Source organism: Zingiber officinale, chromosome 5A, assembly GCF_018446385.1.
Source record: "Zingiber officinale cultivar Zhangliang chromosome 5A, Zo_v1.1, whole genome shotgun sequence".
In the NCBI taxonomy this organism is placed as follows: Eukaryota; Viridiplantae; Streptophyta; class Magnoliopsida; order Zingiberales; family Zingiberaceae; genus Zingiber; species Zingiber officinale.
In genome coordinates this window covers 10,027,261-10,099,349 of record NC_055994.1, presented here as the reverse complement: position 1 = coordinate 10,099,349, position 72,089 = coordinate 10,027,261, and the positions used below count along the sequence as shown (strand labels likewise).

Sequence of the window (72,089 nt, the reverse complement as noted above, 5' to 3'; positions counted from 1 at the left end):
AGATTGGGTCCACCTGATCGCCGGCGCCAACCAAGGTGTAGCCGACAGAAGCCGAGCACCCCGGGTCTTTTGGTTCTGTGCCCTATCTGCCGACCGATCGAAGCTTCCTTCCTCCTCGTGCCACTGATATGGAGCGATGGTTGCCTTGCTTCTGCCCTGTGCGCCGCCGCCCCTGGTGACACTGTGTCCTAGATCGCCAGAAGTCAAGAGCTTGAGAAGGCGACAGAGGGTAGCAGTAATCGGGCAATGGCATTGAAGATGAGGATTGAGGGTTTGGTTTTCAATTTTGTGCTCTGATTTTTGTCCTGCCGTGAGCAGTACTGGGGATGGGTGGAAGGTTATGCTAACAGAGAATGTTGGTCTCTAATTGTAGATTCATTGCGACGGTGGTGTAACTAGTTTTTCAACGGCTGCCCCAATTTCCGACAGCAACTACCTGTTATGGACCAACAGAAGAAGTTTAGTGTTGAGGTAAGAAGTAGAAGAATTGTTGTAGAGAACTGGATTCCTATTTCTGCATGGGAAGTTTGTGCTAATTAGGTTGGATGATCATTGTAGCTTTGGCTGTGTTCGCTGTCAGTCATTTCTTCGGCCATAGAAGACCACCAGCAGCTAGTCTTGCGGGGTGTCTCAGTTAGACACAAGGAGTTGCTACCCTTGAGGTAAGGAGTAGGGTAATGGTGTAATTTGGATTACATGATTAAGTTGTTGTGATGGATTATGCTTATTACAAGTCCTAATTTGAATGGATTAGTTAAAAATCTATTGAGGAGATTGATGATCCAATTAGGGTTTATAATTGGATTTGGATTTATGTTAGCTTCTCGAGGATTTGATTTAGCTAATTAATTTGTATTTAATTAGATAAATTTGTATACTATGTACTACAGGACTTTGATTCGAGACGGTGTCTTGACGAGAGATTTGGACCGGATACTATCCTTTTTATTGGAGGTGGGTACTTTGACTTTATGTCATTTGATATGCATAGTAATGTTTTTTAACAAATAGCAAAGATTGTGTTTCTCATTTGCTTCGGTTGATCACTACCCGATCTGTTTCATGCTTGTTTGTTTATTTGTTATGCACATCATGTTAGTACTTATCTGATTATATATGCTTATAGGGGTAGTGACACAACCATGTTATTTATTATGTTCAGGACCTAGGGTTTTTGATACCTTATCTGATCTGTCTACCTTTGATTTGGCTCATTGTCCTATGGTACACATTTTATATTTATATATGGATATTGCTATGTTGTTCAGGATATTGCCATGTTGTTCAGGATATTGTCATGTTTAGTGTCATGCATCATCTCGCATGATTGCATGCTATACGATAGTCTGCTCCATTATTGTCGAGCACATCGCTAGTTACATGTATCTGTACACACCACCACTCATGGGTTAGTAGTATATTAGACAGGTGTGTGGCAGTTCTGCTGTTTGGCTCTGTTGGTCTGGTGACTCAGTGTGGTAGCCGGCAGACAGTTCTGCTCTGTTTGGCTCCGCTGGTTTAGTGTAGCAGTGTGGTAGCCGGCAGGCGGTTGGACTCTGTTTGGCTCCGTTGGTCCGCTCATGGATAGTGTGACGCAGCGTGGTAGCCGGCAGAGATTTCTCCCCGTCATCATGTACCGGGAGATGAGAGCTCTCCCATTTATGATTTGGGGTAGGAGGATAGGTGTACTCCGATAGCATCCCGTCCACTCGGTCACTCATCAGGAGCAGTGATGGCTGAGTGCATGGTGGTCACAACCCTACCCACTCGGTCTCACCATTGTGTGTGAGATGGCTGACTGGCGTGAGGGGTGACCATGACATTTGCATCATATGCATGATGCATTTATTGCTTGTGTTTGCTGCACTTATATGTTGCATTTATATGGATGCATATGATTGACATGCATACAGGATTTATGACACTCTCGGTCTGACGACCCTGTTGTACTTATACCCTGGTCCTGGTTAGTACAGTTTTCTCCTGCTTTATTTAGTTGCATTTATCCTTCTTGTATCAGGAGACTGTACGCATGATTAGTGTTGGTTGTTATTTTCTTTAGTATGCATATCAGTTGTTACCCGCTGAGTTGTTGAACTCACCCCCGTGGACACTATCTTTTCAGGTACTAGGTTGTTTATGGAGTCGCTTGGAGTATCCTACCTGTCGGTCCCCACGTCACATCAGAATATCTGTCTCCGTTTTTGTTTATTTGTATTTTGATATATGAATTTGTGTATTTAGCTTTGTGTTCCGACTTTGTTTCTGGAGTGTTGTTTTGTTGTGTGGTGTAAGCCTAGCCGGCTAGCAGTTTTTGTTTATAGTTGTATGTGTTGTCTATTGGATTTCCGCTGTGTTTAGTTTTGGTACAACCTAGTGGGCTGTTAGATTTATATATAACTGTGTGGTTGTGTTTTTGTGGTATCAGCGTAGTAGCCTGCATATATAACTGCGTGGTTGTGTATATATTCCAGCCGCCTGTGTTTAAAAGTTTTAAAAGAGAGATTTTAATTTTTAAAACTTTCCTTATTTAAATTAGGCCACATGTTTTAATAGAGAGTTTTAAAAGTTTTAAAACTTTCCTTTTTTAACCATCCTCATAGTTTAAGAAAAAAAGGGAGATAAGTTTTAAAATTAAAATTTTCTATCATCATGTTAAAAAAGGAAATTTTATAAGAGAGTTTTTAAATTTAAAACATGGTTTTAATTTTTAGAAACTTTCCTTTTTAACTCCTACTTTAGGAAATAGAGCTTGTAAAATTTTATAAAAGTTTTTTCTCTTGTAAAATTTTTTTAAAAAATTATTATTCCTTTCCTAAATATAGTGGTCGACCACCTTGCTTGGTGCCCAAGCAAGGGGTCGGCCAAGCTTAATCCTAAACCAAATAGGATTGATTACAACCATTGATTGGTGATTGATTCAATCAAGAGGAAAGAAAAGGAAAAATAAAAAGGAAAAAGGAAAAACTCTTGGATGATTTTATTTTTTGTAAAAGGTTTTTCCTTATTTGCCTTGGGCAAGTAATATAAAAGAAGAAGTGAGGGGACTTCATGAGACACAACTCTTATTCTCTTGCTTGGAGACCTCTTGGTGGTCGACCCTCTCCCTTCTCCCTTTCCCTTTGCTCTCTTCTCCTTGGTGGTGATGGTGGCCGAATCTTAGAGGAAGAGGAAGGACTCTTTTAGGTGGTGTTCATCTTGGAGGATCGTCACCCACACGACGTCCAAGGCGAGGCGAGGAATACGGCAGAAGATCTCGAGGTCATTAGCTTACAAAGAGAAGGTATAACTAGTAATTTTCTTCCGCTTCATATTAGTTATTTTCTTTGTAAGAATTCTAAATACAAGAGGCAATTAGATTTATTTTATCGAATTTATTTTTTGATTTTGTGTTTTCTTATTTTTTGAATTTGTGATTCGATTGTTCTTTTTGGTTAACCTAGAGTTATTTAAGGAAATAAATATTAGCTTTCCTTAAAAGGCTTTGCCTAGGCGGTGGTGGTTGCTCCCATATCCAAGAAGGTCTTGTGCCTCGCCATGCAGTCCTAGAAGCCAATTTTGGAAATTAATATTTATGGAATTAATAACTTAGGTAGATTTGAATCAATAGTGTTAAGTTCTACTTGCAATTCAAATCTAAACCATTAAGAACAGATAAGTTAAATTTGGAATCAATGATGTTAAGTTCCGTCTGTGATTCCTAATTTAACTTCTAAAGAACATAATAGGTTATTTAAGGAAAGGTTCGACACTTGTACAAATAGGTTTTTATACAGTGGAACCGGTACGTTTTCCTAGGACTAACCAACAATTGGTATCAGAGCTAGGGTTTGCCTCTGTGTATTTTAGAATTCAAATAGGTTATGCACATGTCATACATAATTTAGGCAGGAAAATAGTAGGGTGTGCTAACTCTTTGGTTGCAGGCTCCAACTATTATGGCTTATTGATATTGTGTGTGATTGGACCCTTGGACATGTCAAGGGCATTATTTGTGTGCATGATTGTATGTATAAAATACATCAGGAGCTGTATTATTTTTAGAATTTTATTTTTCGATCTAGATTACATGTACATTCCCTCGTGGAATATATGATCGATATATGTAAAATTCTATTTTTGTCGCGGATCGGATTCTTGCGAGGCGTGGTACTTTTGGAACACCAGAGGCGCAGCGGAATAAGAAGCAAGATGGATGCGACAACTCGATCCGATGGCAGTGGCTAAAGATGGCAGAAGCTAGGGTTGGAGCATACTGAAGACGGTGATGGAAAAGGCCATAATAGTTGAAAAATTAATTTCCAAATTTATTGCTTTTATTTACTGTGATGTTTATATGCATGTGATGTATGCTAGGATAGTTTCAAATTCCTCATTTTAAATAACTAAGTGGGAGAGGGATTTATTTTAGTAAATTCCACGGTCTCCATTACTGGTTTGTAAGTGATGCAAACAAACTTGCGCGTTGGCTCTGAGTGCCTTCCTCCATATCGAATGAGTTTGTTTGCGGATCACTATATCAAACTTCCATTTTGGATGACTATAGGAAATTAATTAAGAGCGTGTGATCTTCCCCATCGGAAGGGGCACAATCTTATTAATGGACTTAGTGTCAAGTAATGGTACACACTTAGCACGTCTAATAGTATCCTCCCCATCGAAGTCACTGCTATTATTTGTGTGACCGAAGGAAACCAACTATTAATTTTATTTGTCAAAAAGTTAGGTTGACAAGATAATAAAATTAATGGGTTATACCCTCCTTTTACAAATATTGAATTTGTATACGTCCACACTATCGTGGCATACAAAATTCACGGTGTTTTAAGGTGTTAGTTAATTTAAAATAGTATTGTTTGAGGAATCAATATTATTCTAAATTTAGAGTTCTGACCAAAAGTTATTTTTGTGATTCTTAGGATGACTTTCAACCCACTGGTCATCATACTGAAAGAAAACAAACTTACTAGACCCAACTACATAGATTGGAAAAGAAACCTGGACATTGTCCTTACTGCTGAAAGCTATAAGTTTGTACTAACTAAGGCTTGCCCTGATACACCTGACGGTGGCTCTACCCTAGAGGAGATTGAGTATCATAAGAAATGGGTAAAAGCTGATGAGATGGTGCGGTGTTACATTTTGGCATCTATGTCAAATGTATTGCAACATCAACATCAAGATTTACCAACAACTTATGATATAATGAACAATCTCAAAGAACTCTTTGGGCACCAGAGTCGGACTGCTAGGCAAGAGGCAATGAGAAAGCTAATGACAGTCACCATGTCTGAGGGGACACCCGTAAGGGATCATATCCTCAAAATGATGGATTATCTTAATGAAATACAAGTCATTGGAGGAGAAATCGATGGGGAAACCCAGGTCGATATAATTCTTCAAACGCTACCCAGAAGTTTTGAGCAGTTCCGCCTGAACTATAACATGAACAAAAGAGAGTATACGTTGGCGGAACTTCTGACAGAACTACAGGCAGCAGAAGGTATATTTCGTCAAACTTCTCAGATTCACTATGCTGAAAATGGTTCTACTTCTAAGCCGAAAGGCAAGAAGAAGAAGAAACAGGTCTTTTTAGCGAAGAGAGTGAATAAACCTCAGGGACAAAAAGCTGGAATGAAGAAGCCGAAAGGCAAGTGCTTCATTTGCAAGCAGACAGGGCATTGGAAAGCGGATTGTCCTCGTAGGAATCAGAACAATAAAGGTATATCTCATACTCTAGTTGTTGAAACATATTTAGCGGTGTTATCTACCAGCACCTGGTGTGTAAATATGGGAGCCACTGATCATGTCTGCAATTCCTTACAGGGGTTCCAGGAAACCTGACGACTAACTGAAGGAGAGATTACCGTCTACATGGGCAATGCTACTAAGGTGGCGGCTGTTGTAGTGGGAGACGTCTACTTATCTTTTAATAGGAATAGAAATTTGGTTTTAAGAAATTATCTTTATGTACCCAGTTTTAGAAAGAATTTAATTTCAGTTTCTAAACTGTATTTGGATGGATATTCAGTTTCTTTTAGTAACAATGTGGTTATAAAGAGAAATAAGGTGATTATCTGTTCTGGTGCATTGGTTGGCAATTTATATACTTTAAATCTAATTTCTCCCACAAAGTAAAATTTGAAAATTAATAACACATCTTCTAACTCTAATAAGAGAAAAGAACCTTCGGAAATGAACCAAACGCATCTTTGGCATCTAAGGCTTGGTCATATTAACTTAAGTAGGATTCAAAGGCTTATAGCCGACGGACTCTTAGGTCTATTAGAGTTGGAAAGCTTTCCAACATGTGAATCCTGCTTGGAGGGTAAAATGACCAAGAGACCTTTTAAGGCCAAGGGGTATAGAGCCAAAGAAGCGTTAAAACTGGTTCATTCTGATTTGTGTGGTCCTATGTCTATCCAGGCTAGAGGTGGTTTTGAATATTTTGTCTCTTTTATAGACGATTATTCAAGATATGGATACATTTACCTGATGCGCCGCAAGTCTGAGTACTTTGATAAGTTCAAAGAGTACAAGGCTGATGTGGAGAAACGTCTAGGTAAAAGTATCAAGACACTACGGTATGATCGTGGTGGCGAATACCTCTTAGGAGAGTTTAGGAATTACTTATCAGAGGCCGGGATTCAATCCCTGGTACACCCCAACAGAATGGTGTGGCAGAACGAAGGAATAGGACTCTTATGGAGATGGTTAGATCGATGATGAGTTATTCAGAATTGCCAAATTCGTTTTGGGGATACGCTCTGGAAACAGCAACACACATTCTGAACTTAGTACCTTCTAAATCAGTATCTTCTACTCCCACGGAAGTGTGGAATGGGCGGAAACCCAGTCTAAGACATATTCGGATTTGGGGTAGTCCAGCACATGTGCTGACACCAGATGCTGATAAGTTAGAATCTCGTACAGAAGTTCGTGTGTTTGTGGGTTATCCCAAAGGAACGAAAGGTGGTTTATTTTATAGTCCTAAAGACCAGAAGGTCATTGTTAGCACCAATGCCCAGTTTTTAGAAGAAAGCTATATAATGGATCACAAGCCCAGTAGCAAAATTATTCTAGAAGAACTTAGAGAGGACACGTCTACTTCAGTACCAACAGTACAAGATGAAGTACCACAAGAGACTGCAACACATATCACATATGATACACAACCATAGACGGTGCCTCGTCGTAGTGGGAGGGTTGTAAGGCAGCCTGAGAGATTCATATTTTTGGGAGAGTCTTCGGACTTGATCCCGGGTAAACATGAACCTGATCCCCAGACATATGATGAAGCACTCCAAGATATAGATGCAGTATCTTGGCAAAAGGCAATGAATTCTGAAATAGAATCTATGTATTCTAATAAGGTATGGGAGCTTGTAGAATCACCTGATGGTGTAAAAGCCATTGGATGCAAGTGGATCTATAAAAGGAAAAGAGGGATAGATGGGAAGGTAGAAACCTTCAAAGCAAGGCTTGTTGCGAAAAGGTATACTCAGAAAGAGGGAATCGACTATGAGGAGACTTTTTCACCGGTAGTCATGCTTAAGTCTATCCGGATAGTCTTATCCATTGCCGCTCATATGGATTATGAGATTTGGCAAATGGATGTCAAGACAGCTTTCCTTAACGAAAGTCTTTAAGAAAACATCCATATGAAGCAACCAGAAGGGTTCATTGAAAAGGACAAAGAGCATCTAGTGTGTAAGCTCAATCGGTCTATTTATGGACTGAAGCAAGCTTCAAGATCTCGGAACATCTGGTTTAATGAAGTAATCCGGTCATATGGATTTATTTAGTGTCCAGATGAGTCTTGTGTATACAAGAAGTGTAACGGAAACGTGGTGGTATTTCTTGTACTATACGTAGATGATATTTTGTTAATTGGCAACAATGTCAAGGTATTATCGGACATAAGGGTATGGTTGTCCAAACAATTTGATATGAAGGACTTAGGAGAATGTGCACACATTCTTGGGATCAAAGTTATAAGGGATCGCAAGAAAAGAATGTTGTGTCTATCCCAAGCTTTATATATAGAAACAATTCTTACTCGTTTTAGCATGCAAAACTCCAAGAAAGGTTTCTTACCTTTTAGACATGGAGTAGCCTTATCTAAAGAGATGTCCCCGAAGACATCAAAGGAGATTGAGGACATGAAGGCAGTTCCTTATGCTTCGGCTGTAGGAAGCCTTATGTATGCAATGCTGTGTACGAGACCTGATATCTGTTTTACCGTGAGCATGGTTAGCAGATATCAGAGTAACCCTGGACAAGGGCATTGGACTGCGGTAAAACATATATTAAAGTACCTGAGAAGGACTAGAGATTATATGATAGTTTACCAAGCAGGCGATTTGCTCCCTGTGGGTTACACGGATTCGGACTTCCAATCAGATAAGGACAATAGTAAGTCAACATCAGGCTATGTGTTTACTCTAGGAGGTGGAGCTATTGCATGGATGAGTGTTAAGCAAAAATACATCTCGGACTCAACCATGGAAGCTGAGTATGTGGCAGCCTCTGAGGCAGCCAAAGAAGTTGTATGGCTCAGGAACTTTCTAATGGACTTAGATGTGATTCCTGGTTTACCCAAGATCATCACAATTTATTGTGATAATAGCGGTGCAATTGCAAACTCGAAGGAACCACGAGCTCATAAGGCAAGTAAACATATAGAGCGCAAGTACCACCTGATACGAGACATTGTCAAGCGAGGAGAAGTTGTCGTCGCCAAGATTGCATCAGAAGATAACCTAGCAGATCCTTTCACAAAGGCCCTTCCGGCGAAAGCTTTTGATCGGCATGTGGAGGGGATGGGAATCAGATGTAAGGCAACAGATATGGCAGCTTAGTCTTTTAGTATAAGTGGGAGATTGTTAGAGTGTATACTAAAAGCCTAGCTTTTGTAAACATTTATTTATTGAAATAAAAGAATCACATTGGTCAATATCTGCATTTATTTGTTAAATGTACTTATTCAATTAATTTATATAGTAGATAACATGGAGTGTGGTGTCACACTCAAAAGATCATATTGTCGGTTCTCTATAAATTATAAACAGTTGCTCGCGACTAAGATAAAAAGGAACAAACTATCAGAATAGTCGTAGTGTAATTAAGTATTAGTTTATCTTGACTAATAAATTACACTGATATACTTTAAGTGTATTGAGTAGGACCATTTAGGTATGTTCTTTTTGTACTGACTTAGTAAAAGAACTAAACCTTAGTTATTATGGAAGTGTGTGCTCTTAATCCTAATATAATAACAAGCACATATATTTGATATTTATTTTTTTAATTTATCAATGGGTGAGATTTAGCTCGATAAATCAATAAGCTCGATAAGTTGGGAAATGATATCACTTATAGTGTGTGTTGTTGATTATAGAAGGAAACTGTGTCCTAGTGATCTAGGTTGAGAATGTCCCCAAGAGGAGCTCATAAGGATTGTCATGTTAAACCCTGCAGGTGGACTTAGTCCGACATGACGATGAAGTTGAGTGGTACTACTCTTGGAGCTAGATATTAATTAAGTGAGTTATCAGTAACTTACTTAATTAGTGGACATTCGTAATCTTAAACACAGGGAAATTAACACACTCATGATAAGAAGGAGCCCATAATGTAATTTGGGATTGATGCGGTAGTTCGGTAATAACTCTCTAGTGGAATGAGTTATTATCGATGAACTTGAGTTGTGTGTTCGGGGCGAGCACGGGATACTCAAGCTCATTGGAAGGCCAAAACCAATTTCTCCTCTAGGTCCCTGTCGTAGCCTCATTATAGCCTCAAGTCCATCCAAATGTAAGGCTCTTCTTGTTGTCCAAGAAGGGGGTCGGACCATTGCTTGGTGACCAAGCAATGGCCGGCCACATCCTCTTATAGGGGTCAGCCATATTGCTTGGTGACCAAGCTTGTAGGGGCCGGCCAAGATTAATTAAAATAGGAGGGGTGTTTTGAATTTTTAAAATCTTCTCTTTGTAGAAAACTATAAGTTTTAAAAGAGAGATTTTAATTTTTAAAACTTTCCTTATTTAAATTAGGCCACATGTTTTAATAGAGAGTTTTAAAAGTTTTAAAACTTTCCTTTTTTAACCATCCTCATAGTTTAAGAAAAAAAGGGAGATAAGTTTTAAAATTAAAATTTTCTATCATCATGTTAAAAAAGGAAATTTTATAAGAGAGTTTTTAAATTTAAAATATGGTTTTAATTTTTAGAAACTTTCCTTTTTAACTCCTACTTTAGGAAATAGAGCTTGTAAAATTTTATAAAAGTTTTTTCTCTTGTAAAATTTTTTTAAAAAATTATTATTCCTTTCCTAAATATAGTGGTCGACCACCTTGCTTGGTGCCCAAGCAAGGGGTCGGCCAAGCTTAATCCTAAACCAAATAGGATTGATTACAACCATTGATTGGTGATTGATTCAATCAAGAGGAAAGAAAAGGAAAAATAAAAAGGAAAAAGGAAAAACTCTTGGATGATTTTATTTTTTGTAAAAGGTTTTTCCTTATTTGCCTTGGGCAAGTAATATAAAAGAAGAAGTGAGGGGACTTCATGAGACACAACTCTTATTCTCTTGCTTGGAGACCTCTTGGTGGTCGACCCTCTCCCTTCTCCCTTTCCCTTTGCTCTCTTCTCCTTGGTGGTGATGGTGACCGAATCTTAGAGGAAGAGGAAGGACTCTTTTAGGTGGTGTTCATCTTGGAGGATCGTCGCCCACACGACGTCCAAGGCGAGGCGAGGAATACAGCAGAAGATCTCGAGGTCATTAGCTTACAAAGAGAAGGTATAACTAGTAATTTTCTTCCGCTTCATACTAGTTATTTTCTTTGTAAGAATTCTAAATATAATAGGCAATTAGATCTAATTTATCGAATTTATTTTTCAATTTTGTGTTTTCTTCTTTTTCAAATTTGTGATTTGATTGTTCTTTTTGGTTAACCTAGAGTTATTTAAGGAAATAAATATTAGCTTTCCTTAAAAGGATTTGCCTAGGCCGTGGTGGTTGCTCCCATATCCAAGAAGGCCATGTGTCTCGCCATGCAATCCTGAAAGCCAATTTTGGAAATTAATATTTATGGAATTAATAACTTAGGTAAATTTGAATCAATAGTGTTAAGTTCTGCTTGCGATTCAAATCTAAACCATTAAGAACAGATAAGTTAAATTTGGAATCAATGATGTTAAGTTCCGTCTGCGATTCCTAATTTAACTTCTAAAGAACACAATAGGTTATTTAAGGAAAGGTTCGACACTTGTACAAATATTTTTGTACAGTGGAACCGGTACGTTTTCCTAGGACTAACCAACACCCGGCACCCCCCGCCACTAGTGCCTACGGCATACCCGGCACCACCACTACTTGTGCTTACGGCATACCAGGCATCACCGCCACCGGTGCCTACTGTTAGGATCTTCGGATGGCTAGAGAGGGGGGGTGTGAATAGCCTCCTCTAAACGCTTAAGGAATTTTTTCCTACAAATCGTTAGCGCAGCGGAAATATGCAACAAAAATGTAATACACAAAAAAGAAAGACAAGCACCACTAACACCAGTATGTACGAGGTTCGGGGATAACTTGCCCCTACTCCTCGGCGTGTCCGTAAGGTGGACGATTCCTTGATCTTTTGGTAGATCACACCCCGGATAGATTCCGGCTAAAGATTTCCTCCTTCTCGGTAGAGTAACCTCTCCACAAAGTCTTCAGAGATATGTAAATGAAGCACAAGACTTACAGCAATCGGTGGCTAGAAAGAATGAAGAATACGCTCACAGCCACACGAAGACGACAGCAGAGCACAAGAAGGAAAACAACAGCTTCTCAGCCAAGAGCTCGAAAAAAACCTTTTCACTTGCTTGATCGATTCCTGTTCTTCTATTATCTTCCTTCTTCTTATGCCTCTATTTTTCCACTGCGTTCAACCTGTACAGAATCACTGTCAACCTGCACCGAATCGCTGCTGCAAGCTAAGGCGTCGCCAATCACTCTTCCTCCTCATCTGATTCTCTGAACTCACACCAATAGAACCCATGTTCTTCACAGGTGTCTCTGAGCTCGAACCAATAAGCAAGAGTCAAGCTGACTGTCAACTGATCGCAGCCAGTGAACGTTGATGCTCCAATTGCACCATTCGCAGCGAAACACAGTAGAAAGAAACCTTTGGTTTATTCTCCTGATGGAGTTTAATTTGAATTTAAGCATTGGCATGATACCTGTAACCTGCAAATTAAAAAGCTCACAGCAGATGGTTAAATCAGACGAATCAGAAGTTGCAGAGAAACAGTAGAAACTACAGACATTATCGTGGATCGGTCAGCAGACCGATCCACAACCTTTCTGACCGATCAGGCCATAGCCTGATCGGTCCAGGAAGGCTCTGATCGGTCTGTGGACCGATCAGGCTATAGGTGGATCGGTCCACAGACCGATCCCCTATCCTTTTTCTGCCTCCTGATCGGTCACGGACCGATCAGATACCTTACAGTGAATTGCGATTGATTCTGATCGGTCACCGGCCGATCAATAATTCTCCAGAGGATTCTTCCACGTCCGGTGACCAGATAACGAGATACCGAGCCCTCTCTGACCTAGTCCGGAGAATGAGCTGCCGAGCCCTCTCCGACTCCGTCCGGTCCAGAGAACGAGCTACCGAGCCCTCTCTGACCTAGTCCAGAGAATGAGCTACCAAGCCCTCTCCGACTCCGTCCAGTCCAGAGAAGGAGCTACCGAGCCCTCTCTGACCTAGTCCGGAGAACGAGCTGCCGAGCCCTCTCCGACTCCGTCCGGTCCAGAGAACGAGCTACCGAGCCCTCTCTGACCTAGTCCAGAGAACGAGCTACCGAGCCCTCTCCGACTCCGTCCGGTCCAGAGAACGAGCTACCGAGCCCTCTCTGACCTAGTCCAGAGAACGAGCTACCGAGCCCTCTCCGACTCCGCGTGCCAAGTTTCCATACTTGGACTTTTCCCTTCCATCTGATCAACCTTGATCAGTAATCAATCTGAGTTTAATTAATATCTGATACAAACTTAAATCAGTGTCAACATTAAAACAACAGCCAGGTCAGACTGTATCAACAATCTCCCCCTTTTTGTTGTTTGACAACACGATTTAAGTTTAGATCAGAAATGCTCATCTTCCATAATTTTAGGGGAATCAAGATCCTCCCCCTAAGACGGATACAGCACTATGTAAGGAAGTCAATAATCCTCAAGGTTATCCTCTCCCCTAAAATCAAAACTTCATTCATCTCTAAACTTAGTTATCTTCTCCCCCTTTGTCAAACACCGAAAAGGTGCAAATTAGGTAATAGGACTTAAAGGACTCCCCCTTAACCCATACTGTCTCTTTCTTAATCCACATAGAATTCTTTCTAAGTGTACAATCAAGATATGGCATATGAAAAGTATATAAATAGCCAATAAGAACTGAAACATAAAGAGAAGCAAGTAATAGAAAAACGAGTAGCATAAATATATGAAAACAGCTAATATCCAGGTCAGACACATGTATCTATCAAACAGTATCTGAAACATAGACAATCAAAATGACCAACATAAAACAAAGTGTATCAATCAACATCCTCAATATGAGGAGCATCATCATCATCAGCTGGAGGAATGAGTCCCTGAGGCGGCAAGCTGCTGCTCGAGGGTGGATAGCACGAGAAATACTGCGGAGGTGGGTAGCTGGCCATCCATCCCAGAAGCACCTGCTGCGTCGCCAACTGCTGACTGCGTAGATCATCGTAACGCTGGTCAATCCGAACGCGCAGCCCATGGAGCTCAGCAGCTCATCGTGCTGATCGATGCGGCTCTCCAGCTCAGCGATCTGCCAGCGCAGATCAGGATCTGCCTCTCCATACTCAGCAGCAGCAGGAGGAGGAGCAGCAACAGGAGCAGCATCAACCTGTCGTGGAGGTGCCCGTGGTAACTCACCCAGTGCTCTCCCGTCCTTCCAACGAACCTCCCCAAATTGTCCTATGATGTCAGACTTGGAAAATGCACGTTTTCCAAGTCTGCAGTCCTGCCTCACCATCTTGACTATCCTTCCCTTACATCAATATGTAGGGTTTCGAGCCAATCCGTAATTATATGCCCATAAGGCATATAAACGGTGAAGCTGTTAGGCTCACTATAGGAGATGATAGACGAATAAATGCTCGACATGATGTCAAAATCAAGACGCCGACGCAATCCATAAAGCATCAAGCAGTGATATGGTCGGATCTCTGACAAGGGTTTAGATGTGATTGGTAGAAGGCAATTTGTGACAACCTTAAAGAGAATGTAATCTGGGGCAGATAATCTCAGGGCTGCAAAGGTAGGAAAATCAACATCTAACTCATCTTGTCCACCCGGTCTTGGATGGCCAAAGAAATACTCATAAATGGAATCAGATGAGACATCAAAAGGAGAAGGTAAGGGGTCTGGTAAATCAGGGTATATGGAAAAGACATTTACTGAACACCTCCGGCAAGCTAGATAATCAAAGAAGGTCGAGAAATTGAAATCAATAGTCTGCTTAGCAACTCTAGTTTTATAATTAACATCATTAGTTTGATGAAGATTATTATAAAACTCAGATACTAAGTCGTAATTGATGTCCCGTTCTAAATAGACTAGAGAATCAAGTTTGTAATAGGCAAGTATTTCCGACACAGATGGACAAAATTCATCCATAAATTTTTGATCCACAGACCTACACGGAAGCAGTTTGAAGGTTCTTTGTTGAAAGGCTTGTTCAAAGTGATGGTTTGGAAATCTTCCAGAAATAGATGGTTGAGGTCGGGAGGGAGCCTTAGGTTTAGATTTCTCAGTTGATGACTTAGAAAGTCCCTCACCAACTTGTTTCTTTCTAAAAGTTAAAAATGGGACACGGACGGGGGTAAGTAGGTGAGCACGGAAGCCACCAACAACCGAGAACCAAGCCAAAATACACAGATCTGGTGAGAAATGAAAATGAAGTGCCAAAATGAGTAGAGCTTGGGGAGAATGAAGTTACCTTGGTGCCATCTATGTATCTTTCGAAGAACGGAGAGAAGAGTTGAGTCGTAGGAGGGTGTCGGCTAGGGCTTCGGCGTGTAATGGGAAGAGAAGGGATCGGGAAGAGTTAAGAGGTGTGGGTGATCATGATCGGACAGCCGTCCGATCATAAGAGATCCTGACCGATCAGGGAACCTCCTGATCGGTCAGGGAATACCCTGATCGGTCGGCGGATCGATCAGGGAACCTCCTGATCGGTCGGCGGATCGATCAGGGAACCTCCTGTTCGGTCCCTGGACCGATCAAGAAGCCTCCTTGTGTGCCAGAATAACCTGATCGGTCTCTGGACCGATCAGTAAACAAACAGAGAGTTCTGGATCGGTCGATAGACCGATCCAGCCTCTCCTGATCGGGCTGTGGACCGATCAGTGTCTGACAAATTGAAATTTCAGTAACTGAATTTCGTAGAAATTTTCTATCGAAAATTCTGAAAATTCAGAACTGAAAAAGTTCAGAAACTTCCAAATTCAGAACCTAGAACCTAAAGAATCTACAAACATAAATATTTTCGAAAGATGAGCTCTTACGGTCTAAAATTGTTCAGAACCGGAAAGTTCCAAACATTTAAAAACTCAGACCAACTCCAAACGCATAGAGTTCAGACGTTTTGAACCTTAAGGTTTCAAAACCAGAGAAACTTCTGAAACTATGATCTATAGTGAACCAAGGTATTAATCAAAACTCATGCTTTTTATTACCTGGTTCAAAACACATCCTTGCTATGATCAGTTTCAAGTTTGTCAAAATATATCCAAATTGCTATCATTACCTCAATAGCTTGTCTTATTTTCAATCAAAATCATGAAAGGTATCGATCAAAAATATCAATCAACACATTAACCAAAGTTAGATAAATTATAGGTAAAGGTCCAACCAAGTTTCCTTGGTTGGAATATATGAGTAAGATCTAGGAACCAACTACACATGAATTATGTAATGGTCTTCCCCATACTCAATTTATGTCTCTTCAACCTAATTATTCAAGGGATGCATGATACATTTTGAATAATTTGGCTGATCCTAGCATCTCACCTCATTTCTAGCAAACAAAAATAATTTGTTAAACCTTATAGTTTGTGTGAAATGTCCCCAATTGCCCAAATTAATTTCTCAATTTCTCTTGTCGTGCTAATTGTCCTTATTGATCATGATGAAGTCCAAATGACCTATTGAGCCAAACACATCCCCAATTCTCTTCTTAAATGACTAAATTCATTTTCTGGAAGAGATTTGGTGAAAATATCGGCTAGGTTTGACTTTGACTCAACATATGTGAGCGCAATGTCTCCCCTAGCTACGTGATCTCTAATGAAGTGATGACGCACTTCAATGTGTTTGGTCCTTGAATGATGGACTGGATTTTTCGTTAGGTTTATTGTGCTAATGTTGTCACACAACACTTGCACTCCCTTATACGAAAGCCCATAATCTTCTAGGGTGTGGATCATCCACAACAATTGTGATACACTCTCTCCCATGACAATGTATTCAGCCTCAGTCGTGGAGAGAGCAACACAATGTTGCTTCCGACTTGACCAACTAACCAATGATGAACCTAAAAATTGGCAACCCCCACTAGTGCTTTTCCGATCCAATTTGCACCCAGCATAATCGGAGTCGGTATAACCTATCAAATCAAAAGACTCAGTACGAGGGTACCAGAGACCTACTCTAATTATGCCCTTAAGGTATCTCAGGATTCTCTTAACTGCAATTAAATGAGATTCCTTGGCACAGACTTGATATCTAGCGCACATACCCACAGCAAAAAATATGTCCGGTCGACTAGCTGTGAGATATAGAAGACTACCGATCATGCTTCTATATTGCGTTAGATCAACTAGTTTTCCATTCTCATCATTGTCAAGGCGAGTGTTTGTCGCCATTGGAGTGGATACTTCCTTAGAGTCACTCATTTTGAATTTCTTGAGCATCTCTTGAGTGTATTTTGTCTAATGGACATAAATGTCATCTCGAGTTTGTTTGATTTCAAGTCCAAAGAAGAATGTCAATTCTCCCACCAGACTCATCTCAAACTCACTTTCCATGTGAGTGATAAATTCATTCAAATAGCCCTTGTTATTTGAGCCATAAATTATGTCATCGACATACACCTGGGCTACAAATATGTTTTCACCATCTCTACGCAGAAATAGTGTTGGATCTATTTGACCTCTTACAAAGCCCTTCTCTAGTAGGTAAGTTGACAACCTTTCGTACCAAGCTCGAGGTGCTTGTTTAAGCTCATAAAGAGCTTTCTTGAGCTTGTACACGTGGTTTGGAGCTTCGGTATTCACAAACCCCGATGGTTGTTCAACAAAGAGCTCTTCTTTAATGAAACCGTTTAAGAAGGCCGATTTAACGTCTATTTGATAAGGCTTGAAGCCTCTATGTGCAGCAAAAGCTAGCATTAAACGAATGGACTCTAATCGGGCCACGAGAGCATAAGTCTCATCATAATCGAGGCCTTCGACTTGACTATAGCCCTTGGCTACAAGTCTTGCCTTTTTTCTTACGACTTCTCCCTTTTGGTTTAACTTATTTTTGAAGACCCATTTGGTTCCAATAATGGTGGTCTTCTTAGGTCTAGGAACTAAGTCCCACACTTGGCTCCTTTCACATTGACCTAACTCATCTTGCATAGCTATGATCCAGTCAGGATCGTGCAATGCCTCACCAACTAATTTTGGTTCAATTTCTGAGATCAAGGCGACCTCATTAGACTCATTTCTAAAGAATGATCTGGTCCTAACCCCTTGTTGGATGTCTCCAACAATCTGGTCTTGGGGATGACTAGATGCTATCCTAGATTGCCTTGGTGTTGGCGGTGTCTCATGAGTTGTCTCACTGGACACAGGCAAGGACTCAGTATCAGGCAAAGGATCAGCCTGAGCCCTTTGTTGCCTTTGTTCATCATCATCGGAGTTAACTTCGACTCTTTCTATGTTTTGATCATTCAAACTTAGACTTCTAAGTTCAAATTGAATTTCTCCTACATCCCTCGATTAATCATTTGATTTAGGGATTTCTTCAAATGCTACATCCGAGGACTCTTCAATCAATTTAGTCCTATTGTTGTAGACTCGATAGGCTTTGCTGGTGAGAGAGTACCCGACTAGTATCCCTTCATCAGCCTTAGCCGTGAACTTTCCAAGATGATCCTTGGTGTTCAAGATAAACACCTTACAACCAAACACCTTAAGATGTTTAATTGTAGGGGGTTTCCTAAATCAAAGTTCATGGGGAGTCTTTCCTAAAAACCTATGTATCAAGACTCGGTTTTGCACATAGCAAGCTGTATTTACAGCTTCAGCCCATAAGTAGCTCGGTAGTGAGTACTCATTGAGCATGCTTCGTGCAGCCTCTTGCAAGACTCGGTTCTTTCTCTCCACAACCCCATTTTGTTGTGGGGTCCTTGGAGTAGAGAACTCATGCCTATATCCTTTTTCTTGACAAAATTCTAAAAATCTATGGTTTTGAAATTCTCCACCATGATCACTTCTAATTATTTTAATTGTTGTTGATTTTTCATTTTCAGTTCTTCTACAAAAAGAAACAAAAATATCTATGGTTTGATCCTTATTTTTTAAAAAGAATGTCCATGTATATCTAGTAAAATCATCAATGATCACTAAGCAGTATCTACTTCCATTCAATGAAATGACATTACTGCAATCAAATAAATCCATATGCAATAAATCTAAAGCAGTAGATGTACTTACAGCGCTTTTACCTTTATGAGACGCTTTTGTTTGCTTACCCTTTTGACATGCATCACATAATTTTGTCTTTTGGTACTTGATGCTTGGTAGGCCTCGCACTAATCCTTTGTTGGCCAGCTTTCGAATATTCTTCATGTTCACATGGGCCAACCTCCTATGCCAAAGCCATGATTCTTCTTCTTTTGACATGAAACACTTAGCAGAGGCATTAGTAGCACTTTTAAAAGATACTTGATAAATGTTATCTACCCTTGTGCCTACTAGTACCGTGTCAAGTGTGTCAATGTGTTTGACCAGACATTAACTTGAATGAAACTCAATTGTGTAACCTGTATCACACAATTGGCTGACACTTAGGAGATTAAAGGTCATCCCCTTGACTAGAAGGGCATTCTTGATTTGGAGACATTCGGATATATGAATGTCTCCAACTCCTATAACCTTAAGACTACCATTATTACCAAACGACATATTACCTCTATTTTTGTTTTGAAGGGTAGCAAAGAGTGACTTGTCCCCGGTCATGTGCTTGGAGCATCCACTAACAACAAACCAAGTTGATAGATGCTCCCCCTTGACCAATGCCTACAATACACGAAAGATAGACGTTTTAGGTACCCAAATCTTGGGACCTAATGCATCTACAATGAAAGACCTAGGAACCCATGCCTTGGTCACAACCTTTCTAGTCTCATGAACCCTAGAAGTATGTGATCTATGAAATTGGGTTCTAGACACAAGCAAAATGAAATTAGACTCCTTAGGTTGATATCCTAACCCAGCCTTGTTGTAGACCGCCCTTTGGGCATTTAGAATCATATCTAAAGTCTTAGAGCAAATTGAGAATTTTTCAAACATTTTCTTGAGTTTCTCAACTTCACCCTTTAAGGCTTTGTTTTCATCCTCAAAGGCCTCTTGATGTAGGTCATCAACCTCATCTTCCCTAAGGGCCCTCAAGAGCTCTACTTCATCTTTTAATGATTTAATTTGAGTTTTTGATTTCTTAAGCAAAGTAGATAAATGTGCAATGGTTTTATAACATTTTTCTAAATGAGGAGAAGTTACCTCTTCATCATCCGAAGATGATGAACCCGCGGCTGAGGTATCACTCGTGTCACCATCACTCCTGGAATCCGGTTCCTCCCTTGCCATGAACGCTAATTGACGTGTGCTTTTCTCCTTCTTTTCTTCCTCCGATGAGCTTAAGGAGGATTCATCCCAAGTAGCTTTGAGAGCTTTCTTCTTCTTGGCCCTTTCCTTCTTCTTCTTGAGTTTTGGACACTCGCTCCGATAGTGTCCTTTCTTGCTACACTCAAAACAAGTGACATTAGTTTTATCAACATTTTGATCGATAGATTTACCTTTCCCTTTGTATCTCCGGCTCCTTCTCATGATTCTCCTTACAAAGTTGGCCATCTCGCTTGATGATGATCCACCTTCATCATCGGACTCGGAGGAAGATGAGGATGAAGGAATCTCTTTTTCCTTCTTCTTTTCTTTCTTCCTTCTTCCATCTTTGCTCTTTTCTCCTGCAACTAAGGCAATACCTTTCTCTTTTTGACCCTTGTTAGCAAATTCATGGAGTTCTATTTCACAAAAAAATTCATCTAATTTAACAATTGAAAGGTCCTTGGAGACCTTGTAGGCATCTACCATAGATGACCACAAGGCATTCCTCGGAAAGGCTTTGAGAATATACCTTACAAGATCACGATTCTCTACGCGTTCATCTACGGAATGAAGACCATTGATAATTTCTTTGAACCTTCCGTGTAGTTCACTTACCGTCTCGTTCTCCTTCATCGTGAGGTTTTGTAATTGATTTAAGAACAAATCTCTCTTGGCGATCCGAGAGTCTCGAGCTCCTTCTTGGAGTTCGATGAGCTTGTTCCACAAGTCTTTTGCGCTCATGAATGGACCTACCTTGACGAGTTGGTCCTTGGCTATCCCACATTGTAGAGTGACCACTGCCTTGGCATCGGCTTGTCCTTTGCGAGTTTGCTCGGCGGACCACCTTGATGAGTCTAGTTCCTTACCTTCTTCGTCCTTCGGAGGTGTAAACCCTTCCTTGAAGGAGAACCACATTGAGATGTCGGTCTTGAGATAATATTCCATGCGGCTCTTCCAATATTGAAAGTCCGCTCCGTCGAAGTAGGGTGGACGATTGGTGCTAAACCCTTCCTTCATAGCCATCTTCTTGATCTTTAGGGTGTTAATCCGGATGAAGAGAATCTCGCTCTGATACCACTTGTTAGGATCTTCGGATGGCTAGAGAGGAGGGGTGTGAACAGCCTCCTCTAAACGCTTATGGAATTTCTTCCTACAAATCGTTAGCGCAGCGGAAATATGCAAACAAAAATGTAATACACAAAAAAGAAAGACAAGCACCACTAACACCAGTATGTACGAGGTTCGGGGATAACTTGCTCCTACTCCTCGGCGTGTCCGTAAGGTGGACGATTCCTTGATCTTTCGATAGATCACACCCCGGATAGATTCCGGCTAAAGATTTTCTCCTTCTCGGTGGAGTAACCTCTCCACAAAGTCTTCAGAGATATGTAAATGAAGCACAAGACTTACAGCAATCGGTGGCTAGAAAGAATGAAGAATACGCTCACAGCCACACGAAGACGACAGCAGAGCACAAGAAGGAAAACAACAGCTTCTCAGCCAAGAGCTCGAAAAAAAACCTTTTCACTTGCTTGATCGATTCCTGTTCTTCTATTATCTTCCTTCTTCTTATGCCTCTGTTTTTCCACTGCGTTCAACCTGTACAGAATCACTGTCAACCTGCACCGAATCGCTGCTGCAAGCTAAGGCGTCACCAATCACTCTTCCTCCTCATCTGATTCTCTGAACTCACACCAATAGAACCCATGTTCTTCACAGGTGTCTCTGAGCTCGAACCAATAAGCAAGAGTCAAGCTGACTGTCAACTGATCGCAGCCAGATCGCAGCCAGTGAACGTTGATGCTCCAATTGCACCATTCGCAGCGAAACACAGTAGAAAGAAACCTTTGTTTTATTCTCCTAATGGAGTTTAATTTGAATTTAAGCATTGGCATGATACCTGCAACCTGCAAATTAAAAAGCTCACAGCAGATGGTTAAATCAGACGAATCAGAAGTTGCAGAGAAACAGCAGAAACTACAGACATTATCGTGGATCGGTCAGCAGACCGATCCACAACCTTTCTGACCGATCAGGCCATAGCCTGATCGGTCCAGGAAGGCTCTGATCGGTCTGTGGACCGATCAGGCTATAGGTGGATCGGTCCACAGACCGATCCCCTATCCTTTCTTCGAAATCCGTTGCCTCCTGATCGGTCACCAGACTGATCAGTAATTCTCACAGAGAGTTATTGATTGGTTACTGATCGATCACCAGACCGATCAATAATTCTCACAGAGAGTTACTGATTGGTTACTGATCGGTCTGGTGACCGATCAGATAACCATAGTATCACTGGATCGGTCAACAGACCGATCCAATGCCTATGTAGGTTTAGAGCTTCCCAGCCCTAAACCCTAAAGCCTTCCTGGTCTAGAGAACAAGCTACCGAGCCCTCTCTGACCTAGTCCGGAGAACGAGCTACCGAGCCCTCTCCGACTTCCACGTCCAGTCCAGAGAACGAGCTACCGAGCCCTCTCTGACCTAGTCCGGAGAACGAACTGCCGAGCCCTCTCCGACTTCGTCCGGTCCAGAGAACGAGCTACCGAGCCCTCTCTGACCTAGTCCAGAGAACGAGCTACCGAGCCCTCTCCGACTCCGTCCGGTCCAGAGAACGAGCTACCAAGGCCTTTCTGACCTAGTCCAAAGAATGAGCTACCGAGCCCTCTCCGACTCCGCGTGCCAAGTTTCCATACTTGGACTTTTCCCTTCCATCTGATCAACCTTGATCAGTAATCAATCTGAGTTTAATTAATATCTGATACAAACTTAAATCAGTGTCAACATCAAAACAACAGCCAGGTCAGACTGTATCAACACCTACTGCTCACCCGGCACCCGCACCAGCAGTAGTAGTTGCTCCACATCCGGTACCACCACCTGCCGCACCTACTTATGTTGACCCTGCAGTGCCACCAACGGCACATGCCCCTGTTTATGCAGCAGCACCGGGGATACCTCCCACGGCCTATCCAACGGTACCACCTGTAGTACCAGCTCCAGTGGTTCCGCCAGTTCTTGCAGTCGTCCCTACTCACCTCACTGATATAGTTGCAACACGAGCTCGGATCCCAGCTTTGGCAGAGTCGATGAAAAGTCGATTCACACTATTTCGCGGAGAGACCGATCCAAGTGTGGCCCAGTCCTGGATATAGACGATGGAGCGAACCTTCTTCTACATGCCTTGCTCCGAGCAGGAGAAAGCAGAGTTGGCTACTTTCAATTTACGGGACGAGGCCGATATCTGGTGGGATACGCAGTGCTCCATTCTAGGCGAGCAGAACATTACCTGGGCGAGTTTCCTCCTAGGTGCAATTTGACCACTTAATCTTGACCATTTTATCACTTTACTCTGTAGCCTTTAAGCATGAAGTTCTTGGACTGCATGCAAGGTATCACTCAACATTGAAAACTCTTACCATTACTATACTATCCTCAAAAGTTTTCCCAAACTTACTTAGGAAAGAAAATTCGAAACTTCTAAGACATGTTATGATCAAAGGTTCAGCTACAAACATTAAGGTCCTAAGTTTTTTTTTTTAGAATAAAATTGTTTCCGATTCAGAAGTTAGAAGTTAACTACTATAAGATCATTTGAAATTAAGAATAAAAGTCATTTTATATTGAGAGATATTAGATTGAACATAAAGTTAGTCATAACATTTTGACTCCTAAGATAATAATTGATTAAGTCTAAATAATTTTAATCAATATTCTCCATGCTACGTCAAACCTCAAACTTAACATTTCAATAAGTATTTCTTTCATGCATATAAGATATAAAATATTTAAATTTACAGATTTGAGACTTAATTCGAACTTCTCAAAAGTAACAGTAAGCAATTGTTTTTAGGACGTCATTTGCACATACTTCTACCTTAATAATTTTTTTTCCTGATTCAATTTATAATTTAAATGATTCGGCAAACGCATGTAATGTCATAGATTTGGTAGACACGTGATCTCGTCTTATCCTGATTTTCTTTTTATAAAAAGTTAATGTTTTTTGGTCATGCATTTATTATTTACTTCTTTGTTTTTGCAAACTATAATGCATTTTGGATCTTTTGTAAGGATTTATTTATTATGTTGGAGAAAATAAAGGTAAAATAAATTAGCCGACTGTCAAAATTAAATCAACCAGATCTAAAATTACAAGAGGATAACGGAAGTCGTAATAATTAATAACTTTGCTTTAACAAATAGATTGACATGTATATTAGTCTCCAGTTTATTAATATCCTGTCCTCACTGCTATGATATCACAGATTGTCACCTCTACCCATGGTTCGATCTATATATTTATAAAAAAAAATTATCTAAATAAAACGTGTAATTAAAAAATATCATGTGCATCCTGATTTATCTTAGTACTCTATTAAAAAATTCATGGAATTAAATTAATCATCTCAGGACCAGTGAACTAACTAATTTTTTTTTTTATTAATATCCTTCATTTTTTTATATTTCATTTTTAATTTTTTTAACTAAACACTATAAACTAATTAAAAAATCAGAATCTATAGGTAAAATCTTTAAAAAAAAATAATTTGAATATTATAACGGAATCATGAATCCTAAAAATAAAATCTAAAAAAAATATTTTATTTAATTATTTAATTTAAAATTTAAAAAAAAAACGCAGTGCACATGGAAGGCATCTCCGTGCGTGAGGGTTGCCCAGTGTGGGTGGCCAAGATAAATTTTTTTTTTTCATAAAATATGTTCATTAACAATATCCAAAGAATTAAACCCTGTTAATATATATAAGTGTTGTAATACCCACTCATAAGTGCGTGTTCAAGTTGAACAAAACTACATCAAATTTAAAGATAAACCCTTCTTTATTTTTGAATTGTTAACCAAATTAAATCCATTTGCCATATAAACTCAAATTGCCACAAATTAAAAGATGAATCCATTCCATATTCTTTAGAGCTTATAAAGTCATTTTATGCATTTAATTTCTAATTTTGATCAAAATTAATATGTAAACTCGAATTACTTAAATTTCATAAACAAAATTTCACAAATAAAACTCCAAGTAACAATTTTAACAAACATTACTACTTTATAAATTAAAACGGCTTAAATTTCACAATATTTCTTGCACCATCTATAGCTTTATGTTATAATTTTGGTCAACTTATGCTTATATAGCAAAACAAACATAATTTCAATTTCTCTAATAATAAAACACAATCAAATAAAAAATTTAGAATTTATCTAGACAAATGTTCAAGTCGAACTATGGATGAAGCACCATCAATGATAAGTTGCAGTACCAAATGTTCACAAGCAATCCATGGACTATGAAGAAATGATGAATGGAAAATGTTTCTTCCCAACACAAAAGCAATTTTTATTTGAAGTAACTAAGTAGCGAACCTTCCCCAACTCCCAGCTTCAGGAACTTGCAAATTCAGCCTCATGGCAAAGTGAATAACTGTGCTGGCCACAAAGGGATTTACGAAGAAAGCTTAGCTCTCAGCTCAGATGCCACCGCATCAATGAACTCTTCGGTGTTCAGATACTTTTCTCGAGTGACGCTGAGCAAACAGGCACTTTAATTAGAAAACATGAAAAGAGTTGTTGCTCAAGCAGTTGTAGTAGATAGAAGCTAAGAATACCGGGATCCATGAATGAGAAGAGCTAGATCTTTGGTCATCTTCCCAGATTCAACAGTTCCAACACAAGCAGCTTCCAGCTTTTCGGTGAAATCAAGCAGTCTGGCGTTGTCATCTAACTTTGCCCTAACAAATCAGCACAAGGTATATCAGAGTGACTTAACCATTCCTTCAGGTCGATGTTACAGTCGCACCAAGCAGGGGTTGTGCAAACTGAACAAGCCAGCAAAATATTTCATGTAGGAATATTTTGTCATTATGACGACTGTTCCTCATTTATACTTTACAACAATTTTAAAAATCAAATATAGAAATTCAAATGAAGCATTGATTCCATTAATCCATTCCATAAACCAAGAATAGATGTTCCTATTGCATTTCTTGTTTATTTCATTCCATAGGAAAAGTTATTCAATCAAACACCTCATTAGAGTACATGTCAGAATCCTCTTTCTTCCAACATTTCCATCGTCAAAGTAAACAGAGTTTTAAAAAAAAAAAAAATTAGCACCAGGTATTGAGTTCAGTGTTGTGGAGGCAAAGATGCAAAGCAGAATGCTCCCAAGCTATGGTGCAGTGTAAGCACACCTTGGGGCTCCCCATAAGTAAACAGAATTATTTGATTCCATTTCTTGATGTTTCATCAATTATTTTCTCATACACGAACCCTAACTTTTCTCGCATTTGCAATCAATATTTTCTCTGTCCATTTTTCGCAAATGGAATCCTTAAGGTTACTTCAGTTTGAGGACAAGTAAAATTATATTCCTCCAAAGAGCTCTAGTATTTAACATCACGCCACCAAAGCCACTCAACCATTAGGTCATTGCTACATCTCCAAGAATGAAATGGCCCATATGTTATCGAATGGATCTACTGACATTTTTTCTGTTTAAGTGATACTTTTAATTGTGTATAGCAAGCTAGGCACTGATCAATATTCATGTTCCAGCTCAAGAATGAGTGTTATAGTATATAGTTTAGTCCCGTATGGAACAATAAGTCATTAGGTATTATATTGATCTAATTACTCATTAGATGATTGGGATAAACACTCATAAACAAGGATTAGCCATAGAATACCTTATGACATAATTAGTCATAGGTATTATTAATGTTCCAATAGCCAATCTTAGATAATTAGGATAAACATACTTTGCTATTGCTGCATTATTATCAGCAAGGATTAAGACACTCTCAAACAAAACTTCATGCTTGATGATTTCCTTATGACATTAGTAATCAATCATAACGATGAGAAAAGAAATTCACACCTGTGAGCAAGCCCTCTTGACCAGGCAAAGATGGAGGCTATACTGTTTGTACTAGTTTCACCACCCTTCTGATGAACACGGTAATGGCGTGTAACTGTTCCATGTGCAGCTTCAGCTTCGATGGTCTTTCCGTCTGGACACACCTAATATTCATGCCAATTTTTGGATTATTGTTTTTTAGGTCAGCAGGAATACTCCAAACCTCACTATAATGAAAGGCAATAACAGCACTGGTTATTCTTATCAAGGACATTTAAACAACCAAAATACTTGATAATTGAACCTTAAAAAGGTTGGTTTTTCTTATCTAGTTTTCCTAGGGAATTTGGGCCTTGTGCAAAAACAAGTTATCTAGGACAAAGAACAAGCCAAATCATCACACTTACCTCCAGTGCACAGGTCAGATCCAAAATGTTCAATCAAGTAAAATATGATCAAATTTTTGACTAATTTGAAAATGACCAATGATTTTATTTTCCAAATGGAAACACACTTAGATGATATTAGCGATACTTGCACATACCAGCACTGATGTCATCAGACCAAGAGACCCAAAACCTGTACAAGAAGGATTATTATATAGTTAAAAATTTGGCTCAAATAAAGTATTTAATAAAGATGTTAAAGTTTTTAAGGAAAAAAAAAACAAATGGGTGATGGAAAAGAGTACTCAATATAATTCAAACCTTGAGCTAAGAAATCACTCTGCACATCTCCATCATAGTTTTTGCAAGCCCAAACATAACCACCTTCGCTCTTGAGTGCATATGCAACCATGTCATCAATGAGACGGTGTTCATACCTATCAAAAGAAAATGCCATAAGATACTAGAAACAGTGGGAATATGTCAAACATGATTAAGAAATTCAGAAAAGCTAACCAAATCCCTGCAGCCTCAAACTTGGATTTCCATTCAGTTTCATAAACCTCTTGGAATATATCTTTGAACCTATTAGATGAGACATACAACAAAATGTGTAACTAGTCAGATTTATCAAATTGCAGTTTTATCATAAAATCTTTATGATCAAATTGCAAAGCATAATAAATTATAAAACATAATACACACCTTCCATCATATTTCTTCAAAATTGTATTCTTAGTGCTGAGATAAAGTGGCCATTTCTTTTGTAAAGCAGTAGCCATGGAAGCTTCAGCAAATGAGCGAATTGACTATACAAACAAAGATAAAAAATTAGATTTGTTATAGCAAACCCATATCATAAATAGAAAGGTTAGGTTACTACCTCATCAGTATTGTACATCGATAAGGCAACTCCGCCTGCTCCAGTGAAGTTGTACACCTCGAGTTCAACTTCCTCTTCTTTTCCTTCTGAAAGTAAAATGATGATAAAAGTTTATTAGATGATAAAGTAAATCAACAACAGATGTTGGTTATAAACATGAAAAGAAAAGCATACCAAAAATTAATTTGAGCTTGCCAGGTCCTTTAATGACTGTATCAGTCGCCCTGTATTGATCACCAAAAGCATGTCTTCCAATGCATATTGGCTTTGTCCATCCTAATAAAGTGAAATACAAATTGTGAGAGCAGATACTGCAGGGAGCATGAAGTGATTTTCTTTAGTACCTGGAACAAGCCGTGGAATATTTTTGCAAATAATTGGCTCTCTAAATACAGTTCCTGCAAAAAACACAAGGTATGAGTCAAACTTACTTCTTATCAGAGCTTAGATACATGAATTACTTGAGCAATCTCACCATTCAAAATATTTCTAATTGTCCCGTTAGGGCTCTTCCACATTGATTTCAAGTTGAACTCCTTAACTCGAGCTTCATCTGTCAATAATAAAAATATTCAAATTTAATGAGTGCAGATTTTATTTTGGTCCACAACGCATAAGATCCATGCAGCTTTCTTTACCCGGAGTAATTGTTGCACATTTGATAGCTACATTGTATCTGCAACCACATCAAAATAGTTTTAACAAGGGTTCAATATACCATACTGTCAATTAATAATCCAAAACACATTGGAGTATTGCTTAACAAGCAATTGACAAATAAGCAACTGGCCAATATCCTAATATCATGTCTACCAAAACTGAGGTTCAAAAAACTGATTTAGTACACTAAGTCTTCCTAAAGTTAATTTCAGATTCTAAGGCATGGTTAAGTACACACTGTCATTTCTAAAAAACTGTCAACTCAATTTATCTGAATCGCTAGGGTTTGCAAGCCTAGTTGGTTTGATTCGGTTTCTACTTTGATCAATCCATGCTTGGCTGTAACAAATGTAGTCTCTCACAATATATACATAATGCCCAAAGAAGAAGGAACACAAATCCAAATGCTAAAATTTACTAAACCAACTTGACTTATCAGTCAAACGCATAAATTAGTAGAAAGAGTAAAATAAGAGACTTTGAGGCCTACTTAAGGGTGGCTTCTGCGCTCTCTATTGTGACTTTATCATCTGTGGCATCACGGTGAGGTAAGCCCAAATCAAAATACTTGATATCCAAGTCCAAGAATGGAAAAATGAGCTGCAGTATAAAATTCCACATATTGATAGATTAGCAGTTACTTATTTTCTGCATTATGAGCTCTCTTGCAAACTAATAGACAAGGATCTTAAGAAAAAAATTCAACTGATGTTGACAAGAAAATTATCTATCACCTTTTCTTTAATCGAATTCCAAAAGACTCGGGTCATTTCATCCCCTGCCATAGAGTAAGAACTCATCATATTCAGGCATGGATAAAGACCATCATAAATCAATTGCAATGACATTCTTTAGTAGAAATTTGACAAAGCATTTTCCAAGAATGAAATATCTAGAGAAATGATTCAAAGTTAATCAATGAAATAACTGCCTTTGTTATGCACAAAAGAACAACAGGAGAGGTTCTAATATCAAGAATTAGAGGAGAATGTAAATACTTAAGAAAGGCAACTCAGTCACTGAACATGTAATTAAGAGAGGAAAGAGATTCAAGTGACAAGTAAGGATTAGCTTGCAGTAACCAATTTCCTAGAGGTTATTCCATGACCTCCAAAAGGATGTGTCATATGCTTGCATGAAACATGGATGGTTTGCTAATTTGGTACATCTAAGACATTGCAGAAGTCCCCAAATGTGTGCCACAACAAGTGACCTGAGTGATTATTTTGTGTTCAGCCCATGAACTGCTCTATGCTAGGCTATGTGACTAGTAAAATTGACACCATTTATCAAACAGTGCCAACTTGGCAGTTGAGATAACATTTGGGTCATATAGTGTATGTTTAATCAAATGCATTTCATGCACAAAATTTGACACCATCTGGGCATTTAAAGGGGGAAAAAACTAGGTCCTTTAGACTTCTTTTCGTGTGTGTTAAGTAGAATATTCTTTGAAACTTATCAAGCCAACAAAGGAACTACATCTGTGAGGAACTGAAGATAAAGAAGCAAAGGACAGAATGAGGAAAAGCTAAATAAGATTCTGAAATTTAGCAAATCACAGTCACTGATCAGAATGCCAAATTTACATAAATGTTATGTCTGATGTCGGTTCTAACTTTCAATTAAAATGATAAACCATCTAGAGATGTCAGCGAGAGCTACAACTCACTAATGTGAAAGCAAATTTCATTGCAAGAAATGGATGTCCTAAATGAAATGTTTAGTCAGCCACATATTTGAAGCAATTCACATAGTTAGCAAGGGTTCATAGTTAGGAATAAGATAGAAGGTCAAGGTTCAAACTTTATAAGGAAGTGAATTCAAGTAATAAAAAACATTTGTTCATATGTATTTGAACTTATTTTCTCCACTTCTTTATGTAGATTTGGCTACCTCAAAAGATCACTGCTGAGACCATATTTAAAATATGGAACTGGAAACTAGCATGATTCAAATATAGATACAAAAGCAAACATTACTATAATTCTTTTTCTAACAATTTAAGACACGATATCCTATCTCTTGGCAGTCAGCCTGGTTACTGAAGTATTACAGTCAGAAACAGACCCCAAAAAAACAAGAGAAAATATCTGCGCTCCCATTGCAAAATTCAATTCAGAAACCTTTGAGAAGCTGTTCGAAGATTTAACAGTTATATCCCAAGGAATCCATTGGTAATTTAAAAATGATGATCAACGACAAAAGTTATATGGCACAGAGCGGAAATGCCCTAAAATCATTATTGTCCCTGAGGCATTCAGTAATAGACCAGATATAAATGGGAGCCCTTGTTTTTCTTTGCAAATGTTCTTTGATTTGACAGAGTAATATAATTTTTATTTTATATCCATCCTCCTGATTCATGAAGACTCCAATTTTAAAGGACATTATAAATCATTGGCGTGTTAATTTGACCTGCACGATGATTTCCTAAGCACACAACCGTAAGAAGAACACGAGCACAGTAGAAAGCGTGGGCCAAATGAGGTACCATTCTTTCCTATTGATCCAAGACCTGCACGCTGATTTACTAATCAAACTAACACTTGAAAGTAAATACGAGAACAAGAGAAAAAGTGAATCTTTTTTTTTCCTCTTGATCCAAACGACGGGTTTTATGTTTCTGCTAGTCGACAAAACACCTCGTGAGAAAAATAAAATGAAATTGTGTTAAGCGAAAACTTTAGTAGATCCACACAACCAAAAGGTACAAATTTGACGTTATCAACCCATGACAGCGCAGAACAAACAATAAAAGATCTTGAAAAAAAAACATTCAAAAGAATCAAACGAGCAGGGAATAGATCAGATCTGACGGAGATACAAAAACGACACGGAAACAGGTGGTTAGGGAAATGGAGACGTGGAATTCCAAAAAGTACTCACCGTCCATCTCAACGATGGGGTTGGCGACCTTGATCTTCTCGTACGCCATCTCTAGACGCACGGCCAACAGATCGGGCGGAGTTGGACGAGGCAGAGAGAAGAGACGGAGCGGAGTTAGAGAGAGAGAGAGAGAGAGAGCAAGGAAAGCAAGCAACCGGAAGGAGCCGCAGCCCCTCCGTATCTATATAAGGATTTGACCCAGATCTTCACTTAATTTGCAATCTTAAAACTAAGAGGGGCAAAAGGCAATTAAGCCTTGAAGCAATATCTTGTAATTTACCCTCTTAACATCAATTAATTACATACAGCCAGCCCCGGGATATGGTATCCTTAATTAAAATATATATTTACAGAAATTTTTCTTCGGACGCACAATTAAAATAATGAGAAATTTATTTATCATAATTTATATACTTCTATTTTAGTGATATTATGTGTTTGGGCAATAATAAATGATACGTGATGAATTTGTTTACTCGCGTCTTATTTAAAAAATTTAAAAAGGATTATTATGAATCTCTTCCTTTTTAAGATATATATAATTCTCTTCCAAAAAAAACTCCCTAATTTTGTCAATATTTGCAGTATTTCTCCCTTACCTAATCCTATCTTTTTTTTTGTTGACTAGTTGGCAGTTGTTAATCACATCAGATCACCTGCTCTGCTATTAGTCTTCGAGCCCATCTTTACGTGGAAAAAAAACATTAAAAAAACTCTTTTTATTATAATTGTTACAAAATGTTTTTTTATTTATTATAAAAATATTTTATTCTGTCTTTCTGTATTTTGTTTTTACACTAGTTATAGATCATAATTATTATATAATTATAATGATTAAGATCTGACAATTATAATAATATAATATTAATTAATATTGGTAAAAATAAATTGCTTATGTTGTAGCATTTATAACTGGTAGTTGTTATAAATGATATTCATGATAAAAAAAATTAAACATCTATATTATTAAAGTTATGAATTGCAATTGATGTTTTTTAGGATACATTTGATTCATCATGTATAATCTTGATTATATAATTATTTAATAATTATATAAAAATAAAATATAATTTAATATTATTTAGTTCAATATAAAAAATATAATAAAAATTTATTTATTTAAAAATTTTAATATATAATCTAATTTAATATTTATTATTAATATATATATATATACAAATTTGATACTTAGCACGTCTGTGAGTAACTCAACTGAGTGCAATTTGATCGCTTAAAAGCCTTTCTGATTGTCTCGATCCTCAAAAGTGAATCAGAGAACTCAAAAGGACTTTCAGATAATTGGATTGTACTTAGTCGTCTATGGGTGTGTGTATATATATCCAATTTATACTTGATTAACTATGGGATGATCGATTCGGCTCTATAAAAAATTTTTATTGATCATCAAAATAAATCGAGAAATATTTACAACAGATAACCCATCACCTTAGATTTCTTAAGTTAATTATCTATTGAACAAATTATTCATTAATTCATCACGTATTAAACTTATGCCGGAGAGCTAACTAGAGGGTATCCGCAAGGGTCAATCATCACACGCTAGAGATTCGGCTCTTCTAGCGTGCATGTTGTTATCCTCGTGGGGGCAGACCTTAGGCTCGTTAGCTCTCTCCCTTGAGCACAACTATATGTATAACTAACAAACTTAAACATGTCAGTTGACAACCTTCCGACTTTATTTTAGTCTCATCAGTCTCATTTTCACTTTCTTTATTTTGAGATTCTTCCCCGTTTTCTTTACCACCAACTATCTTATTCACGGCTTTTTTCTCCATGATTCGCGAGATTGATGAACCAAAGAGTACTGGATCTTCTCTGTTGCCCCAAAGGATTGATTCCTTCTAGGCTTGAGCTCTAGGCTAATGAGATGTAACGTTACACAAGATCTAAACTAGGCAGACCTTGGAGAGAAATGGCCCCGTAGAGTGAATTGAAAGGGAAAGTCCTCATAGTTGGAAAAAAAAAATAAAGTCCATTGGTGGCTTGGGATAATTTGTTGCTTTATTTGCCATTTTTATCAAGACAAATAATTAGATATGCATTCATATTTCTAGTACAAAACAAACTGTTGATTTTTGTAAGGATATAATTTACATAAAAAAAATATGATCAAATAGGACTGATAGAGCTAGCTCATAGGCTGATGAGAGCAATCAAAATATTTTCAAATTGCTTGCGGGCACTTTTCATAAAAAATCCTTGTCAAATTTATACAAATAATTATATTCTGATTTGTCCATTGGAAAAATTAAGAAGCTCAAGTGACTCATCACCCAATAACCAACTATCAATAAAAAATGTTTATATTGAAAAAACTTTTTGTTAGTGAAAACAAAGGACACTTTTAAAAGCAAACTTATGTTAGACTTATGTCAATGAAATACTCCTCAACTCAGTGTTGAATTTTGTTTTTTAAAAATTGTTTTCTTTTGAAAATTCAAATTATTTCTTTGTTTTTGATAATGCATATGTGTATGCATTTAGTCTCACATTGCTAAGTAAAGAAGGTTGGAATGACCTTATATATGGAGTCATTCCATCCTTGCTTAGCAAAGTTGGGTGGACCTATACGCATGCGCGGGTCAAGCCCAAATCAAGTGGGTTCGGGGGGTTCGAGTCGGAAATCCATAAACCGGGCGCGACGTACGCGATTATCGCGCGCAGGGGGGGTGCAAATCCCCAGCTCGTGGGCCTCGCACTTGCAGGCGGCCCGGTCCATTTGGTTGGGTTCGAGTGTGACAATCGTCACGAGTGGTTGGAGCCTTTGCACCGTGGGACGACGATAAATTCTCTAAGGGCAGTCGGCACGCTGACGCTTCAACCCCGGATAACTATTTTCTAACTCTGCTATTTTATTTATCTGTTTATTCCTTCTAGAATACACTCAGTGTACAGAAAAATCTTATATCATATAAAAGAATTAATTAGGTAATAAATTAAATAGAGAGCAGATCTCTCTCTCTGTTTCTCGCTAATAATATAAATATAATAATTATTATGACTACAATGATCAGTTCTTAGTTCTTGCCAAGAAGCCAAGGGTCAATTTCTAGCTAAGTCCTGATCAAGCTCTTCCGTGACTGTTAGCAAACTCTCCTCTACTCCATCAAAGCTTACAATTTGGGAATGGTGAAGTTGAGAAACAATAGTCATCCAGAGGCCCAACCCAAAGGATGCAATCTCATCCATGGAAGAGCCAAGAGAAGGCACAGTTTGCGCCACAAACTCCTCCTCAACTTCAAGCCTCTCTGCCATGCTCTGTTCTTGGCTGTCGTACATTGCATTACATGCCTGCTCCTCCTGCTCCTCCTGCTCCCTTCGCTGCCATAAGTATACTAATCATATTTCTCGTAGGAGCTTCTATTGCTCTCTCTTTAATTTATATCCGTTTCTTACGACATTTCTATTTTCGTTTGAGTCGACCAACATGATCAAGTCATATATGATTCTCTGTTCTCTCGATATCTTTTGCCTACCAATGTACGAGATATCACATAACTCATTGTTTGTTTTCCCTCGACTCGTTTAACATATTTCAGTTTCAGGATATATTTCCTCTGTGGTGGGACTTTCTTTCCTGATTTCTGTAAATCCTCTATGCATCAGCATCCCATGATTATTTAGTTTTGGTGGCACTTTCCATCCACCTTAATAGATAAATCAAGATTTTATTGTAAGATTAACAATTAATTCTTTTTATCCTTCATTCATAATTCTAATCAAACGAGTAATTCCTAAACTATAATCCTGCCTTCAAAAACAAGCTACTGTGCTTTCTGACGATGTCGCTCAGTTATCTCAGCAGCTTACTCCTAAACTATAATCCTGCATTAAAATACAAGTTAATGTGTTTTCTAACGATGTCGCTCAGTTATCTCCAGTGGCGGATCTAGAGGGGAGCGGGGGTGTGCTTGAGCACCCCCTTGCTCCCAAAAATTCCACCAGTATGCTACAGTCCAAGGCGCAGCGAGAAGGAAGACAAGTTCCAGCTCTCTTCTTTGAGTACCGTCTTCCTTTTTTGTCTGGATCCGTCACTGGTTATCTCAACAGCTAGCTAGAGGATGGGGAAAGACTTATGCCTAATTAGTCTCACCTTATAAACATTGTTTCCATGCAATTAAAATAAATTTGAGAAGTACTGTAACAGTGAACGGTCTATTATTTGTGTATTCATAAGTGGAATTTAATTTATCGAACTAGAAAACTGAGAAGTTGATCATAAAAAAAGAATTAAAAAAAAATGAAAATGAAAGTATATTAAAATGAGATAAGATGTTCTTTTTATAATGATGGAAAAAGAGACGTCCCACTTAAAAACGCTTTTGATTTTTTGTCCTCCCTTTTGTCTTTGACTTCTTCCACTTCGAACGAATAGGCCAATTTGGTCCGTTGCGTTGAAGAAATGGCTGCTTAGTAATCATGGCAGTTTTTGTTTTTCTTTTTTAATGCGCTTCTCTTGCCGGTCTAATTCTGCTGTTCTTCGCTTGGACTTGACAGAGTATGTTTCGGCTAAATGGTCCGACCCAGCACAGGCCCAACAAAGACTCCACGTCCAAAGCCCATCGCAGTAACCTGTGCGATTCGGAGATGCCACCACGATCGTCCGATCCACTCATCTCGCCTCCTGCCTCTTCTATTTAAACCTATCCTCTTCCTTCGCCGATTTAGGGTTTTTTAGTGGTGAGTAGAGGGCTGTTCAGCGGTGTTTCACCGTCGGCGGAAATGGTGAAGGAGCGAAAGCACGATCGCGTTAGGTTCGTCCCAGTCTTCCTATCAAACATTCAATCCGAAGATCTCATAGTTTTTTCGCTTTGTTAATCTCATCGATTGCTTGATTCTTTTTCGTGATGGTTCTGTCCAGGTTATTCGTCCGCGGGAGGGTCCTCGGTTATAAGAGGTTAGTCGGGAGTCTCGTAGGCATCGTTTTAACTATTCGATCTGTAATTGTTTTGACATTTGACTTCTTTTCTTTCATTTTCGAGTTGATACATTGTGTTTTTGATGAACCAGATCGAAGTCGAACCAATATGAGAACACCTCGCTGGTGCAGATCGAGGGGGTGAACACCAAGGAGGAGGTGGATTGGTACTTGGGGAAGAGGTTGGCTTACATCTACAAGTGTAAGACGAAGAAGAATGACTCGAACGTCCGGTGCATCTGGGGCAAAGTTACGCGCCCCCATGGAAACAGTGGTGTTGTCCGCGCCAAGTTCAAGACCAATCTTCCACCTAAGTCCATGGTGAGGATGCTCGTGAATTGCTCATGTCAATTTTCGACTTCCTAGTTATCCATCCTATCCTAACTATCAGTACTTTTTCTGATTCCTTTCTCCCTTAATTTATTTGTTAATTTTCCTCGTTTATATGTTTTCAGGGTCAAAAGGTCAGAGTGTTCATGTATCCCAGCAATATCTGAGGTGAGATTCAAACCCTTGTGTTGACAATTTATCTGGGAGATTATATTTGTGACCACGATGCTATTATGTCATAGGTAGTTCTCAATGCTATGACTTTGTGATTTTTGTTGCTATTATCTCTGATCGAGTGAAATGCTTAGCCTGTTGTCTTGGCCGTAGTAACTGGTCCCTGGTTGAAGCCGCAGAAATTGAATCATCACATGTCATATTAATTGATTAAATGCTCTTATTCGCCTGCTGATTGTTCTTGCCATTTCTTTATGAATAAACGTTAAAGATTTTTAGCCTGTACCTATATCATAAACCTTGACAATTCAATGTTTAAATATTCTAAAACGTTTTCTAAGGCCAAATTAGGCTAATCATTTAACAAAAACTGCCTAAAGGCTGCAACTTTTCCTTCCTTGATTCAATGATCGACCCACCCACCATTCTTGGCATGTGGTTTGTGGTCACCTCTTGATATGCAGTATTTATAAAGCATAAATTATAGATTAAGATGAATGCAAGAAGAAAATATCTCTGGTGTACAAGGTTAATTTGGAAGCTTTACTTTGCATTAAATGCTAAGGATTTGGATATGTCTTTTTAAATATTTTTTTCTTTTATTTTAAATTTGATGAGAAATTATGGAACTGATTAAGGAACCACAATTCTGATGCAACAGTTCACTTCTCTGCTACTTAGCAAGTCCATGTGATATCACGATTATGAACTTAAGAGATTTCTGCTAAATTTTTTTCTTAATCAGGTGAAATTTGCAATTGGTTGGGATAGCTGAGGTGCAGTTTGTGGTTATATTTGAGACATACATTGACACTGGAGCTGCAACTCAGTCCTTATTCAAAGTAGCTTCTTGTTGCTAGTTACTCCTTGAATTTGTTTCTGTGCACTTGTATTTCTTTTTCATTTAAAGTTTTAAAGTTATCTAGCGTAACAATATTAATTTGATTAAGCTGATTTTTCAAAAATTCTGTTATTGGTGTCGGGATTCATTTGGTAAGCATCTAGTCAACTCTGGAATGTCTTAAAATTTCTGTTCTATTGTAATTTTTACATTACACTTCCGCCTAGTTCGATAACTTTAGTGGAGCTTGCCAGCTTGGCAAATTCAAACAAAGGAATCTCAACTAGGTGATATTGTTCCATTTGATAGGGCTTGTTGCTTAGTACGTGCTCTAAATCTACTTTATAATGCTTCCTTTTTTTTTTTGTTGTTTTGCTTACAATAAGGTTTAATGTATTTATTAATGGAAATCGGTTTTATATATTTTCGTATAATTTAATGTAATTATAATACAGTCCTTGTGGATTCCTTATTTGGTATAACAAAATTAAAACTTGAGCGTATTACTCATTAGCACATAGTACCCCTTATATCTCGTTGCTCGTTTTTTGACTTCAAGTCTTTTTACTTCCATGCTGGTAGCAACCTCTTGGCATCCTTTGTATACTTTGGCCTTAGTGAGCTGTCAATTTCGTCCTGTCTACCCCTTCGCTTGGATGGGTGATCATTCTCTACCCTTTCAAATTGCTTACTTTTTTTTATTGTAATTTTTCATGTTTCAATGACTTTCAAATATATATATAAACAGGAGATTTTAAGCGTGCAAATTTGTTCGGGGTCCTGATCCTCAAGTGAATCAGGCTGTTTGGACTTGCACTCAGTCGTTATTGGAATGTGCTTATTGTGGATGACTGAGAGCATGGGGTATTTAAAAGTGATCTAAACGTTTAGAAGTGATCCATCCAAAAGTGTGCTCAGTCATTGTGGGTGTGTAAGTTATTACTATATACATATATTGCGACTCTTATCGACAATCAATTGTCCTGCACATTTAGTCGGGCACAGGAGTTTGTTAACATATTATTTTGTGTGTATATATATGCGAGGTGTCCATCGGCTATGTTTATATATTAAACAGACAGTAGAGAGTAGATAGTAAATAGTAAAAATTAAATACTAACAAAAGTAAATAGTAAAAATTAAATAGTAACAAAAGTAAATAGATAATAAATAGTAAAAAGTTAATAACAGTAAAAAATAAATAGTAAAAAGAAAATACAGTAGTAGTAATTTTTTTTTTTACTCTACTTTCTTTTCTTGTTTGTTTTCCAGTGAGCCTCATCTGTTCAGGATCTCACCTTCAATCAGTGTCCCGGTTTATGCGTAAGACTTTAGGTCTATACCCTTCTTACTTAGTCAACACATATCTTATATGATTTTGGTTATTTCTGATACAGTTTGTTCACCTGTTGGTTACTAAGATAAGGACTTAGGAAAAGAACCAAGACAGAATTCAATTCATTATAAAACAAACATAGATTTATATAGTGGAAAAATTTTACAGGGGATTACACTCAGCAAACTAATAATTACATAGTTTTTACATACTGAGATCGAAATTTTTAAAAGACATTTACATACTGAAATTGACATATTTTACATACTTATAGGGAGAAAAGAAGGGTTTTGAAAGAGAGCTGGAAAGGGAGTTGCGAGAGCTTGAGGAGGTAAAGAGTGAGAGAAGGTTGTGCTTGACAGAGGAAGATGACCTTTTATAGGCAAGAGTGGAGAGATGTCTTCGGGAGGAAGGAAACATTTGCTTAGAAGGGAAGGAAAGCATCTTGGGAAGTAAGACAGGTGGAAGGAAGGTGTTGTTTAGGGTGAAAGGAAGGCATCTGCAAAAGAGATAGGTGGAAAGTAGTATTGTTTTTAGTGGAGACATTGGTGAGTGACGGCACTGTTGAGTAGTGGTGGCACTATTGAGTACGGTGGTTGTCATTCTTAGCTGTCCATCATATAGCTGTTGAGTAGTGGTGGTGCTGTTGAGTACGGTGGTTGTCATTCTTAGCTGTCCATCATATTATCAATGTTGTCTTCTCCGGTTGAGTCTAAAGATGGTGCTTGTGAGCTGGAAGTTTGATTTGGTGCTCTGTGTCTGGCTAAGGCAGCTCGATAGGCTCTAGCTGAAAGGGCAGAACTTGCTAACCTCTTGTTACTCATTCTCTCTGTCTTCTTCTGGTAATGTTGAAACAGGGTAGTATGCTGTGTAGTAAAGTGAAAAGGGAAAAATCTGGTACCTATATCTTTTAGCCAATAAATTTTTTCAGTGAATGATTCGCCAACCAGGAGATAGGTATCAGGATCTTCAAGTCTGTCCTAGCCCCAATGCGTCCCTTGGACTGAAGCTCTCCAGTGTTTGAGTTGGTCTGAAAAGGAGGGAGGAGCTTTCCAATCACAGTCTGGGTTTGTAGGATAGTCATGTAACTCGGCTTGGTAACTGCCAACTTCATTTACGTCAATTTTTACTAAATGTCGAGTTGGCTCTATCTTGAGATCCAGCCACTCTGGAGGAGTACTATCAAATGTGCATACTACAAACGTTTCTTCTTCTTCCAAAGCAGTAGAAATAACAGTACTAATTTTTTTGAGAAATCTTTAACTGAATCTGGGTCATGAATCCATAGTTTATGTAAGAGTCCGTAGTCAAGAAGAGTAAAAGGGGTAATTTGTCTCCCTTTGTAAGCCGTAGTAATGTAGGATTCATAATCCATGTTAGCTCTTCTAAAAGCATAGAGAAGCTGACATTGACATCCATATTTATCTGATTCTATGCAAGGTGGACCTTTCTTCTGGCATTTAAGTTTTGAGTTGAACTTAGCTTCATATACAATAGTCATTCCTTCAGGAGGTGTTTTGTGAAAAGCTTTTAGGGTTTCACATAATTCTATAAACGTTTGTAAAATAGATTTTTCAGCCAGACTGCGAACATAAGTATGAATATCCTCAGTAATAGTATTTGGGAAACCTGCCAGGCGCATCTCAGATGTTCTTTGTAAAGCTGTAGTCTTATTTTGTTCTTTAAGTTGAGCCAAAGCTAGGTACTCTAGTCTGATAGGAGTATTGGTGTGTTCTGTTGAAGGTTCTGCCAGGATATTCTCAGGAGTATGTTGCACAACTTGAGCATAAGTAAAAGTATTTGTATCAGGGCTAGTAGCTTGTATTGGTGTTGTTTGCAGAGTTGTACTCACAAAAAATGTGGTTCTAGATGGGCTCTGGCTGCTGTAAAAGCGTCATCAAGTGAATAGTAGCCTTTAAAGTATGGATGTTCTAGGTTTTGAATGACTAAATTGATTTCTTCCCATGTAGAGTATACCCCTGACTGGGGTCCTGAAAAGACCACGTAACAGGAAAATTTCTTTCTTGCTGGTTTCTGGATAGTGGTAAGAAAGTAGTTGGAAAGAGCATTTATTACTGCGATTTTATGTCCAGAGCTTCTTGGAAGTGTAGGGATATGTCAAATATTGTCAATAAGACAATTTTGGATGTGGTCAAGTCTGTCTCTGCCAAAAAAGTGAAAATGATCTTCTGGTTATGTGAAAAGTTGTAAATCTTGAGTGACAAAATGCATAGTTTTGGTGAAAAAAGTACGAACTTTTCTTGGTCTGTCCATCCTGTAAGGACTAAAAATGTTAATGTAACGATTTTGATAATGTATCTGCTAAAGAATTATTAACCCTTTTAATATGTTCCCATTGTAGCTTAAGTCCTTTATTGATTATGGTATCTGTAAATTTTAACTAACGCTTTGTACTGAGGCCTTTTCTGACTGTTTTAGTTTGTTGACCATATTTGACTATGGCTTCACAGTCTGTTCTAATAAGGATTTCTGGTTTGTTACAAATAAATAGTCTAAAAGTTTCTAAGCAGTAAATAACAGCTAAAATTTCATAATCTAATGATGTTAAGTGTCCTTTTTCATGGTATTTTCCAGAGGCATAACGACATAAAACTTCTGTTGATTTAGGTTCATATTTGGAAGTTTTGCGATATAAGATACCACCCCAACCAATCTCACAACCATCTGTTTCAATAATTAAATAATCTGAGTCAAGAGGTAAAGTTAACTTAGGGATAGTTTTAACCAGTTGTTTGATTTGCTGAACTAAAGTAATATCTTGTTGGTTAAAATGTTTTTGTCCTGTCAAAGATGTCTTATTGTATAATGGCCCACTAATTTTTCCTATATCTTTTAGATAGGGTCTTGAATAATTTAGAAGACCTAGAAAAGCTCTTAAAGTCTTAGTATCTTCCATTTTGTCTGGAAAGACCAGAATCTTAACTGAAATATGAGGTTGTAAAGTAATTTGTCCTTGGCCTATTTCAGCCCCTAAAAATTCAACATGTATAACAGCTAGTTTCATTTTCTTTCGTGAAATAATCAAACCATGTTTTTCAAATAGATTGAAGATTGTGTGTAAATGAGCATAGTGTTCTTGTTTAGTTTTGGAAAAAACTAAGATATCGTCTATGTAGACACAGGTGAAGTGAGCAACATTTCTAAAAATATCATCTATTTTTCGTTGAAATATTTGAGGAGCTGTTTTAAGACCAAAAGGCATAACAAGCCACTCAAAGTGGCCTTCAGGACAGGAAAAAGTTGTCCATTCTATTGAGTTTGGGTGCATTCGTACCTGCCAGAAACCTGATTTCATATCGAACTTTGAGTACCATTTAGAATGTTGTATTTTATTCAGAAGTTGGTTTTTATCTGGTATTTTGTAGTAATCTTCCTGGCAGTTATCATTTAGCCTTTTGAAATTAAATACCATTCGGGATTGACCTCGTTTTTGTTCGGCTCCTTTATTTACTATAAAAGCTGGGCTTCTATGTCTAGAGGTAGATCGTTGAATGACTCCTAAGTGTAGTAATTGTTAAATATGTGTTTTGCATTCTTCAGTTTCCCAGTTTGTATATCTTAAGTCTTGAGCCTTAATAGTTAGGTCAGGGTTAATGATTGCTAATTTACAATAAATTTTATCTCTTTCCCAGTATTTGGTTGGGTTGTCGCTAATAATCTCTAGTTTTTCTAGTCGAGATATAAGAGAGTCTATATCTGGCTGATGGGTGTTAATAGTTTGAAGCAATTGTTTGGGGAGAAGTAGATCATTAGAAATATCCCAGGAGGAAAGATCATTTAGAGGGCTTGTCCAGCCAAGTAAGTCTAGTTTTCCTGATATTCTGAAAAGGCAAGGTCATAGGATGACATCTGTTTACATGTCCCTTTTATAGTACACTGGCAAGTATTGTCCTTAGACTGAGTTCGGGTTTCTGTTGAAGCTGTTAAAGGTTTAACTACCGAGGGGTAGTCTGACACAATAGGTGCAACTGTTGGATTAGAGAAGAATAGAGCATAATCTTTTGTAAGTAAAAAGGCCCTGTCTGGTGATATAAGAAAATTTAGTCCTAGGATAAGGTGAATATTCTGATGTAGTAACGGTTTAACCCATAATTTGGAGAGAGTTTGGGGAGTACTATAGGTACCACAGTTATTATAAAATTTTATATGTATGTTTGTGACAAATTGGGTACTAGTAAGTTGCTGGCCATCAAATTGTATACTAATTAAAGGTTGTGATGAAGTTTTAATCAAATTTTTAGGTAAAATAGACAGAAGTGTAGCTTCATCTATAGTTGAATTAGTGGCTCCACTATCTAAGAAAGCTTGTAATGTAAATTCATGGTTATATATATTTACTAAGCATTTTACCCTAACATCAAGAGTTTTATTTGTATTACAAATACTAGGGGTTTTTATAAAAACCATATCAGTGTTTGGTGACTCTGTTATTTGTAAACTTTTACCCTTATTAGATGGTAACGACTCCTGTGATATTAGTTCTTCTATTTGGTTTGTTATTATATCCACATGAGTTTCTAGTTGGTTTATTCTGGTTTCTAATGTTGATACTCTTGTTTCTAAAAGGATATTTCTAGTACTACTTTTAGTGGGCTGTGTTATTGGGATTAGAACATTAAAATAACTCTGAAGACACAAATTACAGGCCTGTTTCTTGCAGGTTATATAAGTATCTCTTTTATCAATAGCTGGATAATAACTACACAAATAGTAGGGTATATTATCTGTTCCTGTTTTTAATTTCCAATCATGTGTACAATTAGAGTCACCTAAGTTTGTATTTAGTTGTGTGAGAATTAAGTTGGTATCCATGAAAGGAAAGTCATTCCATAATTCTGGTTCTAAGTTTATTGAATTGTAATCAAAGTCTGTATAGTATGGGTGTTGTAGGAAGGAATTTACTAAGCTATAGTCGGAAGAAGGGGGAATTTCTTCCATATCATCTACAGAAATAATAGAATAGATAGAAGATGTGTCTGAGACATCTGATTGAATTTCTACTAAATCTAAATTTGTACAGGTAACTAATTTAGCTTCTCTAGTGTATAAGTTTTTCTTATTTGGGCAGGCAGACGACAAATGTCCTGGTTCATTACAAGCAAAACAAGTAATAGTATTAACATATGTTTTCTTTGGTTTATATTTTCTGACATGTTTTTTTTTATTTAAATATGGTTTTTTTCTCTTCTTTTCCTAACATAATATGTTTTTCTTGGCCTGACATTTTTAGTTTTAGCAAGTTGTGTAGTTGCTTTAGTATTTCGATAATGCTTTTGTTTTTGTTTAGGTGTCATTGAACCATACTGTTGGGGGGTATATATTTGACTACAAAACCCATATTGCTGGTTTTTAAGTTGTTTTTGAATATGGATATAAGTACATTTTTCTTTTAATACAGAAATTATGTGTTGTATACGTATTCCTATATTGTCATATTGTGGTGCTACTTTCATATCTGTCCAGACCTTGTGTATTTCATTTCCTAATTCCCCTGGAAGTTTACTAAATAGTCGTTCTCCTAATTCCGGGTTACAGTAATTTCCTGATACTGCTGTTAAGGCAAGAAAGTCATTGCAAAAAGATTTAATCCAATTCCAATTAAAAAGTTGTAATTGTTCTAAATCTCTCATAGCCTCTTTTTGTCTAATATCTAATCCTGTATTAGCGTCTCTTGCTGTAAAAAGTCTATGGATAGTATAACAAAAATTAAGTATATTATTACCTTGTGAAGCAATCCTAGCTATTTCTTTAGGGTGAGTAGTTTTATAAGATTCTCATGCTGCTCTAGCTACATCACCTAAATAATTTTCTCCTACTCTTATCATGACTTCACCAGATTCTATATCTAATTCATGTTTTGCCTGGTAGAAAGAGACTACCCATTGTTCTAAATAAGTGTCATACATTTGTGGGGCGTCACATTCTCCTATATTAAGTAAGACTGAATTCTTTCCAAAGTATGTAATTTCTGGTGGTCTTCTTTTCCCTATAGTTCTTAACAAAGGATTATTGTTGGTATAAGGGTGAATTTGTGTTCTTGGAGGATACCCTTCTCCATAATCTATAGTTTTCATAGAACTTTCTGGGTATCGTACCTGTAAAGGTTGTGATGTATTGGTAGCACTAGATTATGCAGGATTCATTAAAACAACGTTGGAAAAGTAGTCTTTCTTTTTAGCTATAATATTATGGTCCTCATCAAAATATAACATCCAATCTTCGTCCAACTTATGATGCAGTATGTCAAAATTTTCTAATTCTGTAAGATCTTCTTGTGTAAAATAATTAGCTATTTCAAATGGAAGGTAGACGTATTCATTTAAATCATCATAAAATAGGAAGTTTTCTTTTTCTTTTTCTTTTTGTGAGTGTGTATTAATCTCTATGTTCATTAGATTTAAAGTAGGTTGGTTATTTTCCTGACTGTCTTCTTGGGAAGTTGAGGTTTTATAATTATGAAATTTTACTATTGATTTACCATGTCTATCTTTATAGATTATGGATTCTCTTGGTTGTAGTATTTGTGGGGTAATATTTAGATCTAAGTTAAGATTCCAGTCTAATCCAGCAAGTAAGTCAGATGAAAAGTCTTTGGATTTTATGAAATAAATTTCTCTTGTCGTGAGAGTTTATATTATATTATTAATTTGTACTCTAAAACTGTTATTTATGCTAGTCATTGTTTTCCTAGAAAGATTATGTCTATTTGAATATTATGTTCCTGAAAATCACCATATCCACTGGCTTGAACAAAAATTTTAATATGGTCAATAAAGTCTGGAATGGTCATATTAAAATTAGAACAAAAATACGTAATTCTTAGATTACTATTCATATCTATTTCTATAAGTCCAATAACCGCTTTGTCATTGTCAGAGAACCTTGAGTCATATAGTACTAAGAAAACTTTAACTCCTATGCTTTTTCGAGTAAGTCCTCTGAGACCAAATACAATAAGTCCTAGTGAATAATATATATATATATATTTTTGTCTCATCTTATGCCTTACATTCCGTGTGCAATCAAATTTTTTTTTGTTTGAATTTTTTTATACTTAATATTATAATTTAATTTTTAAATTTTAAAGATAAAATTTTAATGGACACATTAAAACAAATATATATATATATATAATTTTTTGAGGTGAGGAAAAATATTAAAATTTTGATATATTGTGTAAGATCAAAAGAGAGGGGAGGATGAATTTTATGCATAAAAATTATATATATATATATATAATATTTTGAGGTGAGGAAAAATATTAAAATTTTGATATATCGTGTAAGATCAAAAGAAAGGGGAGGATGCATTTTATGCATAAAAATTTTCTTTTATTTTTTATAAATTGAATTAAAATTGTAGTGAAATAAAGAAAAAACAAACATATGAAAATACCATTCTAGTTTTTACGTTTATAGTTTATTGACTATTACTCTAAATTCTGTAATTTGAACTTTCGAATGGATACTCATTAAAGTTTTTCTCTTTGAAATTTTTTGAAGAAGAATATAACAATAACAACCAAGCCTTTTCCCACTAGGTGGGGTCGGTTGTATGAATCCTTTTACGCCATTGAACTTTATCTACTTTTTGAAGAAGAATAAAACTTATAAAAGAACGAGGGATAATAATAATACTATTGCCCCCTTAATTGTAAGGGTAAGTAATAAAACAATACCGGCAATGAAGATTAGAAAATTTATCATAGTTATTGGAAAGTTTTATTGTGGCAAAAGATGAATACGCTCTCACTTCCAGCATCCCTCGCCAATCCATCCCAGAGCCAACACAGAGGAGACAAATTATTGGAAAGTTTCATGATGTTATAATAGCAACACTCAATAATAGAAGTGATAGGAGGATGACACAATGGACATACCTTTTATAAGTTTTTTATTTGGTCAATCAAACTTTAGAATTTGTTCAGTCAATCGGTCAACTGAACTTCATAATTTGTCCAGTTTCAAGTTCAGGTTCATGATCTGCCCAGATCGTATCTTTTGCTAAATCAATCTCTATCGATCAACCGACTCTTTGTTTGATCGACTTAACATTTGAATTTCCATTTGCTCCTCAATCAAATCTTAGGATGAGTCGACTGATCATACTATTGGGTAATCAAGCTAATATGTCTTTCTTCGACTTGATTCAAATCCCATTTTATCTCATCATATGGGATCAATTGATTGAACCATTTGGTTCAATCGATTAAACCTTTTGATCATCTTGATTTTTTTCTTCTATAAAATAAAGTTGAAATATAATAAGAGTAATAATAAAAGTCTGATAACATAGAGTTAGAAACAATATAATTATACATGGTTACCTAGAGTCTGGTCATCCTGACTTATTAGGTTTTTTCGATGTCTAATATTTAATCTTTTTGATCCATTAGGACTACACTTAACTCACATCATAATGGCTAACTTTAAACCGCATACATTAAAATATAAATTCGATTATCGATATTAAGTGTACCAATATATTGTACCAAAATACACTAAATTATATCAATATTATCGATATATTCAAATTTTAGTACGATATTATATTATTCTAAAATTTTTAATATGATATTTGTATAAGATTTAATATTTCGGTATGACATATACCATATTAATATTAAAATTTTCATATAAACAATTACCATATCAAATTTTAAATTGGTATATTAAAATTTCAGCTTGGTATCTATATAATTTTTTTATATATTAAATTTTTGGGAATGGTATACCATTTAAGATTTAGTGCACCTAATGGCGGATCTAGGAATTCGAGCATGGAGGGGCGATCACGATCTTAGCTAAGCGCAATCAATTTTTACACGGAACAAAAGACGATATCTTCCATCTTCACAAGTGGAACTTCATAATATTACGGATTGCATCGTCGACAAGGGGAGGTGACCGTCGATGCCGCCCCCACCCCCCACCCCCCACCCCCCACCCCCCACCCCCCACCCCTGAGTGCACCATATCAAATCATCCCTAGTTGCCACTCAAGCTTGATTAAGTCATAAATAGCCAAGTTCATAATGACTTATTTGCACGACCTGCAAGAAGTTAGTTAAGACGTTAATTATAGTTGTTAGGATCTTGGGATGGCTAGAGAGGGGGGGGGGGGTGTGAATAGCCTCCATTAAAAAACTCAATCAATTCCTCACAAAAGCTTGTTAGCACAGCGGAAATAAACAAAAATAAAACTGATGCAAGGAAAGAAGCACAACCCACAGCTTACATAAGTATGTACGAGGTTCGGGGGTAACTTGCCCCTACTCCTCGGCGTGTCCGTAAGGTGGACGATCCCTTGATCGTTCGGTAGATCACACCCCGGACAAATTCCGGCTAAATGTTTCTCCTTCTCGGTGGAGTAACCTCTCCACAAAGATCACAAAATAGATTTGAAAGTGAAGCACAATTACTTACAGAGTTCAGTGGCTAAAGGATTGAACAGATGAACTTACAGCCACGAAGCAAAAATGCAAAGACAGAAGGAATCAGCCAAGAGCTCAACAACACACACAGCCTCTTGATCGACAGAGAGTTTTTCCAGAACCTTAGCAAACCTCTCTTCTTCCTTCTTCTTATTCTGCTTTCTCACTGTCCCGAATCACTGTCACCTGTGTCGAATCGCTGCAACCAACTCAGGCGTCGCCAATCACTCTTGCTTCTCATCTGGTTCTCTGAACTCACACCAATACCATCCATGGTCTTCACTGGTGTCTCTGAGCTCGAACCAATGAGCAAGAGTCCAACTGATCGCGGCCAGTGAACGTTGAAGCCCGAATTGCATCACTTGCAGTGAAATACAGCATAAAGGCCACTTGTTCTTATTCTTCTGATGGAGCTTCATTTGAAATTAACCAATGGCACGATACCTGCAACCTGTAACTTAAAAATCTCACAGCAGATGATTTGATCAGGTGAATCAGAAGTGAATCAGAAAAATCAGAGAAGCAGCAGAAACAAACGACAAGTTGTGGATCGGTCAACAGACCGATCCATAGCTCTCTGGACCGATCAGGACTCATCCTGATCGGTCCGGGAAGAGTCTGATCGGTCTGTGGACCGATCAGCCTATGGGTGGATCGGTCCACAGACCGATCCCCCCTCTCGCTTTGAGTCCCAGCGTTTCTGATCGCTTCTTTCTGATCGGTCTGTAGACCGATCAGATAACCCACAGAATGCTTCTGTGTGGTTACTGATCGGTCCCCAGACCGATCAGATAACCCACAGAGACTTTCTGTGTGGTCACTGATCGGTCACGAGACCGATCAGGTGACTCAGAATCGGTCATCAGACCGATCCGGATACCCATAGTATCACCGGATCGGTCAGCAGACCGATCCAATGTCTTATGTTAGTTTTAGAGTCTCGGCCTAAACCTAACGTCTTTCGGTCGGAGCGAGCTACCAAGCCCTCTCGACCTAGTCCGGAGAACGAGCTGCCGAGGCCCTCTCCGACTTGTCCGGTCGGAGAATGAGCTCTGAGGCCTCTCGGCCTGGTCGGAGAACGAGCTGAGCCCTCTCGACTTCGTCCGGTCTGAGAGCGAGCTACAGGCCCTCTCGGCCTGAGTCAGGAGGCAGTGCCGAGCCCTCTCCGACTTCGTCCAGTCCAGAGAACGAGCTACCGAGCCCTCTCTGACCTAGTCCGGAGAACGAGCTGCCGAGCCCTCTCCGACTTCGTCCGGTGCAGAGAACGAGCTACCGAGTCCTCTCTGACATAGTCCGGAGAACGAGCTGCCGAGCCCTCTCCGACTTTGCGTGCCAAGTATCCGTTCTTGGACTTTTCCTCTCCTCATGATCATCCTTGATCATTAATCAGTCCGAGTTTAATTAATATCTGATACAAACTTAAATCAGTGTCAACATCAAAACAACAGCCATGTCAGACTATATCAATAATCTCCCCCTTTTTGTTGTTTGACAACACGATTTAAGTTTAGATCAGAAATGTTCATATTTCCATATTTTCCTAATTTTAGGGGAATCAAGATCCTCCCCCTAAGACAGATACAACACCATGTAAGGATAGGAGAATCAAGGTCCTCCCCCTAAAGCCAAACTTTCATTTATCTCTAAACTTAGTTATTCTCTCCCCCTTTGTCAAACACCGAAAAGGTGCGAATTAGGTAAGAGAACGTTAAGGACTCCCCCTTAACCCATACTATCTTTTTCTTAATTCACCTAGAACACCCTCTAAATGTATTATAAGACAGTGATAAAGAAATAAGAGACATACAAGACATGACATATGAACAACATATTAAAAACCAATAAGGAGTGAAACATAAAGAAAGAAAATAAACAACATAAATAGAAGAAATCAGTAAGTATCCAGGACAGACATACATATCCAACAACCAACATCCAAAACATAGACAGTCAAAATGACATCATAGAATAATGTATATCAATCAGCCTCCTCATCATGAGGAGCATCAGCATCATCAACGGGAGGAATGGGTCTCTGAGGTGTGGCATGCCGCTGCTCGAGGATGGATAGCCCGGGAAATCCTGCGGAGGTGGGTATCTGGCCATCCAATCCATAATCACCCGATGTGTCGCCAGCTACTGACTGCGTAAATCATCGTAGCGCTGGTCAATCCGGACGCGCAGCCCGTGAAGCTCAGCAACCAGCAGCTCATCGTGCCGATCAAAGCGACTCTCCAGCTCGGCGATCTGCTAGCGCAGATCAGGATCAGCCAGCGCAGATCAGGATCAGCCTCTCCATCGTCAGCAGCAGGAGGAGCAGCAACAGGAGCAGCTGCAACCTGTCGTGTAGGTCCCCGTGGTAACTCACCTAGAGCTCTCCCATCCTTCCACCAAACATCCCCATTTTATCCTATGATTCCAGACTTGGAAAATGCCCGCTTCCCAAGTCTGCAATCCTGTCTGACCATCTTGACTATTCTACCCTTAGAGACATCAATCTGAAAGGTCTCGAGCCAATTTGTAATTATATGCCCATAAGGCATATAAACAGTGTAGCCGCTCGGCTCACTATAGGAGATGATCGAAGAGTAGATGCTAGATACGATGTCAAAGTCGAGACGCCGACGCAATTCATAAAGCATCAGGCAATGATATGGTTGGATCTCAGACAATGGTTTAGATGTGATAGGCAGAAGGCAGTTTGTGACAATTTTAAAAAGAATGTAGTCTTGAGGAGATAATCTCAAGGCTGCAAAAGTAGGGAAGTCAACATCTAGCTCATCAAGGCCACCCGGTCTAGGATGTCTGAAGAAGTACTCATAAATATCGTCAGATGAGATATCACAGGGTGGAGGTAAAGGATCTGGTAAATCAGGAAATATCGAAAAGACATTACCGGAACACCTCCGACAATCGAGATAGTCAAAGAAGGATGAGAAACTGAAATCAAGAGTCCGCTTAGCAACTCTTGTTTTATAACCTGCATCATTAGTCTGATGAAGGTTGTTATAAAACTCAGAGACCAAGTCGTAGTTGATATCCCGTTCTAAGTAGACAAGTGAGTCAAGTTTATAGTAGACAATGATTTCAGACACAGTTGGACAAAATTCGTCCATGAATTTACGATCTACAGACCTACAAGGGAGTAATTTAAAGGTTCTTTGTCTAAAGGCTTCCTCAAAATTGTGGTTCGGGAATCTCCCGGAAACAGATGGTTGAGGTCGGGAAGGACCCTTAGACTTCGACTTCTTAGGTGACTTAGAGGTCCCCTCACCCACTGGTTTCTTTCTAAGAGTTAACAAAGTGATATAATGGGGCAAGTAAGTGAGCACCGGAGCCCCCGAAACAAAAACCACATATATGGTGAGAAATGAGACCGAAATGCCAAGTTATAGAGAAGTAAGAAGTTACCTTGGTGCCATTGAAGTTTTGGCTAGAGCTTTGGCTAGGGTTCCGGCGTGCAAAGAGAAGAGAAGAGGTGAGGTGTAGGGAAGAGTCGGCTAGGGCTTCCGCGTGAAGAGGGAAAAGAAAGGATCGGGAAGTTTTAAGGGTTTTCTGATTGGTGTACAGTTGATGAAATGATCGGACGACTGTCCGATCAGAAGGTATCAGGAGCCTCCTGATCGGTCCATGGACCGATCCAGGAACATCCTGATCAGTCCATGGACCGATCCAGGAACATCCTGATCGGTCGGAGGCGATCGATTCGGTCCTCGACCGATCAGGGAACTCCGATCGGTCGGTAGACCGATCGAGAGAATCGATGCCTTGCGGCCGATTGCCGATCGGTCTCCGGACCGATCGGGGAACTCCGATCGGTGCGTGACCGATCGAAATGATCGATGGCGTGCGGTGACTGATCGGTCGTGAACCGATCGATGTCGATCTTAGATCTCTCGATAATTTCGATGGCGAAATTAGTAATTTCGAATGGCGAAATTCATAGAGATGTTCGATAGTTCGTGGAAGTTTCTCTAGGAAAACTTCCAAGTTCAGAACCTAGAACCTGGAGGATCTACAAGCATAACGATTACCTAAAAATTATGGTCTGAACTTGTTTATAGCCCTAAAGTTGCAGACATTTAGAAAACAAACAACTTAAGGTCTGAAAACTGAGATTTTGACCTTTGTTATGTTCAATTTCAAGTTTGTCAAAATATAACCAACTTACTATCATTCTTTCAAGGACTTGTCCTAGTATCAATCAAAGTCATGAAAAGCATCGTTCAAGTGTATCAAACAGTCCATCAACCAAAGTTTCATAATTTCTAGGTAAAGGTCCAACCAAGTTTCCTTGGTTGGAATATATGAGTAAGATCTAGGAACCAAATACACATGAATTATGTAATGGTCTTCCCCATACTCAATTTATGTCTCTTCAACCTAATTATTCAAGGGATGCATGATACATTTTGAATAATTCGGCTGATCCTAGCATCTCACCCCATTTCTAGCAAACAAAAAGCATTTATTAAACCTTATAGTTTGTGTGAGATGTTCCCAAGTTGCCCAAGTTAATTTCCCTATTTCTCTTGTTGTTTTAATTGTCCTTATTGATCATGATGAAGTCCTAATGGACTATTGAGCCAAACACATTCCCAATTCTCTCCTCAAATGACTAAATTCATTTTCCGGAAGAGGTTTGGTGAAAATATCGGCTAAGTTTGACTTTGACTCAACATAGGTGAGTGCAATGTCTCCCCTAGCTACGTGATCTCTAATGAAGTGGTGACGCACTTCAATATGTTTGGTCCTTGAATGATGGACTGGGTTTTTTATTAGGTTTATTGTGCTGATGTTGTCACACAACACTTGCACTCCCTTATACGAAAGTCCATAATCTTCTAGAGTGTGGATCATCCACAACAATTGTGATACACTCTCTCCCATGGCAATGTATTCAGCCTCGGTCGTGGAGAGAGCAACACAATGTTGCTTCCGACTTGACCAACTAACTAATGATGAACCTAAAAATTGGCAACCCCCACTAGTGCTTTTCCGATCCAATTTGCACCCAGCGTAATCGGAGTCGGTATAACCTATCAAGTCAAAAGACTCCGTGCGAGGGTACCATAGACCTACTCGAATTGTGCCCTTAAGGTATCTCAGAATTCTCTTAACTGCAATTAAATGAGATTCCTTGGCACAGACTTGATATCTAGCGCACATGCCCACAGCAAAAAGTATGTCCGACCTACTAGCTGTGAGATATAGAAGACTACCAATCATGCTTCTATATTGCGTTAGATCAACTGGTTTTCCATTCTCATCATTGTCAAGGTGAGTGTTTGTCGCCATTGGAGTGGATACTTCCTTAGAGTCACTCATTTTGAATTTCTTGAGCATCTCTTGAGTATATTTTGTTTGATGGACATAAATGCCATCTCGAGTAGTCGAGTTTGTTTGATTTCAAGTCCAAGGAAGAATGTCAATTCTCCCACCAGACTCATTTCAAACTCACTTTCCATGTGAGTGATAAATTCATTCAAATAACCCTTGTTATTTGAGCCACAAATTATGTCATCGACATACACCTGGGCTACAAATATGTTTTCACCATCTCTACGCAGAAATAGTGTTGGGTCTATTTGACCTCTCACAAAACTCTTTTTTAATAGGTAAGTTGACAACCTTTCGTACCAAGCTCGAGGTGCTTGTTTAAGCCCATAAAGAGCTTTCTTGAGCTTGTACACGTGGTTTGGAGCTTCGGTATTCACAAACCCCGGTGGTTGTTCAACATAGACCTCTTCTTTAATGAAACCATTTAAGAAGGCTGATTTGACGTCCATTTGATAGAGCTTGAAGCCTCTATGTGCAGCAAAAGCTAGCATTAAGCGGATGGATTCTAATCGAGCCACGGGAGTATAAGTCTCATCATAATCAAGACCTTCGACTTGACTATAGCCCTTGGCTACAAGTCTTGCCTTGTTTCTTACTACTTCTCCCTTTTGGTTTAATTTATTTTTGAAGACCCATTTGATTCCAATAATGGTGGTCTTCTTAGGTCTAGGAACTAAGTCCCACACTTGGCTCCTTTCAAATTGACCTAACTCATCTTGCATAGCTATGATCCAATCAGGATCGTGCAATACCTCATCAACTAATTTTGGTTCAATTTCTGAGATCAAAGCGACCTCATTAGACTCATTTCTAAAGAATGACCTAGTCCTAACCCCTTGTTGAATGTCTCCCACAATATGGTCTTGGGGATGACTAGAGGCTATCCTAGATTGCCTTGGTGTTGGCGGTACCTCATGAATGGTCTCACTAGACACAGGCAAGGGCTCAGTATCAGGTAAAGGATCAGACTGAGTCCTCTCTTGCCTTTGCTCATCATCATCGGAGTCAACTTCGACTCTTTCTATGTTTTGATCATTTAAACTTAGATTTCTAAGTTCAAATTGAATTTCTCCTACATCCTTTGATTGATCAATCGATTTAGGGATTTCTTCAAATGCTACATCCGAGGACTCTTCAATCAACTTAGTCCTAATGTTGTAGACTCGATAGGCTTTGCTGGTTAGAGAGTACCCGACTAGTATCCCTTCGTCAGCCTTAGCCGTGAACTTTCCAAGATGGTCCTTGGTGTTCAAGATAAACACCTTACAACCAAACACCCTAAGATGTTTAATTGTAGGGGGTTTCCCAAACCAAAGTTCATGGGGAGTCTTTCCTAAAAACCTATGTATCAAGACTCGGTTTTGCACATAGCAAGCGGTATTTACCGCTTCAGCCCACAAGTAGCTCGGTAATGAGTACTCATTGAGCATGTTTCGTGCAGCCTCTTGCAAGACTCGGTTCTTTCTCTCCACAACCCCATTTTGTTGTGGGGTCCTTGGAGTAGAGAACTCATGCCTATATCCTTTTTCTTGACAAAATTCTAAAAATCTATGGTTTTGAAATTCTCCACCATGATCACTTCTAATTGTTTTAATTGTTGTCGATTTTTCATTTTCAGTTCTTCTACAAAAAGAAACAAATACATCTATGGTTTGATCCTTATTTTTCAAAAAGAAGGTCCATGTATATCTAGTAAAATCATCAATGATCACTAAACAGTATTTACTCCCATTCAATGAAATAACATTACTGCAATCAAACAAATCCATATGCAATAAATCTAAAGCAGTAGATGTACTTACAACGCTTTTACCTTTATGAGCCGCTTTTGTTTGCTTACCATTTTGACATACATCACATAATTTTTGTTGGTTGCTACTTGGAAAGCCTAGAGGTTCCACTGTACAAAAATTTTGTACAAAAGTCTGAACCTTTTCCTAGCTACCATGTGTTCTTTTAAATTAAATTTTGGATCGCCTGCGGAACTTAACACGTTTGATCCAAAACTTAATCTATTCGTTCTTTTAGGTTTTGACTTGGGTCTCCTGCGGAACTTAACACGTTCGACCAAAATCACCTTAAGTTATTAATTCCATTAAATATTAATTTCTATAATTGGTTCCCAGTACTGACGTGGCGAGGCACACGGCCTTCTTGGATATGGGAGCAACCACCACCGACTAGACAAAACCTTTTATGGAAAGCTAATATTTAATTTCCTAAAATAACTTTAGGTTAACCGAAAAGAACAATCAAATCACAAGGGAAAGAAAAACAAAAGAACACTATATCGAAAACAAATTCGAAACTCTAGAATCGTATGCCTCTTGTATTTAGTATTATTTCCAAAAATAACTAGTATGATGCGGAAAGAAAAATTACTAGTTATACCTTTTAGAAAGACCTCTTGATCTTCTACCGTATTCCTCTTCTAACCTCGGACGTTGTATGGGCAACGATCTTCCGAGATGAGAACCACCAAGCACCTTCTTCTTCCTTGCAAGTTTCGGCCATCAAAACTTCTTCTAGGATGAAGAGATTCGGCCACCACCACCATGTTCCAAGGGATGCTAGAAAAGAGGCTTCTTTTCTCTCCTTCTTCTCCTTCTTAGATCCGGCCACCAAAGCTAACTCCACCATGACAAAGTTTCGGCCACACAAAGGAGAGGAAAGAAAAGAAAGGGCCGGCCACACCCAAAGAAGAAAAGAGGGAGAAAAATAAATAGAGACATTCACCTTGAAGCCTCCTCTACCCCCTCTTTTATAATCCTTGGTCCTGACAAATAAGGAAAATTTAATAAAAAACTTCCTTAATTCTTTTTCCATTAAAAAGGAAAATTTATTTAATTAAAAATAATTTTTCTTTTCTATTTGTAATGGTCGGCCACCTTAATCCCTTTAATCAAGGAAATTTTAATTCACACAAGAATTAAAACTTTCTAATTTGCTTTCGGAAATTTATAAAAATTTCTCAAATAATTTTTCCCTTCATGGTGGTTAATAAAAAGGAAATTTAATAAATTAAAATCTTTTTTTTTTAAACATGTGGATAAAAAGAAAGTTATCTCTAAAAAATTAAAATCTCTCTTAATCTACAAATAAGGAAAGATATCAAATCTTTTCTTAATCTTTTGTAGAAACTAATAAAAGAGAATTATTAATTTTTAAACTTTCTTTTAAATCATGAACATGGTTAAAAAGGAAAGTTTTCTTAAAATTTAAAATCCTCCTTTAATCAACAAATAAGGAAAGATTTCAAATTTTAAACTCTCTTTTAAACATGTAGATGATTTACAAATAAGGAAAGTTTTTACCAAAAATTAAAACCATCCTTTTAAACTACAAATAAGGAAAGAGATTAATCTCTTCTCTTAATCTTTTGTAGAAAGCTATAAAAGGAAATTTTTAATTTTTAAACTCTCTTTTAAAACCATGATATCCACATAAGAAATAATTTTAATAAAAATCCTTTTTAATATTCTAGTGGCCGACCACCTAAGCTTGGGACCCATGCTTTGGCCGGCCATCTACATGGCTCATCCACTTGGTCTTGGCCGGCCCTAGCTTGGGTTCCAAGCTAGCTTGGCCGACCCCATTGGATGGGTAAGAAGGTGGGTATGTGGTGGGTATAAATCTCTATATACTAGAGGCTACGATAGGGACCGAGAGGAGGAATTGGTTTTGGTCTCCCGATGAAATTAAGCATCCCGTGTTCGCCCCGAACACACAACTTAATTTCATCAATAATAATTCATTCCACTAAAGAACTATTATTGAACTACCGCACCAATCCTAAATTACATTTTGGGCTCCTTCTTATTATGAGTGTGTTAGTCTCCCTGTGTTTAAGATAACAAATGTCCACTAATTAAGTAAGTTACTGACAACTCACTTAATTAATATCTAGCTCCAAGAGTAGTACCACTCAACTTCATTGTCATGTCGGACTAAGTCCACCTGCAGGGTTTAACATGACAATCCTTATGAGCTCCTCTTGGGGACATTCTCAACCTAGATCACTAGGACACAGTTTCCTTCTATAATCAACAACACACACTATAAGTGATATCATTTCCCAACTTATCGGGCTTATTGATTCATCGAACTAAATCTCACCCATTGATAAATTAAAGAAATAAATATCAAATATATGTGCTTGTTATTATATTAGGATTAAGAGCACACACTTCCATAATAACTGAGGTCTTTGTTTCTTTATAAAGTCAGTATAAAAGAACCGACCTCTAATGGTCCTACTCAATACACTCTAAGTGTACTAGTGTAATTATATAGTTAAGATAAACTAATACCTAATTACACTACGACCTTCCAATGGTTTGTTCCTTTCCATTATGGTCGTGAGCTACTGTTTATAATTTATAAGGTACTGATAACATGATCCTCTGTGTGTGACACCACACACCATGTTATCTACAATATAAATTAATTGAACAACTACATTTATCATAAATGTAGACATTTGACCAATGTGATTCTTATTTCTAGATAAATGTTTATACCAAAAGCTAGACTTTTAGTATACACTCTAACAATTTTGTCTTTTGATACTTGATGCTTGGTAAGTCTCACACTAATCCTTTGTTGACCAGCTTTCGAATATTCTTCATGTTTACGTGGGCCAATCTTCTATGCCACAACCATGATTCTTCTTCTTTTGACATGAAACACTTAGCAGAGGCATTAGTAGCACTTTTAAAGGATACTTGGTAAATGTTATCTACCCTTGTGCCTACTAGTACCGTGTCAAGTGTGTCAATGTGTTTGACCAGACATTGACTTGAATGAAACTCAATTGTGTAACCCGTATCACACAATTGGCTGACACTTAGGAGATTAAAAGTCATCCCCTTGACTAGAAGGACATTTTTGATTTGGAGACATTCGGATATTTGAATATCTCCAACTCCTATAACCTTAAGGCTACCATTATTACCAAAAGACACATTACCTCTATTTTTGTTTTGAAGGGTGGTAAAGAGTGACTTGTCCCCGGTCATGTGCTTGGAGCATCCACTATCAACAAACCAAGTTGATAGATGCTCCCCCTTGACAACTGCCTACAAGACACGAAAGATAGATGTTTTAGGTACCCAAATCTTGGGACCTAATGCATCTACAATGAAAGACCTAGGAACCCATGCCTTGGTCACACCCTTCCTAGTCTCATGAACCCTAGAAGCATGTGATCTATGAAATTGGGTTCTAGACACTAAGGAAATGAAACTAGACTCCTTAGGTTGGTATCCTAATCCAGCCTTGTTGTAGACCGCCCTTTGGGCATTTAGAATCATATCTAAGGTCTTAGAGCTAGTTGAGAATTTCTCAAGCATTTTCTTGAGTTTCTCAACTTCACTCTTTAGGACATTATTTTCATCCTCAAGAAGCTCTTGATGAAGGTCATCAACCTCATCTTCCCTAAGAGTCTTCAAGTGTTCTACTTCTTCTTTTAATAATTTGATTTCAGTTTTTGATTTCTTAAGCAGTGTAGATAAATGAGCAATAGTCTTATAGCATTTTTCTAAATGTGGAGAAGTTACCTCTTCATCATCCGAAGATGATGAAGCCGTGGTTGATGTATCACTTTCGGAGTCCGATTCCTCCCTTGCCATGAGTGCTAATTGACGAGTGCTTTTCTCCTTCTCTTCCTCCGATGAGCTTGAGGAGGATTCATCCCAAGAAGCTTTGAGAGCTTTCTTCTTCTTGGCCCTTTCTTCCTTCTTCTTGAGTTTCGGACACTCGCTCCGATAGTGTCCTTTCTTGCTACACTCATAACAAGTAACGTTAGTCTTATCAATATTTTGATCAATAGACTTACCTTTCCCTTTGTATCTTCGGCTCCTTCTCATGATTCTTCTCACGAAGTTGGCCATCTCGCTTGATGATGATCCTCCTTCATCATCGGACTCGGAGGAGGATGAGGATGTAGAAATTTCTTTCTCCTTCTTTTCTTTCTTCCTCCTTCCATCCTTGCTCTTTTCTCCTGCAACTAAAGCAATACCTTTCTCTTTTTGACCCTTGTTAGCAAGCTCATGAAGTTCCATTTCACAAAAGAATTCATCTAACTTAACAATTGAGAGGTCCTTCGAGACCTTGTAGGCATCTACCATAGATGACCACAAGGCATTCCTTGGAAAAGCATTGAGAGCGTACCTTACGAGATCGTGATTTTCTACGCGTTCATCCACGGAGTGAAGACCATTGATGATCTCCTTGAACCTTCCGTGTAGTTCACTTACCGTTTCGTTCTCCTTCATGGTGAGATTTTCTAGTTGGTTTAGGAACAAGTCTCTCTTGGCGATCCGAGAGTCTCGAGTTCCTTCTTGGAGCTCGATGAGCTTGTTCCACAAATCCTTTGCACTCACGAATGGACCTACCTTGACAAGCTGATCTTTGGCTATTCCACATTGTAGTGTGACCACCGCCTTGGCATCGGCTTGTCCTTTGCGAGTTTGCTCCGCGGACCACCTCGACGACTCTAGTTCCTTACCTTCTTCATCCTTCGGAGGTGTGAAACCTTCCTTGACCGAGAACCACATGGAGATGTCGGTCTTGAGATAATACTCCATACGACTCTTCCAATATTGGAAATCCGCTCCATCGAAGTAGGGTGGGCGATTGGTACTAAAACCTTCCTTCATAGCCATCTTCTTGCTCTTTAGGGTGTTAATCCGAATGAAGAGCGCCTTGCTCTGATACCACTTGTTAGGATCTTGGGATGGCTAGAGAGGGGGGGGTGTGAATAGCCTCCACTAAAAAACTCAATCAATTCCTCACAAAAGCTTGTTAGCATAGCGGAAATAAACAAAAATAAAACTGATGCAAGGAAAGAAGCACAACCCACAGCTTACACAAGTATGTACGAGGTTCGGGGATAACTTGCCCCTACTCCTCGGCGTGTCCATAAGGTGGACGATCCCTTGATCGTTCGGTAGATCACACCCCGGACAAATTCCGGCTAAATGTTTCTCCTTCTCGGTGGAGTAACCTCTCCACAAAGATCACAAAATAGATTTGAAAGTGAAGCACAATTACATACAGAGTTCAGTGGCTAAAGGATTTAACAGATGAACTTACAACCACGAAGTAAAAATGCAAAGACAGAAGGAATCAGCCAAGAGCTCAACAACACACACAGCCTCTTGATCGACAGAGAGTTTTTCCAGAACCTTAGCAAACCTCTCTTCTTCCTTCTTCTTATTCTGCTTTCTCACTGTCCCGAATCACTGTCACCTGTGTCGAATCGCTGCAACCAACTAAGGCGTCGTCAATCACGTTCTCTGAACTCACACCAATACCATCCATGGTCTTCACTGGTGTCTCTGAGCAAGAGTCCAACTGATCGCGACCAGTGAACGTTGAAGCTCGAATTGCATCACTTGCAGTGAAATACAGCATAAAGGCCACTTGTTCTTATTCTTCGATGGAGCTTCATTTGAAATTAACCAATGGCACGATACTTGTAACATAACTTAAAAATCTCACGGATGATTTGATCGGTGAATCAGTGAATCGAGAAAAATCGGAAGCGGCGAAACAAGCGACAAGTTGTGGATCGGTCAGCAGACGATCCATAGCTCTAGACCGATCGGACTCATCCGATCGGTCGGGAAAATCGATCGATGCGTGGACCGATCAGTATGGTGGATCGGTCCGGACCGATCCCCTCTCGCTTTGAGTCGGCGTTTACGATCGCTTCTTTACGATCGGTGGGACCGATCAGGACCTATTCTGATCGGTCGATCGGTCCCCAGACCGATCAGATAACCCACAGAGACTTTCTGTGTGGTCACTGATCGGTCACCAGACCGATCAGGTGACTCATGTATCACTGGATCGGTTTGCCAACCAATCCAGACAACCAGAGTATCACTGGATCGGTCAACAGACCGATCCAATGTCTTGTGTTAGTTTTAGAGCCTCCCAGCCCTAAACCCTAACGTCTTTCTGGTCCAGAGAATGAGCTACCAAGCCCTCTCTGACCTAGTCCGGAGAACGAGCTGCCGAGCCCTCTCCGACTTCGTCCGGTCCAGAGAACGAGCTACCGAGCCCTCTCTGACCTAGTCCGGAGAACGAGCTGCCGAGCCCTCTCCGACTTCGTCCGGTCCAAAGAACGAGCTACCGAGCCCTCTCTGACCTAGTCCGGAGAACGAGCTGCCGAGCCCTCTCCGACTTCGTCCGGTCCAAAGAACGAGCTACCGAGCCCTCTCTGACCTAGTCCGGAGAACGAGCTGCCGAGCCCTCTCCGACTCCGTCCGGTCCAGAGAACGAGCTACCGAGCCCTCTCTGACCTAGTCCGGAGAACGAGCTGCCGAGCCCTCTCCGACTTTGCGTGCCAAGTATCCGTACTTGGACTTTTCCTCTCCTCTGTTGGGGTTGCAAGGTTGCAAACATAGTCCCATATTGGAAACACATGGGAAAGATCATGGGTTTATAAGAGAAAAGATATCTCCATTGGCTTGAGGCCTTTTGGGGAGAGCCCAAGAGCAAAGCCATGAGGGTCTAGGCCCAAAGTGGACAATATCATGCTATTGTGGAGATATCTAAATTCTTTTCGATCCTACAATTGGTATCAGAGCCCGGACTGCTAGAAGGTTTAACCACCGACTATGCAAAAGAGCTATGGTCTGATTGAACCATGTGAGTACAATATTGACCTCGAATAAAGAAAGTGGGGGCTCCTATGTTCGGATCAAGCGGACCAGACACCAGGCAGGAAGTCCTAGTAGGTCGGGTGGACCGAGGGGCAGGAAGTCCTAGTAGGTCGGGTTGACCGAGGGGCAGGAAGTCCTAGTAGGTCGGGTAGACCGAGGGGCAGGAAGACCTGGTGGGTCGAGGATCGGACGTGGGAAGCCTATGGTCCTTTGTTTGAGGGGGGGATTGTTGGGGTTGCAAGGTTGCAAACATAGTCCCATATTGGAAACACATGGGAAAGATCATGGGTTTATAAGAGAAAAGATATCTCCATTGGCTTGAGGCCTTTTGGGGAGAGCCCAAGAGCAAAGCCATGAGGGTCTAGGCCCAAAGTGGACAATATCATGCTATTGTGGAGATATCTAAATTCTTTTCGATCCTACATCCTCATGATCATCTTTGATCATCAATCAGTCTGAGTTTAATTAATATCTGATACAAACTTAAATCAGTGTCAACATCAAAACAACAGCCAGGTCAAACTGTATCAACAATAGTCACTTACACTAATATTTAATAGTCATATGTGATTTAACTTTTTCATGTTAATTTAAAGATGGATTGATAAGTATATTAAGGGCGAGCAAAATAACTTTTGCCACATACTTAAGACATTAATTAGTCAAATAATATATTTTTATATATATCATGTATATCTAGCAAATATATATCTATACCTATATATTTGATATATTGAGGGGTTGAAAGCACACAAGAGTCGTTGGGAATCTAAATCTGAATGATGTATAGGAGCTACAACTGCAACGTACAACATTAGCTGGGTTGTTGTATCGCGCCTAGGGTGTAAATGATTTCAGTTAGCTCGTGAGTTTTTTTGTTTTTTAGCTAGTCTGATAAATATTTTATCTATATTTGAACCTATCGAATTCAAGTCGAATTTGAACATGCTCAAATTTTATTTTTAGTTGAACTTGAGCTCAAATTATTTAGTTTGATAGTTCATAAACTGCTAGAGAGTCTTAATATTTTATTAATATAATATAATTATATATTAAATAAATAAATTTTAAACTTTTTGAGTATTTATTTTTGAATAATAATTCAAATAGCTTACGAATATAAACAAATCTTTTAAGTTGAACTCGAACTTGAACTCTGATTCGAACCGAATCCAAATAAATTTTTTTAAACTTTTCAAATTTCAAAAATTCGAATCGAATTTGAACTTTAAATTTTTCTTCATATTCAATTAGATCTTGTTAGCCCCTTAAGTCGACGGCATGGCTGGGCCCAAGGATTGGCTCGTTGCTCCTTGGATCCAGCATAGTGGCATGTACGCAAGACATGCCAAGCAGCGGGTGGATTTGTGGCAGCGCGCGGGCACTGTCCAAGCACAAGTCGAGCGGGAGGTCGACTTGACGGTGGCAAACAGATGCGAAGAGAGGACGCGCAGAATCGGAGCATTTGGCCAAGCGTGGCTTGCAGAATTCGTGAGCCATGACTGTTGGTTGCTACTCGGAAAACCTAGAGGTTCCACTGTACAAAAATTTTGTACAAAGGTCTGAACCTTTTCCTAGCTACCATGTGTTCTTTTAAATTAAATTTTGGATCGCCTGCGGAACTTAACACGTTTGATCCAAAACTTAATCTATTTGTTCTTTTAGGTTTTGACTTGGATCTCCTGCGGAACTTAACACGTTCGACCCAAATCACCTTAAGTTATTAATTCCATTAAATATTAATTTCCATAATTGGTTCCCAGTACTGACGTGGCGAGGCACACGGCCTTCTTGGATATGGGAGCAACCACCACCGACTAGACAAAACCTTTTATAGAAAGCTAATATTTAATTTCCTAAAATAACTTTAGGTTAACCGAAAAGAACAATCAAATCACAAGAAAAAGAAAAAAAATAAAAGAACACAACATCGAAAAACATATTCGAAATTCTAGAATCGTAAGCCTCTTGTATTTGGTATTATTTCCATAAATAACTAGTATGATGCGGAAAGAAAAATTACTAGTTATACCTTGTAGAAAAATCTCTTGATCTTCTACCGTATTCCTCTTCTAACCTCGGACGTTGTGTGGGCAACGATCTTCCGAGATGAGAAACCACCAAGCACCTTCTTCTTCTCCTAGCTAGGTTCGGCCAACACAAAGAAGCTTCACCAAGGACGAAGAACAAAACACCAACCAAGCTCCAAGGGATACAAGCTTTCTCTCCTTCTTCTTCTTCTTCTCCAAGTAGTATCCGGCCACCACAAGAACTCCAAGCAAGAGATAAGTTTCGGCCACCACAAAAAAGGAAGAAAGGAAGAGGATGGCCGGCCACAATAATTTTCTTCAAGGATTAATAATTTCGGCCACCACCAATGCTCCAAGGGATGCTAGAGATGAGACTTGCTTTCTCTCCTTCTTCTCCTTCCTTGATCCGGCCACAAACAAAAGCTCCACCAAGAAGATAGGTTTCGGCCAACAAGAGGAGAAGAGAGAAAGGGAAGGGCCGACCACCACACCAAGGAAAAGAGGGAGAAAAATAATAGAGGTTGGTTCCCATGAAGGCACCCCTACCCCTTCTTTTATATTCCTTGGCTTTGGCAAATAAGGAAATTTATTTATAATAAAATTTCCTTTACTTTCCTTGACAACAATTAATTAAGAAAAAATTAAATAAATTTTCCTAATTAATTGTATGTGGCTTGCCACCTCATGTCGAGCAAATAGGATAATTTTAATCACAATTAAAACTTCCTTTTTTGTCTTTGGAAATTTTAAAAAATAAAATTTCCTTTTAAAATCCCTTCATGGTTGATAAAAAGAAATTTCTATAATTTTAATTTTCAACATGTGAATAATTTTTCAGAGAGAAAAAATAAAATATCTTTCCAATCTACAAATAAGGAAAGAGATCTAATCTCTTTCTTTTAATCTTTTTGTAGATCTTTTTAGAGAGATATTTTAATTTTAATTCTCTGTAATAAATTATAGCTTCCACATAATAAAAATTAAAATTAAAATTCTTTTTAATTTAATGGGGGCCGGCCACCTAAGCTTGGGTTCAAGCTAGGGCCCACCCAAGGCTTGGCCGGCCCTAGCTTGAACCACAAGCTAGCTTGGCCGGCCCCTTTCTCATGGGTATGAAGGTGGGTATAGGTGGGTATAGTACTCTATAAATAAGAGGCTACGATAGGGACCGAGAGGAGGAATTGGTTTGGTCTCCCGATAAAATTAAGCATCCCATGTTCCCGAACACACAACTTAATTTTATCAATAATAATTCATTCCACTAGAGAACTATTATTGAACTACACGACCAATCCCAAATTACATTTTGGGCTCCTTCTTATTATGAGTGTGTTAGTCTCCCTGTGTTTAAGATATCGAATGTCCACTAATTAAGTGAGTTCTGACAACTCATTTAATTAATATCTTAGTCCAAGAGTAGTACCACTCAACCTTATTATCATGTCGGACTAAGTCCACCTGCAGGGTTTAACATGACAATCCTTATGAGCTCCTATTGAGGACATTATCAACCTAGTATCTCTAGGACATAGTTTCCTTTTATAATCAACAACACACACTATAAGTGATACCATTTCCCAACTTATCGGGCTTATTGATTTATCGAACTAAATCTCACCCATTGATAAATTAAAGAAATAAATATCAAATATATGTGCTTGTTATTATATTAGGATTAAGAGCACACACTTCCATAATAACCGAGGTCTTTGTTTCTTTATAAAGTCAGTATAAAAGAAACGACCTCAAATGGTCCTACTCAATACACTCTGAGTGTACTAGTGTAATTATATAGTCAAGATAAACTGATACCTAATTACACTACGACCTTTCAATGGTTTGTTCCTTTCTATTATGGTCGTGAGCTACAATTCATAATTTATAAGATACTGATAACATGATCCTCTGTGTGTGACACCACACACCATGTTATCTACAATATAAATTAATTGAACAACTACATTTATCATAAATGTAGACATTTGACCAATGTGATTCTTATTTCTAGATAAATGTTTATACCAAAAGCTAGGCTTTTAGTATACACTCTAACAATCTCTCACTTATACTAAAAGACTAAGCTGCTATATCTGCTGCCATACATCTGGTTCCTAACCCTTCAACATGTCCATCAAAAGCTCTTGCCTTAAGGACCTCGGTGGAAGGATCTATAGGTCATCACGTGATGCAATCTAGGCAGCAACAACTTCTCCTCGTTTATACGATTTCTCATATTGGGTGGTACTTGCACTCTATTGTGTTTACTTGCCTTTATAGACTTATGGTTTCTTCGAGTTTGCTACTGCACCAATATTATTACAATAAATTGTAATAATCTTTGGACAAACCAGAAATCATATCTAAGTCTATCTTTGAGATTATTGAGTCATTCAGCTTTTATAGCTACCTCAGAAGCTTGCCATATACTAAGCTTCTATGGTGGAGTCCAGAAAAACACCTATGCTTATCACTCTTCCATAGTTATGATTTTACCTCCTAAAGTAAACACAAAACCCCGAGGTTGACTTATTATTTTCCTTATCCGATTGGAAGTCAAAATCCATGCAACCCACAAGGACCAAATTAACTGCCTTGTAAGCTAGCATATAATCTCTAGTGCCTCTAAGGTACTTTAATATATGTTTTACTGCAGTCCACTGTCCTTGTCCAGAGTTATTTTGATATCTGCCAACTATGCCCTTGGTAAAATAGATTTCTTATCTCGTGCATAGCATTTATTAGGCTTCCGACAGCCGAAGCATAAAGAACTGCCTTTATTTCCTTTATCTCCTTTGATGTCTACAGAGACATATCTTTAGATAAAGTTACTCCATCCTGAAAATGTAAGAAACCTTTCTTGGAGTTTTGCATGCTTTTAAAACGAGCAAGGATTTTTCCGATGTATGAAGCTTGGGATAAGTAAAATATTCTTTTCTTGCGATCCCTTATTACTTTGATCTCAAGAATATATTCATTCTCCCAAGTCTTTTATATCGAATTGTTTGGACAATCATACCCTTACTTCTGACAACATTTTGATATTGTTTCCAACTACAAAAAATGTTATCTACGTATAGTACAAGAAATACCACCACGCTTCCATCACACCTTTTGTATACACAAGACTTACCCGGTTACTAAATAAATCCATAGGTCTGAATTACTTTGATAAACCGGATGTTCCAAGACCTTGAAGCTTTGCCTCAGTCCATAGACTGATTGAGCTTTACACAAGATGCTCTTAGCCCTTTGCAATGAACCCTTCTGGTTGCTTTATATGGATGCTTTCTTCAAGACTTCCATTAAGGAATGCTGTCTTGACATCCACTTGCCAAATAGATAAAAGAATTCGGATAGACTTAAGCATGGCTACCAGTGAAAAAAGTTTCCTTTTTCATCAAGCCTTGCTTTGAAGGTTTCTACCTCCCTGTCTATCCCTCTTTTTTCCTATTATAGACCTTTTACACCCAAAGGCTTTTACACCACTTGGTGGTTCTACAAGCTTCCAGATTTTATTAGAATACATATATTCTAATTCTATTATTCATTACTCTTTGCCAAGATGCTGCATATTTATCTTGGAGTGCTTCGTCATATGTCCGGAGATCAAGTTCATGTCCTTCAGGGATCGAGTTCAAAAAACTCTCCCAAAACATGAATCTTTTAAGGTTGCTTAACAACCCTCCCACTACGACAAGGCATTTTCTGCAACTGTGTATCATTTGTGATACGTGTTGCAGTTTTCTTGTGGTATCTCATCTTGTACAGTTGGTACTATATTAGACATGTCTTTTATTATTTCCTTAAGAACAAATTTACTTATGAGCATGTGGTTCATTATATAGTCCTTTTAAAATCAGTCATTGATGTTAACAATGACCTTCTGATTTTTAAGACTATAAACCTACTTTTGTTTATCTAGGATAACTTACAAACAAGTGAACTCCTATCCAACTTATTATTATCTCTCTTTAACATATGTGCTGGATTACTCGAATCCGAATATGCTTCAAAATAGACTTACGCCTATTCAGCAATTCTATATGAGTAGAGAGTTCTAACTTGGAAGGTACTATATTCACTTTCATTTTCAGAGTTTTATCCTTAAAACAAATTTGGTAATTTTCTGAATAACTCATCATCTATCTAATTATTCCATAAGAGTCCTTTACCTTCTTTCTACTACACCATTCTGTTGGGGTGTACCAGATGTAGTTAGTTGGGATTGAAATCCAACTACTGATAAGTGACTCCTAAAATCTCTCAAGAGGTACTTGCCACTACGATCTTCCATAATGACTTTTTACTTTAACATTTCTCCACATCAACCTTGTACTCTTTGAACTAATCAAAGTACTTAGTCTTGCGGTACATTAAGTAAATTTATTTGTATCTTGAATAGTTGTCTATAAAATAGACAAAATATTCAATACTACCTCTTGTCTGGATAGTCATAGGATCACACAAAGCAGAATGAACCGATTTCAACATATCTTTGACTCCATACCCCTTGGACTTAAAAGCTTCTTAATTATTTTGCTTCCAAGTAAGACTCGCAGGTTGGAAATATTTCCACTACCAATGAACCCAAAAGTTCATTAGCTACCAATGAATCCTACTCAAGTATAACCTAGCTTTTAGATGCCAAAGATATAATTGGTTCATTTCCGAAGGTTGCTTTCTCTTAAAATTAGAAGATGTGTTACTAATTTCCATTTGTTGCATCGTGGGAGTTATTGGATTATAAATTGTCAACCATCATACCAGAATAGATAACTTCCCTATTTTTCTTGATAACAACTTTGTTATCAAAATAGACACAATATCTATAATAGTTTAGAAACTGAAATCATGTTCTTTCTAAACTTGGTACGTAAAGACAATTACTTAAAATCCATATTTTATTCTTATCAAAGGATAAACATCTCCCACTGCAATAGCTACCACTTTTACAGTAGTGCCCATGTGTACGGTGATTTACCTTTCATTTAGTTGTCGGGTTTCCTGGAACCCTGCAATGAATTGCAGACATGATTAATGGCATCTTGTATCTACACTCCAGGTTCTGGTAGATAACACCACTAGACATGTTTCAACTAATGAATTAAATACACCTAAATTGTTCTTAGTTCTAAGAAGACAGTTTACCTTAATGTCCAAGTCCTATTTCCAATCATTACAATTGGGACTACTAAGTCTTTTTCTATAGTATGACTACTAGGGATTGACAAACATCCTAAGAATCACAAAAATATTTGGTCAAGATCAACTCCTTAAAATCTCCATAAATTTTGCGTATACAAAATCGAAGAGGAGATTTTATTCATTAATTTTATTATCTCGTCAACTTTACTTTATGATGAATAAAATTAATAGTTGATCTGTCTTTGATCAAATATTTGGTCAAAACTTTAATTTAAAATAACATTGATTCCTCAAACAATATTATTTAAATTCACCAACACCTTAAACACCGTGAATTTTACATGCCACGTTAGTGTGGACGTATACAAATTCATCATTTGTAAGAGGAGGGTTTTACCCATTGACTATCTTGTCAATATAACTTTTTGACAAATAAAATTACCTCAAACACCATGAATCTTGTATGCCACGTTAGTGTGGACGTATACAAATTCAAACATTTGTAAGAGGGGTTTATTAATTTTATTATATTGCCAATCTAGTTTTATGACAAATCAATAGTTGGTTTCCCTTTGGTCACACAAGTGATAGTAGTGACTCCATTGGGGAGGATACTATTAAATGTGTCTAAGTGTATACCATTACTTGACACTATGTCCATTAATAAGATTATGCCCCTTCCGTTGGGGAAGATCACACGCTCTTAATTAACTTCCTATAGTCATCCAAAAATGGAAGTCTGTTCTAGTGATCCACAAACAAGCTCATCCGTTATGGAGGAAGGCACTCAGAGCCAACGCGCAAGCTTGTTTGCATCACTTACAAACCAGTAATGGAGACCATGGGGTTTACTTAAAAATCCCTCTCCCACTTAGTTATTTATAAATGAGGAATTTTAACTATGCTAGCCTATGTAAACCAACATGCACACACAGCACAATATAAAAGCAATAAATAGAAAAATCTAATTTTCAACTATTATGACTTTTATCTCTAGTTGTCCTCCGTGTGTTGTCATCCCAAGCTGCTGCAATATTTGGCCACCGCCACCAGGACTAGCTGTCGCATCCATCTTGCTCCTAGTTCCGCTGCGCCTCTGGTCCTTAGAAGGTTCCACGCTTTGCAAGATTCGATCCGCGACATAAATAGAATTTTATATTTTTGATCCTATATTCCATAAAAGGAATGTACATGTATCTAGATCAAAAATAAAATCTTAATAAAACTAAATACAGCTCCTGCTGTATTTTATAATACAATCATGCACACACATATAAATGCCCTTGACATGTCCAAGGGTCCAATCACACACATAATAACTAAAAGCCATAATAGTTGGATCCTGCATCCACAAAGTTAGCACATCCTACTATTAACCTGCCTAAATTATGTATGACATGTGCATAATTAAAATAATACCAAATATACAGAGGAAAAACCCTAGCTCTGATAACATTCCTTAATGGAAGTCTTGAAGAAAGTCTATTTGGTAAGTGGATGTCAAGACAACATTCCTTAATGGAAGTCTTGAAGAAAGCATCCATATAAAGCAACCAGAAGGGTTCATTGCAAAGGGCTAAGAGTATCTTGTGTGCAAGCTCAATCAGTCTATGGACTGATGCAAAGCTTCAAGGTCTTGGAACATCCAGTTTATCAAAGTAATCCAGACCTATGGATTTATTGAGTAAACGGATAAGTCTTGTGTATACAAAAGGTGTGATGGAAACGTGGTGGTATTTCTTGTACTATACGTAGATAACATTTTTGGTAGTTGGAAACAATATCAAAATGTTGTCAGAAGTAAGGGTATGGTAGTCCAAATAATTCGATATAAAGGACTTGGGAGAATGTATATATTTTTTAGATCAAAGGATCGCAAGAAAAATATACTTATCCTAAGCTTGATACATCGAAAAAATTCTTGCTCATTTTAAGCATGCAAAGCTCCTAGAAAGGTTTCTTACCTTTTAAGCATGGAGTGTCTTTATCTAAAGAGATGTCTCCGATGACATCAAAGGAGATTGAGGACATGTAGGCAGTTCTTTATGCTTCGGCAGTTAGACAACCTAATGTATGCTATGCACGAGATCAGAAATCTGTTTTGCCAAGGGCATAGTTAGCAGATATCAAAGTAACCCTAGACAAGGACATTAGACTGCAGTAAAGCATATATTAAAGTACC

General features: G+C 38.2%; 2 protein-coding genes across 2 annotated transcripts; one reads left to right on the top strand and one right to left on the bottom strand.

Moving 5' to 3' along the window:
* Positions 1–25,155: 25,155 nt before the first annotated feature.
* LOC121980045 (isocitrate dehydrogenase [NADP]) lies at positions 25,156–31,816 on the bottom strand. Its single transcript, XM_042532016.1, has 15 exons — positions 31,647–31,816; positions 29,492–29,535; positions 29,248–29,357; positions 28,736–28,773; positions 28,573–28,650; positions 28,442–28,495; positions 28,272–28,373; positions 28,098–28,183; positions 27,920–28,023; positions 27,731–27,799; positions 27,536–27,651; positions 27,373–27,407; positions 26,850–26,992; positions 25,579–25,701; positions 25,156–25,497 (listed from the first exon to the last, which is right to left on the bottom strand). The coding sequence occupies exons 1-15, from the start codon at positions 31,693–31,695 to the stop codon at positions 25,416–25,418; spliced, it is 1,233 nt and encodes a 410-aa protein (XP_042387950.1). The 5' UTR covers positions 31,696–31,816; the 3' UTR covers positions 25,156–25,415.
* A 4,510-nt stretch (positions 31,817–36,326) lies between these two features.
* Positions 36,327–38,057, top strand: LOC121980042 (60S ribosomal protein L35a-3-like). The gene is made up of 5 exons (XM_042532014.1): positions 36,327–36,421; positions 36,529–36,564; positions 36,678–36,906; positions 37,041–37,083; positions 37,835–38,057. Exons 1-4 carry the CDS (start codon positions 36,390–36,392, stop codon positions 37,080–37,082), a joined length of 339 nt encoding a protein of 112 aa, XP_042387948.1. The 5' UTR covers positions 36,327–36,389; the 3' UTR covers position 37,083; positions 37,835–38,057.
* The last annotated feature ends 34,032 nt before the right edge of the window (positions 38,058–72,089 follow it).

Excerpts from the sequence above, each read along its gene's own strand:
- LOC121980042 (XM_042532014.1), top strand. The coding sequence starts at position 36,390 with ATGGTGAAGGAGCGAAAGCACGATCGCGTTAG. Across the intron at positions 36,422-36,528 it reads CGAAAGCACGATCGCGTTAG|GTTATTCGTCCGCGGGAGGG; the intron begins GTTCGTCCCAGT and ends GGTTCTGTCCAG. Across the intron at positions 36,907-37,040 it reads ATCTTCCACCTAAGTCCATG|GGTCAAAAGGTCAGAGTGTT; the intron begins GTGAGGATGCTC and ends ATATGTTTTCAG.
- LOC121980045 (XM_042532016.1), bottom strand. The coding sequence starts at position 31,695 with ATGGCGTACGAGAAGATCAAGGTCGCCAACCCCATCGTTGAGATGGAC. Across the intron at positions 25,702-26,849 it reads TCAAGAGGGCTTGCTCACAG|GGCAAAGTTAGATGACAACG; the intron begins GTGTGAATTTCT and ends CTGATTTGTTAG. Across the intron at positions 25,498-25,578 it reads CTTCTCATTCATGGATCCCG|CGTCACTCGAGAAAAGTATC; the intron begins GTATTCTTAGCT and ends CTGTTTGCTCAG.